Source organism: Lacerta agilis, chromosome 13, assembly GCF_009819535.1.
Source record: "Lacerta agilis isolate rLacAgi1 chromosome 13, rLacAgi1.pri, whole genome shotgun sequence".
Taxonomy (NCBI): domain Eukaryota; kingdom Metazoa; phylum Chordata; class Lepidosauria; order Squamata; family Lacertidae; genus Lacerta; species Lacerta agilis.
In genome coordinates this window covers 8,572,872-8,644,328 of record NC_046324.1, presented here as the reverse complement: position 1 = coordinate 8,644,328, position 71,457 = coordinate 8,572,872, and the positions used below count along the sequence as shown (strand labels likewise).

At 45.8% G+C, this 71,457-nt stretch overlaps 1 protein-coding gene across 2 annotated transcripts; it reads right to left on the bottom strand.

Moving 5' to 3' along the window:
- Window positions 1-12,974: 12,974 nt before the first annotated feature.
- LOXL1 (lysyl oxidase like 1) lies at window positions 12,975-42,237 on the bottom strand. 2 transcript variants are annotated; one of them, XM_033167189.1, is made up of 7 exons: window positions 40,556-42,237; window positions 24,737-24,845; window positions 21,849-21,986; window positions 18,641-18,797; window positions 16,814-16,909; window positions 16,052-16,209; window positions 12,975-13,190 (listed from the first exon to the last, which is right to left on the bottom strand). In XM_033167189.1, the coding sequence occupies exons 1-6, from the start codon at window positions 41,760-41,762 to the stop codon at window positions 16,090-16,092; spliced, it is 1,827 nt and encodes a 608-aa protein (XP_033023080.1). In that variant the 5' UTR covers window positions 41,763-42,237; the 3' UTR covers window positions 12,975-13,190; window positions 16,052-16,089. The 2 variants fall into 2 exon arrangements, with proteins under 2 accessions (XP_033023080.1, XP_033023079.1); XM_033167188.1 differs by having other exon boundaries at window positions 16,094-16,209.
- Window positions 42,238-71,457: the final 29,220 nt, after the last annotated feature.

Genomic DNA, 71,457 nt, shown 5'->3' with positions numbered 1-71,457 from the left:
AATAGATGAATGGCAAATGAAGATGCTGGACTTTATGGAGCTTGCCAAATTGACCGGGAGACTTCGCGATCAAGGAGAAGAGATGATTGAGGAGGATTTGAAGAAATTTAAAACTTACCTGAATTAATGTCATATTTAATATTGCCCAAGGAAGTAGTTAATAGGTTTTTGCTGTTATTTTTAGGAAACAGGTTAATTATTGGTGTTTTAGAAGAAAATATTGGTAAAGATGTTATTTTATAAAAACTGCTAGAGAATATTAAGGAAATGAAATTCAGATGGGAAGGACTGAGGAAAGTCACTTAACAATGTAAAGGATAAGTTATGTGTATGTAAGAACAATATGATGTTCTATTTTCCCTTTTCTTTTTTCTATTTTTCTGTATGTTATCTGTTTTATATCTTACAAATGAATAAAAATTATTTTAAAAAATAAAATGTTTGCCCATTAAGCAGCAAAATAATGATGAAAATTGATGATTGGTAATAAAAAAAATGTAATGCCGAACAGCTGGGGGACCTCACGTTCCTCATCTTTGTCTCACACTTATAAGAACTCAAACACAACTTAAACACCTTTATAAACCCTTAAAAGGGGCAGGTAGGAAATCAACCAACAGCAATCTCTTGGTTTCAGTTTCCCAAGCAACACTAATCCCGAATATTGCTTCTGGAAACCGTTTTGGGGTGCTGTTTCCTGAACTGAGCAGGACGAAAATTAAGCTAGTTTACCTTTACAGGCTTGTTGTAAGGGATTGCAACACAACTTTTGTCTGCAAAGCAATGTGAGCGCTTGAAATCACTGCGGAAGTCTTTTTCGTTGCTGCCGACGCTTCAAAGAGGCTTCTGGAGGTCAGCGTAATGAATCGCATGCTGGGCCTGTTGCGGGATATTTGGGATGGTTTTTTTATCCAGTCATGTCTATCCACCTTCCATTAAGCTAAGAGGTTCTTCTTCTGCCTTCTTGCTAGAACAGCTGCTGTTTAACAAATCAACTAAATTGCCTGCGATAGCTTGTCCTTGACTGCCACTTAGCGGTAGTTTGGAGTTCATTAGATTAGCAAAACTCCTGCTGTCCACCGGGAGGCTGTCTCGCGTGCGGGATTCCAGTGTGCACACTGGGACTGGGAAGCTTAGGAAGCGACCTTATCCTGGTTCGTCCAGCTCAGCATTGCCCTTTTTGTTTTAAATTGTTTATTTGGTTTTCAGATTAAAGTTTTGCAATCACATATCCAATATACAACATAAAAACAAGATTCCAAAGAATCTCCTGGACTTCCACCCTCCACTTTGTGGGTCTTATTATTAATCATTTCCTCCGGCATCTTTCCATACCTTTTATCTTTCCATTATGTCCAAAATTCACCATTAAATTACAAGTGTTATTCCAGTCCTACTAATGGTTTTAACCAGTGCTTTTTTCCTTAAAAAAAAAAAAAAGTTTAGGGGTCTTCTTCTTCTTTGGCGATCACTCGTAGCCGAGTAAGATTGTCTTCCATAAACACGGTTTTAACAGTGAGTCCGTAAGTGACTGTGGAGGCCAATTCTGGATCCACACGTCCTTCCACAGTGGAGACATAAGTTTCCGGGCAGGAGTTGATCACAGTGTGGATTTGCCAAGCATGCCTTCCTCTTAGCACGTTTTCCCCTGGCGTCCTGAGTTCAAGTGTCTTCAAAGCCCACGACACCTTTGTAAAGGCTGTTCTCCAACTGGAGCTCTCGCAGGCCAGTGTTTCCCAGTTGTCAGTGTTTATACTACATTTTTTTAGATTTGCCTTGAGACAGTCTTTAAACCTCTTTTGTTGACCACCAACTTTACATTTTTAAGTTCGGAATAGAGTAGTTGCTTTGGAAGATAATCATCGGGCATCCGCACAACACGACCAGTCCAACGAAGTTGATGCTGAAGAATCATTGCTTCAACGCTGGTGATCTTTGCTTCTTCCAGTACACTGGTATTAGTTTGCCTGTCTTCCCAAGTGATGTGTAAAATTTTTCGGAGACACCATTGATGAAATCTTTTGAGGAGTTGGAGATGGTGTTTATAAGTGGTCCATGTTTCGCAAGCATATAGGAAGGTTGGTAATACAATAGCTTTGTAAACAAGCATTTTGGTTTCCCTGCGAATGTCTTGGTCCTCAAACACTCTGCACTTCAATCGGGAGAAAGCTGCACTGCAGAGCTCAGGCGATGCTGGATTTCGGCATCAATGTTGGCCCTTGTGGAAAGATAACTGCCCAGGTAGGAGAAGTGATTGACATTTTCCAATGTTACACCACTGAGTTGGATTTGTGGTGCTGCAGAGGGGTTATTTTGTACTTATTGAAATACTGCCCCTCAATGAGGCCAAACTTAAATTCACAAAATGTTTAGGGGTATGCATCCTCCCCCAGAAAAAAAACACTGGTTTCAACTGTTTACAATGGTTTTTAAGAGAAATTATAATCCCCCCATATCTTATTAAAATTTTGGTCTTCCTGATTTCTGATTCTTCCGGTCATTTTTGCCAATTCAGCACAATCCATCAATTTAATCTGCCATTTTTCTCTGGTAGGGACTTTATCTTCTTTCCATCTCTGGGCCAATAACATCCGTGCAGCCGTGGTCGCATACATAAATAGTCTTTTCTGCTCCCTTGGGATTTCAGCACCTAGAATTCCTAAAAGAAAAGCTTCAGGTTTTTTTTTTTTTTTAAAGAAAAAGTTATTTTAAACATTTTTCAACTCATTATAAATCATTTCCCAAAATTCTTTTACTACCATTTTTTCAACTCATTATAAATCATTTCCCAAAATTCTTTTACTACCATTTTTTCAACTCATTATAAATCATTTCCCAAAATTCTTTTACTACCACCACATATGATAAAAGGTGCCTTCTTTCCCCTTACATTTCCAACAAACATGTGACCCTGTTTTATACATTTTTGGTAAAAAAAAAAAACTTCCAATGAAGTCTACCACCTTCCAAGGGAGTCCATTCCGTGGCTGAACAGCTCTTACTGCCTTAAAGTTCTTCCTAACATTTAGTTAGAATCTCTTTTCTTGTAACTTGAAGCCATTGGTTCAGGTCCTACCCTCTGGAGCAGCAGAAACAAGCTTGCTCCATCTTCCACATGATGGTTGATGAGCAATTTCAAGCCCCCCACCCCCACCCCGCTCTCCTTTCTTGCTTGATCTTCAGGCTGGGCTTGAATCTGGCCGCCTTTCAAATGGAGGGCTGTCTTCCAAAAAGTAGAACACATGGTCACCTGGCAAGGAACAGATCCCGCATTGCGTTTAGAAGTACGTGCAAAACGCGGCCTGGGGTGTAGATCTGTCTGTAACTTAAACAGATTGGAATAGGTACGTGTGACTTCATTTAGTTGCGGAGAAATAACCTTGCACCTGCCGCTTTGGGGCTCGGCAGGCTTTGCTTGCCGTTGCCAAAGGTGCTTTGCAAGCTCTTTGATCTGCCTGCGCACTCTCGCCACAGCCATTTCCTCACCATATTTACCCGCTTTCCCCTGTGGCTTAAATGCCTTTTTATGTTCAAAGTGCTTTCTGCTTGGAATTCAGATGCGGTAAGGAGGCCGTCTGAGTTTTGCGTGGGGCAGGGCGGATCCTCTCTGGCTTGTGTCTGTTTAGTGCTTCGGAAGTCAAAGGGCATCAACACCCTGATGTGCTCAACTGCCCGTGATGAGCCCCCTGTTTTAAATATCTCACAAGCCTTGGAGCACTTGCTTCCAGCCAGAACAGCGCTGGCCTGCCCATGAGGCAAGGTGAGGTGGTCGCTTCCGGCAGCAGGATCCACAGCCACAGCAGATCCATTCCTACTGGACTTAGGGAGGGAGGCACAATGCTCAGATGGGTCCAAGAGCCTTCTCGCCACCTTCCCAAAGCCTGCCCGGCTAGGGGAAGGAAGCAGAAGGGCTCCAGCATCCGGTCAGTGGCCTGGCACCTCCTTTCCGAAGCCTGGGCAGCTTCTGCCTGGCTTAGTGAGGGCAACATGATGCTCGCACAAGATGTTGTGACTGTGGATATATGACCTGACTGCCTGTCTCCAGGCCCTGCGGTTGTCTGTAAGGGGTTTCCTTCCACACAGCGGTGTTAATGTTGCCAGCCTTCATGTCTCATCTGCAGACATCTTTGTAACAGAGATGGTCCGCCAACAGGCCAGAAGCCGGTTTCTCGTAGAGCACATCCTTGGGGATCCTACCATCTTCCATTCTATGCACATGACCAAGCCAGGGTAGACATTGCTGGGAGAGAAGTATGGACATGTTGAGAATGTTGGCTTGGGAGAGCATGTCTTTTGTTGAGACTCTCTCCTGCCATGAGAGACCCAAAATCTTCCTGACACAGCTCACGTGGAAGGTGGTGAGGTGTCACTCCTGGCGGGTGTAAGTTGCCCATGACTCACTTCATGTGTGTGTGTGTGTGTGTGTGTGTGTATGTATATATATAATTTTTTAATTAAATTTTCTGTTTTACAATTTAAAATACTCATTTTACATCCTTAAGATATCCATGACTTCCCTTCTTCTCTTTCCATGGTTAATTTTACATATCATAAATCCATGCATATTTTACAAAAAAAACTACAGTCGTACCTCGTGTTGCGTTCGCTGTGGGTTATGAACGTGGCAAACCCGGAAGTTTCACCACACACGCACACACAGAAGTGCTCCGCGTGGTCTGCGCATGCTCAGAAGCGTTCTGCGCAGGTCGTGCATGTGCAGAAGCGCAATATCACCACTTGGGTTGCAGACTTTTCGGGGTGCGAATGTCACCTCGGAATGGATCGTGTCCGCAACCTGAGGTACCACTGTATACCATTCAGTATTCCATTATTGCATCCATCAAAACTTATTTACACTGTTGAATTAATCTTAATACTGCCAGCGTTTTCAGCTGCACACAATTATTTCCCACATATTCAATAAACATTTTCCCATCTTCTCTAAACGTATGTTCTTCTTGTTCTCATATTTGATACGCTAAGTCTGAAGAGCATCTCCACCCCCATCGTTCTACCCGGACACTGAGGTCCAGCGCAGAGGGCTTCTGGCGGTTCGCTCACTGCGAGAAGCCAACTTGCAGGGAACCAGGCAGAGGGCCTTCTCGGTAGTGGCACCCGCCCTGTGGAACACCCTTCCACCAGATGTCAAAGAGAAAAACAACTACCAGACTTTTTAGAAGACATCTGAAAGCAGCCCTTTAGGGAAGCTTTTAATGTTTAATAGATTATTGTATTTTAACACTCTGTTGGAAGCTGCCCAGAGTGGCTGGGGAAACCCAGCCCGATGGGCGGGGTATAAATAAATTATTATTATTATTATTATTATTATTATTATTATTATTATTATTATTATTTCAACTTAAGTTGCCAATCTTCTTTGATCGAGACTTCGCTCGTTTTCCATTTTTGGCCTAACAAAACACAGGCCACAGTTGTTGCATACATAAATAACATTTTTGACACTTGGGAGTTTCAGTCTGAATTATCCCCAACGGGAAGGGCTCTGGTTTTAAACTTTTTTCCCAATTCATCACGGATCATTTCCCAATACTCTTTTACCCTTTTACAAGTCCACTACATGTGAAAGAACATTCCCTCCAACGCATGACTCACTTCCATAAAACAGTGTGCTTATCACACAAGCCTGGCAGACCACCCACCAGGTATTGGTAATTAGCATCCCATCTTCCCATACTCTTTTGGAGAGGCAAGACAAATTCGCAGAGAATAAAGCTGTCAGTGCCTACTAGTCATGATGGGCACGATCCAGCTCCAGTAGGAGGTCTCTAAACAACAGTTGCTGGGAAACACATGTGGGGAGAATGCTGTTGTGCTCATATCCTGCTTGTGGGCTTCCTAGAAGAGTCATCTGGTTGGCCACTCTGGGAACTGGGCCTGATCCAGCAGTCGGCCTCTTTTGAAATCCTTACTGACCATGCTGCTGGGGATTCATCTGAGTTGGGAGTTCTGCTGCATCTGTACATATTTTGCATATAGCCCACAAATTCTCAATGGGATTTATGTCCGGGGAATTCCCTGGCCAATCAAGTACAGTGGTACCTCGGGTTACAGACGCTTCAGGTTACAGACTCCGCTAACCCAGAAGTAGTACCTTGGGTTAAGAAGAAGAGTTTGGATTTGATATTCCGCTTTATCACTACCCGAAGGAGTCTCAAAGCGGCTAACATTCTCCTTTTCCCTTCCTCCCCCACAACAAACACTCTGTGAGGTGAGTGGGGCTGAGAGACTTCAGAGAAGTGTGACTAGCCCAAGGTCACCCAGCAGCTGCATGTGGAGGAGCGGAGACGCGAACCCAGTTCACCAGATTACAAGTCTACCGCTCTTAACCACTACACCACACTGGCTCTCAAAGAACTTTGCTGCAGGATGAGAACAGAAATTGCGCGGTGGCGGAGTGCCGGTGGCGGGAGGCCCCATTAGCTCAAGTGGTACCTCAGGTTAAGAACAGTTTCAGGTTAAGAACGGACCTCCAGAATGAATTAAGTTCTGAACCCGAGGTACCACTGTACCTGTATTTGCTGATCTGTCATGAACGTCTTCACCACTTTCGATGTGTGACGGGGGCTAGGTCGTGCTGCAATATCCCAGTACCTCCAGGATACCCCCTTTCCAGTTCTGGAATAACTCTCTTTCGTAGAACCTCAATATATATTGTGGTGAGCGCATCATTCCTTCTATTGGCTGCAGACTTCCGACACCATAACAACGGAAGCATCCCCCAAAACATCTTTTGTGGGTGCTTGACAGACTGATCTATGTGGCAATCACGAAGCTTCTCTCCCTGTGACCTTCGAACATGCCAACTTTGTTTCAATTAATTTGCACAAGGGTATAGGGCCACAGATCCCTCATCGCTGTCCTAAAAGATTCAGTTTCAGAGGTCTGGCTTTGGAGATTATGCATAAAACCAGAGTTGTGTCCTCTCCTGCTTCTTCCAAGGGGTTAACTCTGAGAGGAATGTGCTGAATCGGCCACCGCATTCTACTCATTCTTGACTGTCTCTGCCCTGACCTGCTTTCCCAGCCCTGCAGCTTGGGAACTTGGCTGCTCTTTCTTGGGGAGGGCAGGCGGTGGAGGGCGGGGGGAGGATTACTGTCTAATCTCAGGAGCACTAGATGAATGGAAAACATGTAGAATGGCCTGGCGGGCTTCTGCCTCTGACATCTACAAAACATAATTGAAGGTGCCTCCAAGGGAGGGGCAAAGCTGTCCATTTCAGTTCTCTCAGATTCTCATCTTTCCAGTCTTCGGATCTTCACATTTCCACACCAGTTTGCTGCCATTATTATTATTATTATTATTAGCCAGTGTGGTGTAGTGGTTAAGAGCGGTGGACTCGTAATCTGGTGAACCGGGTTCACGTCTCCGCTCCTCCACATGCAGCTGCTGGGTGACCTTGGACTAGTCACACTTCTTTGAAGTCTCTCAGCCCCACTCACCTCACAGAGTGTTTGTTGTGGGGGAGGAAGGGAAAGGAGATTGTTAGCCGCTTTGAGACTCCTTCGGGATATCAAATCCAAACTCTTCTTCTTATTACAGTGGTACCTTGGTTTACCACCACAATCCGTTCTGGAGGTCTGTTTGTAAACCAAAACAGGTTGCAACCCAAGGCGCGCTTTAGCAAACAGGGCCTCCAAAAAAATTTGTTCGTAATCCCCCACAAAATGGGTTGTAATCCAAAAAAAGGTTGCAAACCGGGACACACACTTCTGGGGTTGACGTGTTTGTAATCGAAAACATATGCAAACCAAGGTACCACTGTATTATTATTATTATTATTATTATTATTATTATTATTATTATTGATTATTAAAAATTCAGCAGCATTTCAATGCAAATTCCTCCCAATATGCACATTGCTGCATGCGATTTTGCATTTTGGGATGCTGTTTTCTCACAGCATCTCCTCTCCTGCCCCCCTACTGTTTGTTTGGGAGTGGGGGGTCCCTGAGCTAGCCCAGGGAAGAGTTGATCTGATCAGGGATATAGTCAGGGGGTCATGCATGGCCCTATTAATCAGTGACAGCACTCTGTTTAAGGACCTCCCTCCCCAAAGAGGCTTGTCTGGTCTTGGCACTCACTTTGCTTTTGTTGTTTTTTGGTGTCAGAAGTAGACCTTTCTGTTCTCCTGGGCATTCTGAGCTTTTAAGCTCTGAGCCTGAACTGCAATTTCCAGTGTAATCCTATTAATGCTTGCTCAAAAGTAAATGTTGCTGTGTTCTATTGGGCTTACTCCCCTAGTAATCACGAATAGATTTGCAACCTTAATCAGCTGCTCTTGGGCTGCTGTCCTGTGCACACTTACCTGGGAGCAATTCCAGTTGAAACCAGTGGGGCTTACTCTTGAGTATTTATTCTATTTTTATTCATTTACTGCATTTCTTACCTGCACTTCATTTATTTATTAATATATTTTTTATTAAAGATTTCTCAGTTCACAAAAATACATGCGTTGTCTCTTTTTTCAAGTTCTGTTTTTTACAGTTTCATTCCTTGCGAGACATTAGTGTTATGTTCTGTACTGGGTTGGGAAGAAGAGAAGTGGGAAGAATGGGAGGGGGGAATAGTGATTGGGGTGGTGTTGGGCGGTTATGCGTCTATTCTTCCGCTTAGTGTATGTGTGGGGTTTTGTGTCAGCGTCACTTGTATTGGTTCTCTTACTATTCACTTGTTGTATTTCCTTGGTGGTGAGAGAGGTTGGTGGTGGCCTAGGGTGTGGTGGGTTGTCTTTGGTTGGCTATACAGTGGTACCTCAGGTTACAGATGCTTCAGGTTACAGATGCTTCAGGTTACAGACTCCGCTAACCCAGAAACAACGCTTCAAGTTAAGAACCTTGCTTCAGGATAAGAACAGAAATTGTGCTCTGGCAGGGCAGCGGCAGCGGGAGGTCCCATTAGCTAAAGTGGTGCTTCAGGTTAAGAACAGTTTCAGGTTGAGAATGGACCTCCAGAACAAATTAAGTTCTTAACCCTAGGTACCACTGTAGTGAGATTTGTTTTTGTGTGTGTGTGGTGTGTGTGTGTGTGTTTGGATCAGGTTAGCCAGATTGATTCGTATGCTGCTGGCAGATTCTTGTTGTTGACCTGTTGGGCTATGTATACGATAAAGGGGAACCATACTGGGGTGAAGGCATCTTCTTCCATTTGTCTCTGTTTCAGTTTCAGTTTATTGGTTAGCTTTTCTAGTAAGGCTGTTTCCCATACTATTTGATACCATTGGTCCATGCTTACTCCTGACAGGTCTCTCCAGTGTCTGGCTATGATGCTTCTGGCTGCTGAGAGTAGGTGGGTTATGAGCTCTTTATAACGTGAGTGGGCATTATTATCTTGGAAGATGTTCAGTAGGGCCAGTTCTGGGTTGACTTCTAATACTTGCTTGGTTATTTTGCATATTTCTTGTATGACTGACATCCAGAAGAGTTGGGTTTTAGGACATTCCCACCACATGTGGAGGTATGTGCCTGTGGAGGTGCAGCCTCTCCAGCATTTTGGTGAGGTTCCTGGGCGTATCAGCGCTAGTTTCCATGGTGTTAGGTACCACCTGTAAGTGAGTTTCAGGGTGAGTTATTTTCTTTTAGTTGAGATGGATTTAAAGGGAGGTTTAGACCACATTCTGGGCTGCATCAATAGGAGTATAGCATCTAGTTCAAAGGAAGTAATAGTACCATTGTATTCCACTCTGGTCAGACCTCACTTGGAATACTGTGTCCAGTTCTGGGCACCACAGTTCAAGTAGGATACTGACAAGCTGGAATGTGTCCAGAGGAGGGCAACCAAAATGGTCAAAGGCCTGGAAACGATGCCTTATGAGGAACGGCTTTGGGAGCTGTGCATGTTTAGCCTGGAGAAGAGAAGGTTAAGGGGTGATATGATGGCCATGTTCAAATATATAAAAGGATGTCATATAGAGGAGGGAGAAAGGTTGTTTTCTGCTGCTCCAGAGAAGCGGACATGGAGCAATGGATTCAAACTACAAGAAAGAAGATTCCACCTAAACATTAGGAAGAACTTCCTGACAGTAAGAGCTGTTCGACAGTGGAATTTGCTGCCAAGGAGTGTGGTGGAGTCTCCTTCTTTGGAGGTCTTTAAGCAGAGGCTTGACAGCCATCTGTCAGGAATGCTTTGATGGTGTTTCTTGCTTGGCAGTGGGTTGGACTGGATGGCCCTTGTGGTCTCTTCCAACTCTATGATTCTACATTCTAGTCCATTGGGCGGGGTTAATCTCATAGCCTATGTCATCCTCCCATTTTTTTTTTTATTACATTGAGTGGGTTTGTGGGATTTTGGAGCAGTATTTTGTGATGCCTGTGTTGGGTATAAGGTTTATAAGCAATGTTGTCAGTGTTATTAACAACATTATTGGTTTGTTGGAGTAGGGATATGGGTATTAGCATGCTCTGGCGCCACCATTGTGCTGGTTGTGTGTCAGCTTTTAGCCAGTTTCTTGATTTGTTTTATTGAGGTTGGGGGTATTGGTTTAGTTGGTATGGGTTTCTTTCTTTCTCTCTCTGTTTTCCTTTTACCTGCTTATTTTGTTTTTTGTCTTTGTGTGCTGAAGAAGGAGATGGAGAGGTTGGTGGGTGGGTGTGTCTATTTTTGTATGTGTGGTTCTTTTTCTGCTACGGGTAGAGTCCTTGGAGTGGGGGGCTGTGTGTGTGTTGTTGGGGTGGTTGGGGAGTGGGGAGTATGATTTGGTGTCGTCTGGGTTGGTATTGGGGTGGGGGTGGGAGTGGGGGATCTCTGTGGAGGATGGAATAGGGGAGGATAATGGTGGTGCTGGCAATATTAATGGCATGAGGGGAGAGGAAAAAGGGAGGGGGGGTCACCAGTCTGTCAGTTTGAGGTGATTTCCAAATGCATCTTTCAGCTGTGGTTGTTGTTGCAGGGTTGTCAATCTATGGTATGTTGGTTTAGCTGAGGTTGGTTTGCCATCCTATGTTGCATTTTCGGCGGGACAGTTCTGTGAGTGGTGCTTGTCTGTACTGGTTTGCGTTGTTGTGTCATTTCTGCAATTTCTTCTTCCTCTTGACTGTTGTCCAGTCGCTTGCTGTTGTTTCATCATGGCTGTCATTTGGTGGGTCCTTTGGTTGCCATTCTGGTGGAGGGTTGAGTCTTGAGGTTCTCCAATAGTTGCAGGGCTTCAGGTATGTTGGTGGCCATGTACTGTGCTGTGTTGGTGGTTACAATGAGGCAAAAGGAGAAGCCCACCAGTACTTGATTCCTACTTGTTGAAGACGTTGGATACATGGGCGTAGGTTTTTCCTCTGGTTTAGGGTCTCTTGGGATTACCTGCTCTTCATTGCAGTTATAATTTGAGAGAGGGTTACAGTTAAAACAAATGCATATTCATAGCACAATTATTAAAGAGCAAGGCAGATCACTTACAACCAGCCATATAAAATAAGCAGACATGGATAGAGCTGCTCTGTTCATTTCTGACTTTAATGAATTGGATCCAACCAAGTTCTACTCAGACCTGAAATGAATGCATCTAAGCTAGCCATGTCCTTTAATTATACTGGTTCTACTCTGTCAGCAGCCTTTCCCCACCCCCAACTGTCCATTTATTTTTATACTGTTTTGTTTTTATTGTTTACCAGGTTTCTAACTGTCCTGAAAAACCAGCTGGTATGCAAAAACAAAGCCAGCAAACAAACAAATGTGTTTCCTGATGACTTGCAGATGCCTTTTCAGTTGGCTGAAAAAGCTTAAAATTGATTAATCAGTTATTAAAGGTTAGAACCTTAAACAAACAAACAAACAGCAGGTACAACAGTGCCTGTAATTAGGCCACCTTCTGTTGATGCAAGAGATGTCAGTTTGGAGTTACAGTATACTGAGGTCCTTGCCATCAGCCGGGGTGTTACGAAGTGTTACAAATGCATCAGGTTTCCTTCAGACAGTCAATACTGTTATGAGTCTGGATGAAACCCCAGGTCCCCTACCAAACCTGGGACCCTATATCTGTGAGGGTAAAGCTTGCCAAACCCGTTCCTTTGTCAAGTGTGGCTGGTTAAGTTCCATGATTCAGCATAAGTAAAGAAGTTGCTCCGGGTTCTATCTGTGACATAGAACCAGAGCCAGAGTTGTGTGAGAGTGAGGTTGAAGGAGGCTGGAAGCTAGAGACACAGAGACATATTTGCTCCATTTTGGGCTTTGGGGCTCCCCTGGAAACCTCATGCAGATGCAATAACTGTTGGGGTGTTAATGCCCTCCTATGCTCAGGTTGCATATACAGTCAAATCTTGGTTGTCAAACGTAATCCGTTCCGGAATCCCGTTCGACTTCCGAAATGTTCGACAACCGAGGCGTGTCTTTGACGGGTTGCAAGAGCTTCCTGCACTCAAATGGAAGCTGCGTCAGACGTTCATCTTCCGAAAAATGTTCGAAAACCGGAGCATTTAATTCTGGGTTTTCGGCATTCAGGAGCCAAAACGTTCCAAAACAGAGCCATTCGGGAACCAAGGTTTGACTGCATGTGGAAATAAAACCATATATACTAAAGACACCACATGAAGGAGAGACTCCATTTTATGTGAAGCAAGATGACTGTCCTTTAGAATCCACTGTGAACACTGCGAAGTTGAATTGAGTGTTGGAGTGCTTCTTCTCTGCTTGAAAGAAAGAGAACAAAGCTGCAGGAGAAATTAAAGGGCCCATTAATTCACAGGGGCCCACACTGCCCAGGTCCAACATTATTTCGACTTATGTTGGCTTCTTGTAGTTTTGCTTGCTTACCATGACAAGATTGTTAAGTTTTGTTGTTTATTGGACCTATTTACATAATTTTGTAATTTCCACATGCCATTTCCCCCCTGTTTATCTTATTGCTTTGTTCCCTGCTCTGGGATAGAAGATATTCAACGAAGAGCGGACTATTGTGTCCCATTCACACACATCACATGCCCCCACTCCAAATGACTGATGACCTTCGCGCAAAACAGACACAGAGATTAAAGACAAAAGTATTTATAAAAGTATTTAAAGTGACAACTCTTTAACTTGTGTTCTCAAAATGAAGCAGTCGAACGGTTGTCCTCTCAGGCAATTGCTGGTGGTGGTCAAGCCGTTTCCTCTTGGTGTGCTACCAGCTTGAGAGATGTTTGGATTTTGCAGGGTCTGGGGACACGGGAAGAGTGAGGCTTCTACCATCCTGGTTGAATCAAGACCTGTAAAGGGAACAGTGAAGGAGAAAGATCTAAGGCTACAGACAGCAACTGCACATCAGTTTTGTACTGGCAACTTCCTTGATGTTTGTGGATGCTCATTGTCAGGTGTCAGAGTCAAACCTCCACGGTAGGTTGCCAGGAACTATTCATTCATTCATTCATTCATTCATTCATTCATTCATTCATTCATTCATTCATTCCCCACCCATCTGGCTTACCAATGCTTTTTATTCAATACTCACAGAGAGAGGCTTAGAAATGCAGCCTCTTGGAGTAATCACATTGCTCCGAGTGAGTCTCCATCCTCCCTCTCTCTCCCATTATGTGTCATCACTATGGGTGCTGAGATGTGCCCTCTGCCTCTGAGCTCTCTGCTCTCCTACTTTAAATGCCTGCTGGGTTCTGGGAGAGGTGAGGGTCTGGAATGCTTTCTGAAGACACTGTGTCCATCAGCTGCCCCCCCTCTGGTGCTTCTCCCTCCTCCTCTCTCATTATTTCCCAGCTTTCCCCCCCTCATCTGCCTCTGAGCTGTGACCTCCCTCAAACCCCTGTTGTAATTCGGAACTGTCTTCTTCTCTGGAAGGGTCAGGCTGGGGAGGCGGTCTCCACCATTCCTCCTCTGCCCAGTCCCTGACACTCATGCACTTTTAAACTAGATTCCTATGGTATGGAGATTAAGTGAGGTCTTGCATGAGTGGAACAGTCTGTTTTTTATGTTGAGGAATCCAGCACAAAAGTTGTGCTAGCTGCTATTGTGCTATTGTGCCACGAAGCTCCCAGCAACCTGCATGCGCATCCCCTTGCGCAATAACGTTCCACTGGAGCGAAGCATTTGGTCGGTGGGACGAAGTAGACCTCTGAGTGACTTTAACTCAGCACTACATTGCTTACAACCCACTGGTTCTCAGGGGAGTTGATACAGTTGGCAGCAGTTCAGCAGAGGGCGCATGGCTGAAGTGAAAACGGTTGAATACAGTGTTGCGCAGGTGTTTGTGTAAGTCAATGGATGCTCCCATCTGTGCATCCTTCGTCACACCTCTGGATTACAGTCTAAGGCATGGTGTGCCACCCCTCCCAATGCCACACTGGATTTAAATTCTTAAAGCAGCTTAGCTTCAACAGGAGAAGTCAATGTTCCAAATGAGCCTAAGAAAGAGTTTTGAATACTCGGCCAGAATGAGATGGTCTGCAGCAGGGTTTAGTGTGGATCCACTCCTGTTCATCTTCCTTCCTTAAGATTTAGGGAACCAGAATTGGCACCCCTGCAAATCCAGAATTGTGGCTGCCCAGGGAACTCTGCTCTGAGCACCACCGTATCCCCAGATCCAATCCCAATCCACCACGGGCGTCTTCCTGCTTTTCCATTCAAAACCCAAGTTGGAGCAAAACACTAGAAATGCACTTTTTATGAGAATTCAAAGCTAGGAATGCATTTTTATGAGTTTTTTTTTAAAATATAAAAAAGAGCAGCAACACAACTACATAATTTTAGGGGAAAACACTCCCTTCCTCTTCCTTTCCCCTCTCAGTTCCTTTGTCAAAATCAACAAGCATTGCAGTGTAGTTCTGGGAAGGCTCCTGTTTATACTGGCGGTCCAGCGAATGTGGTTAGGAGCATGAAAAGGCTTTAGAAGCATGAAAAAGCTGACTCTGGTCAGCCTCAGGAACCAAAACATGAAGAAAGGCTGGGCTGGGCTGAGGAGGCTGAAGGAAAGATGGGAACTGTAGCTAGTGGTCATGAGTGAAATGTTCAAAGGTGGGGACTTGCCATTAGCTCCTCTTGTTCTGAGCATCTGCAGGGACATAGTGACGTGGGCCCTATTTGAGCTATACAGTCTAAAGAGTATCGTGCCACTTTATGCAGCCATGGCTTCCTCCAGAGAATCCTGAGGACAGCAGTTTCTCAAGAGTGCTGAGAGACCTCCCCGCTGTTCCCCTCACAGAGCTACAATTCTCAGATTGATTTAACTGTCAGTTCCTCTTCCCAGGGAACTCTGTGAGAGCTGTTCTGACAGTGGAAGAGACCTGCTTCTGGAGGTGCTTATGAAGAGGCTGGGTGGCCATCTGCCAGGGTTGCTGCCATTCAGGGATGAGGTTGCAGTGGACCAGTGGCGTAGCGTGGGTGGGGCCATAGGGGCGGTTGCCCTGGGTGCAAAATTCTTAGGGGAGCAAAATGTCTAAAGTAAAGCAAAGTAGTAATAACAAATTAAAAATAGTGTGTCCTCCCCTTCACACAGAAAATCTCCCAATGTTTGCTCAGATAGACTGAGAAGCAGATTGGGGCAGTGTCTGGTTGCTACGGCGCCTTTTGCATGGGCTTCAGAAAGATCCCTGCTCCTGACCAATCCCGTCCTGCTCTCCTCCCTGCTCAATGATCATGGCATGCTGTGGTTGTCACTCGGGTAGGCCGCCAAACTTCTGTCCCTTCATTGCAGCCTATTGGTGGGCAGTGCCAAGGATAATTGCCTTGCCCCAGGCACTGACAACCCACGCTACACCACTGCTGTGGATCTCCAGATGATATTGGACTTTTGCACTGAAGCAGGTGGTTGGGCTAGCGGACCTACAAGATCCCCTCTAGTCTCTAAAACAGCGGCTCCCAATTATCTAAGTACTGTGCCCCCCTGTTTTTCCAAAGCCAAGCCACGGACTCTCTACTTTTGAAAATACTTATGGTAGTTTTTGTTATGTGAATGGTGCCACAGACCCCCTGTGTGGGTTACATGGACCCCTAGTTGGGAACCGCTGCTCTATAATTCTAGGCTTGCTCAGTCAGTTGACACTGGACTCTTAATCTCAGGGTTGCGGGTTCAAGTCACGGGTAAAAGATTCCTGCATCGCAGGGGGTTGGACTAGATTACCCTTGCAGTCCCTTCCAGCTCTATGATTCTCAGAACTCTTACTGGGAGATTTTGCAGTTTGTAGTGGCGACGTATCGCCCGGTGTAGTGAACATTGCATCTCACCACATTGTTGGTGAAGTCCGACTCCATCACAATATATTTGGGGTTCACCTGAACCTGCGGCAACAAAGCAGAAAGAACAAGTCAGACTCCAGGATGAAGAACTGGGTGTATTGTATAGCCATCATTAGTTTGAATAGTCAAATCCCTTTGAAATATTATTTTATCTGGCAGCGTCTATAAACAGGAAGACCTTTTGATTTTCTTTTTTCTGTCTCTGCCTCTTACATAGCTTTATACTCAATTTATAATGTAATAATTGTATCCATTTTATTCGCTCCTGGTTTTTCTTTTTCTTTTGGCTTTATTATCAAAAGCTCCTCATGCCTATCTTATATTATTTTATTTTGTTGTTGGTTTTTTTGTTTGTGTGTGTATATTGTCTGTTTTCATTGCTCAATAAAATTCTAAAAAAGAAACTTAAAAATGTTCAAATTTCCTCCCAGTCTGTGAAATTTTCCTTCCTTAAGAATGGAAACTGCTAGATGGCAGATCTGGAGAGAAGTGTTTTGGCTATGAAACATCAAAAATGCCATCCAAAAAGCAGAATCTATTCCACAAATATTACTGGCACAGCAGAACACAGAAATTGCTTTTCATTTTATGACCAGCTCAGTTCAGTCCTGACAGATTTAGAAATCCAATGAAGAGGACGACTTACCTTTAGGATATAATTCCCAGGCTGAACATCTGTGATATCAATCCACTGGCAGTCGATATCAGCATTGTAAGTGTCATAACAACCAGGGCTCAGACCCTAACACAGAAAACACAACTTTAATTTGGCGCCAAATACAAAGCCAGAGTGGTACATGTTCTGGTTATCTCCTCCTTGGACTACTGCCATGCGTTCTACGTGGGGCTACCTTTGAAGGTGACTCGGAAACTGCAACTCATCCAAAATGCGGCAGCTAGACTGGTGACTGGGAGTGGCCACCGCGACCACATAACACCAGTCCTGAAAGACCTTCATTGGCTCCAAGTACATTTCTGAGCACAAATTAAAGTGTTTGTGTTGACCCTTAAAACCCTAGATGGCCTCGGCCCAGTATACCTGAAGGAACGTCTCCACCCCCATTGTTCAGCCCGGACATTGAAATCCAGCTCTGAGGGCCTTCTGGCGGCTCCCTCAGTGTGAGAAGTGAGGTTACAGGGAACCAGGCAGAGGGCCTTCTCGGTAGTGGTGCCCACCCTGTGGAACGCCCTCCCATCAAATGTCAAGGAAATAAACAACTATCTGACTTTTAGAAAACATCTGAAGGGCAGCCCTGATTAGGGAAGTTTTTAATGTTTGATATTTTATCGCTTTTTTATTATTATTATTATTATTATTATTATTATTATTATTATTATTATTATTAAGCCCAAACAGGGATGAGGTCCACTTAGGACTTTGCCAGGTTGATCCCTGCTGAAAGCAAGGCTGGCATCCAGCAATCAACGGATTGGCAATGATTTCCAGTCCTGTTTCGTTTGCCTGTGGGGTTTAACTTTGAACTGCGCAGGCAATGAAAGTGTTTTGCTCCGCGTGTCTTTTGCCTGTGTGGTTTGGAAAAAAAAACAGTTTGCAAAGGCAAATGCTCTACCTGATGCCATGGTAAAGTCAGGCAACTGACACATGGATGGCATCACTCTTTCATCCCGGTGGCCTGTGGTGGGTGGGAATACCGGGAATCGGCCTCCTGGCAGGATCTTGTTCCCCATCCCTGGTCTTCACTTAACTGGAAGTGGCTGGCCAGGTTTCTATTCAGGATTTTCCCCTCAGGCCTACCTGAGAAACTGCCAAGAGTTGAACCTGGGACATTCCAACATGTCTACTTTAGTCTTAAGAACGAGGCCTTGGCATCACTACTTGCATGCCCATAACCAACAGAAGGCAGAGGACCTGTCCCGAGGCAGAGGACCATAGCTGTCAAGTTTCGGATTTGAAAATAAGGGATCAGCAGTCTCACCTATCCCGGGGACAGTCACATGTCAGTGGTGGGTGGAGCCAGAAGCAAAAGTGGGCGGAGCAGCAATGTAAACTCTAAGCGGGCTCAGGCTCGGAGCGGAGCAAAGAGGAGGGCAGCCATTTGCTCCGTGCAATGGAGCCCCATCAGTGTATTGTCTGATCCCATCAAAACAGGACAGGAAGCAGCAGCTGCTCAAAGGCAGCCAGGCTCCGCCCGCCAGCTAACCCTATTGGCCGGCTGAGGGGCTCGGCGGCAACGGATAGGGGCTGATGCAGGGGGAGGAATACACCCCCCTGTGAGCACGGGAAACGGCTCCCACTTGCTTTGAGGGCTGAGGCTTTTCTCTCCAAGTAGGCGAGGTCTTCCCACCCAGTCCCTGGCCAGCAGGGGAGGAGCTGCTTCCATTAAAAACGGGAAATTTAAGGGAAATAAAAAATAAGGGAGAGCAGTGGGAAACTGCTTAAAATAAGGGAGAATCCCGGGGAAAACGGGATACTTGACAGCACTGCAGAGGACCTCCCTCTCCCAGTCCTCACCTGGGTGTGCGATGTGCAGGCATAGCGCTTTAAGTTCCCAAAGTCACAGGTGGTGTCTTCCAGGCAAAAGCTTGCTTTGTGGCCCTCTGCCACTTTCTTGCCCGTGGCTAAATCTAGCAGGTCATAGTGGCTGAATTCATCCATGCTGTGGTAATGCCTGAGGTTGGTAACAGGAGGATACACATACAGATCTGCACAGTGCTGGATTTACGTATAAACTAAACGAGCTATAGCTTAGGGCCCCACTCCCTTGGGGGCCCCCAAAATATTTAAAGGAAAAACAACAACACTGGATGTACATTTCCAAAATATAAGATGTAAAACAAATAAAACCTACATACAGCAACAGTGTTTTGTGTTGTGTAGGCTCCTATGAGGTAAGTAATGGGCCCTGCCTGCTAGCCTGCTCCCTAAAATATCATTGGTTTGTCAACAATTTGTTGTTGACAAAGGACAGCTGGACATATAAAGGGCCCCATTATCTTCAGTAGCTTAGGGCCTCAACAAACCTAAATCTGGCCCTGAATCTGCAGCACGAGTACCACCTGACCTTCCCATGCCTTGGGGGGGGGGGTTGACAATTTTTTTTTTGCCCCCGGGTACCAATTTACCTAGCTACGCCCCTGCACTCAGGACTGATCCTTTCCCAAAAATCCTCTTACCTTCTCCTTCCACCTGCTTTAATGTCCTTCCAGCACCGCCTACCACATTATACACACACACACACACACACACACACACACACACACACACATATATACACACACACACACACACATACATATACACATATGTATACATATGTATGTGTGTGTGTGTGTGTGTGTGTGTGTATTGCAAATAGGGATGTACAGGTGAAACTTGAAAAATTAGAATATCATGGAAAGGTTCATTTCTTTCAGTAATTCAACTTAAAAGGTGAAACTAATATATGAGATAGACTCATGACATGCAAAGCGAGATATGTCAAGCCTTTATTTGTTATAATTGTGATGATTATGGCGTACAGCTGACGAGGACCCCAAATTAACAATTTCAACTTTGGGGTTTTCATCAGCTGTACACCATAATCATCACAATTATAACAAACAAAGGCTTGACATATCTCGCTTTGCATGTCATGAGTCTATCTCATATATTAAACTCCAGTAGCTAATGAAAACAATTGCTTACATAAATGGACTTTTCCACGATATTCTAATTTTTCGAGTTCCACCTGTAGTTTGAGCATCCAGATTCTAAAAATGGTGCCAAAAACCTTTGACCAACAATTGCTGCTGAACTATTAACTTCCATCAGCCTCAGAAAGTGTAGGATGGTGGGAGTCACAGCTCAGCAGCAACCGGAGGGCCATAGTTTTCCCACACTAATGCTAGTGATCATTATATGAGCCAGCGATCCATGTTACTATTCTACATTACCGAAGCCCTAACAACAGGCCTGGTGTAGGTAGGGATGTCAAAGAATCCCAGTGAAAATGGGAAAAGAAGTGGAAATTGCTCCAGTTCACAAGTTCACAAGTTTGCTGGTGGTCCGGAACAGAAATCACCTAAGGCAATGCGATCTGTATTCGTTCACGTTGTGTTGTTTTTAATTCCACAAACAATACAATTCCATATTTTGGTGTTCCCATTACACAGAAATGAATGCATTTTACGTGAATAGTCATGTAAGTTATTTAGCTTGGGTACCTTATGTTAAATAGTGGACAGGGAGATGGATAACAGTTTTTGGCGGAAGCCGAACTGCAGCAAAACGGAAACAGCGTTGGTTGTGACGAATGTAGGTGGGGGGCGAAATTTGCTGCCCTGTTACATCCCTATCATTGGGCAGCTGTGCTGAGCTGCCATGTCTGCAAGCTGCCTTGGGTGGCTGCTAATAAATCACCAAAGGGGAAAGATCTGCACTGTATTTGCACATGCTATTTTTTATGTATACATGCAAATTTGGAAACAATGGCTGTAATTTTAATAGAAATGCAATATATTTCTTCCCATAGTGTGATAAATTCTTTAAATGGACTTGGACCAGAGCATTTCCAACAGAGGACTTTACTCAGACAGCACTTCCGCTGATGATGATGATGATTATCCTCATCCACATTTATATAGTGCCACCAATGTTTTCACAAAATTAAAAATGAATGAATAAATAATAAAAATATTCTACCCCAAAAGGCACACAATCTAAAACAACAAATAATCGATGCAGTGAAAATCAAAAGTTTAAAATGTACAATTCAGAAGCCGATACATCAGGGATAATAAAACTAGCTATCCAGACCCAAGGCCTCAGGGAAAAAAATATTTTCAAGAGAGTTTTAAACACCAGGAAGAACTTTCTGATAGTAAGAGCTATTTGACAATGGAACGGACTCCCTTGGGAGTTTGTGGACTCTCCTTCCTTAGAGGTTGGATGGGTTGGATGGCCAACTGTCATGGATGCTTTAGCTGAGATTCCTGCATTGCAGGGGGTTGGACTAGATGACCCTCGGGTCCCTTCCAACTCTAGGATTCTATGATTCAATACAAGGATTTCAAGCATGTGGAGCAGCAAGTCAAACAGGATGAGGACACGAGGACACCGAGAGGATTGCACTCTGTAAAGTAGGACACACGACCCTCTGAGGACTGCCTAAAATTTTTTTCCACTCCAGGGCATTGTGGGGAATTTAAAATTGCTGCCTGCAGCTTTTCCCACCAGCCAGATAAGCCTGCGATTTGTAGTCAACCGATACAGTCCATCAGAAAGTATTTTGTCAAGCCTCAAAAAAAATCTGCAGATGACTTGGGCTCAGAAGTTGCTTATTGAGTTAAAAAAATGCAAATATTATTATTATTAATACTATTAATATATTAATAAAATTATCAAGGAAGGGACCTGGGTCTTAGGGTGGTGGTTTTAGAGTGTTGGACTAGGATCTGGAAGTTTGGGGTTCAAATTCCCACTGGGCTCACTCTGGTGACATTGGGCCTTCCTCAAAGGGTTGTTGTGAAGATGAAACAGGAAGTGGGGCAGGGGGGTGGGAGAGATTCATGCGTGCTACCTTGAGCTCCTTGGAGTACCGGTGAGATAAAAGTGTAATGAATAAACGAAAAACTGTTATTAAATCCTATGGAACAATGGGATTATACACGGAACCCTGTTTACCGCCCAGCCCTTCCCCAGCCCCATTCAGAGAGTCCCATGAATAGCACCCCCTACTTACTGGTGGCAGCTGTGCCACTCCCAGGTGTGGCGGGCCCGGTTGGGCAGGAAATCTGCTGTGCCCTGGTTCTTCACTCTTTGCGGGAAACGCAGGAGAACTCGGACGTCGTAGTCTGTTGCTTCAGGAGTGTAGGCGGTGCTGGAAGGACATTAAAGCAGGTGGAAGGAGAAGGTAAGAGGATTTTTGGGAAAGGATCAGTCCTGAGTGCAGGGGCGTAGCTAGGTAAATTGGTACCCGGGGGCAATTTTTTTTGTCAACCCCCCCCCCCAAGGCATGGGAAGGTCAGGTGGTACCCAGTGCGAAAAATTTCTTGTCAACCCCCCCCATTGACCCCCCCCCCCGCACAATTGGTTTTACGTTATTTCATATTTTCTTACAAAGGAATAATAACAAGTAATAATAAAAAAAAAACTTTTATTTATATCCCGCCCTCCCCGGCCAAAGTCGGGCTCAGGGTGGCTAACATCAGATACATAACATTGGTATAAAATCAAACAATTATTAAATTACCTCCTAAAAACCTTTCAAAGTCTAATTAGATGGCTTTCCACAGGGTTAGGGTTGGGAACAGTAAGTGTTCTCTGAACTGAAATTTCAGCCTTCATGACATAGGAAAACAGCCAAGTGAACAGCTATTTTGGTGGAGGAGGGTCAAGATATTAACCGATATGCATGAAATTTCATATATAGCTATATAATCCATAGTATAGTAAGATAAGACCTTCGGAGCAGGCATTAAAAAAAAAATTCAAAAAAAATTTCAAATCCCCCCCCCCCATTTTTTTTTCCAAAAAAAAAATTTCTTGCTAATTTGTCACCCCCTCCATTATGGAACCCGGGGAGGCCCGCCCCCCTAGCCCACCCTTGCTATGCCCCTGCCTGAGTGCAAATGCAGAAGGACTGCCAGCTTTCGAAGTGCACCCAGTGCCTTTAAGCTGCAGTTTGAGCAGGGGGTTGTGTTTACTTCCATGCCATAAAATAGCACTCCCAGCTTTGAGGTCCTCATTGGATTTTTAAAAAATAAATGCTTTTGTACTTCCGCAAAAATCAGGATTCCCCACCCCCTTCTTGTTCTTCAGTGGGCCCCATTGCTGTTGGCACTCGCCGCATGAGTTTGCTGTTAGAAGGACTGAGTACTTCGCACCTATTAGCATGTCTTGCTTAGCATTGCACAACCTAGGCTGTGATCCCAGGCATATTTACTTGGGAGTGAGTCACTTTGGCATCAGTGATGCTTAACCCCATGTAAGCGCTTGGAATCTTCTACGATTAGAGTTAAAATAATTTGAAATTAGTGTCAATATTGATATCATTTCCTTTTGCATTATAACCTGTCTATTGAATGAAGAGAGAGATTGGTTCTCCCACTGTTAAGAACTGGGAAGGTCTGTGGTTTTGGTATTGTTTCTTAGTTGAAAGAAGAAGAAGAAGAAGAAGAAGAAGAAGAAGAAGAAGAAGAAGAAGAAGAAGAAGATTCTTCAGTGCAGATTAGGAGATATATTTTGTTGTCTTCTTTTAAAAATTCATATTTATCTATATTCAGTTTTTGATTGTTATATCTAGTTTTATGATTTTAAATGTGTGTTTAATTTTATTGGTCTATGAACATAAGGAATAATTGATTCATATAATATTACCCTTTTGGAAAGGAAAGGGTGATAGAGAGGGAACTGAGGAAATGAAAAAAAAATCAACACGAAGATGTTTTGAAATTTCTCTGTAACCACAAATGCTGGAGACATGCTGTTGAATAAATTGAACACCCTGATCCCAGGCTGGCTTAGGAACAAAGGCAGCTGTTTTATACTAAGTCAGACCATTGGTCTATCTAGCTCAGTATTTTATACACAGATGGGCAGCGGGTCTCCCGGGTTTCAGGCTGGGTTTCCTTCAAGACCTGCCTGGAGATACCAGGGATTTTATCAGGGGTTCTTCTGCAATCAAGGCAGATCTTCTGCCACTGAGCTTGGCCCCTTCGCCAAGGTCATTCAAGCTCAGTGCCAGCTTCTGCGGCTGTGGAGCAAACTCCCCATACTTATGCATACAACACAGACCTTATTGGCAGGCTGTTGCTGTGGGTTAAACCACAGAGCCTAGGGCTTGCTGATCAGAAGGTAATCGGTTTGAATCCCCGCAACGGGGTGAGCTCCTGTTGCTCGGTCCCAGCTCCTGCCCACCTAGCAGTTTGAAAGCACGTCAAAAGTGCAAGTAGATAAATAGGTACCGCTCCGCCGGGAAGGTAAACGGCATTTCCGTGCGCTGCTCTGGTTAGCCAGAAGCGGCTTTGTCATGCTGGCCACATGACCTGGAAGCTGTACGCCGGCTCCCTTGGCCAGTAACGCGAGATGAGCGCCGCAACCCCAGAGTCGGACATGACTGGACCTAATGGTCAGGGGTCCTTTTACCCTTACCTATGTGACCCTGAGTTTCTTGGAGGAAGGGCAGGAATGAAATATAGGTAATAACAAGACTCTCAGCAACACTATGGAATTAGGAAGAGGCTATGAACTTTCTAGCCCCCTCCTAAAACTGAAAAGTATAGTAAGGAATGACATTTCCAAGTAGGGCTGGGAGAGAGCCCTGCCTGAAATCATGGAGAGTCACTGCCAGATAGTCTAGGCTATATTGAGCCAGAGGGACTTCTGATTCGGTATGAGATGGTTTTCTATGTTCCTACATTAGTGGTGAAAATGTGGGCCCATTCAGGAAGGCCCCCCAAATAAGCTCAAATAGGCACCACAAGGATGTTTCCAGCTGCAACCTAAAATTGCAGATCTGGTTATGAACAATGAGACAGATGAACCACACAGCAGAAAGTTGTTTCAGGCCGGGGGGGGGGGGGGATAAAGGCAGCCACAACAGGACTGTTCCGAATGAAGGGACATTACCTTGCAAGACATTTCTCTTCAGCAGCGCAACGCAGGGAGTAGAGATGAGCCCTCTGGACGTAAGTGGAAGCTTGGACATAGTTTGGGTCGGGAACAAGGTCAGGAAGGCCTGTCGAGAGAGGCAGGAGTTAGTTAGCTGTGGTGATATATATGCAAGAGCAACCAGCCAAAGATGGACTTGGGGGTAGAGATTTTCAAAGCAGAAGACAGCTTTCATTTTTAGCTAAAGAGCCTGCCTAAGCCTGACCCTGTTTTAGTTTATTTTTGTGTGTGTTGGCAAATAAAAAACGTACCTTCTGCAAGACCACTTGGCTGTTCTTCTGGCGTTCATTAAATCAAGTGTTTTCATTTCGCTAGGCTGGTCCCATCCAGAGCATATGTGGTGATTTTGCCCCCTGTAAGCTCAGGGTGGCCACGGGTCCTACTGTCACCGTTCTCTCTAAGGTTGGAGGATTGTTAGATGACAGGCCCCTTTTTGAAGGAGTTCTCTGTCCCAAGGGCTCTGTCTGCCCATGTGTGTCTTGAAGAGAAGGAACCACAAGAAGGGCAAGTGGGGACCTCGAAGGTCTTATCACCTGAATAGTAGGTTGAGCAAGCCACCTAGTCCATCTGGACAAAGTCTTCTCCCTGGTATGGTGAGATCTACTATATTTCTATTTAAACTTCCACAAAAACACATGGACAGTGTTGACCCGTGTTTGGTGTAACGTGTGAACAAGCCTCAAGCGAAGAGGCAATGACATCAAGTTAAGAGCAGTAGCCCAACCAGCAGGCTCCAGGGGTTGGCAGGATCCCTGCAAAATTGTGGACATTGGGAGTAGTGCCTCTCACTGATGCCAACCCTGAGCGTAACCCTCAAAACATGGGAATTCGGGCAGTTGGGGGGGGGATGACTACTATTCACTGACTGGAGCAATAAAAGCTCGTGAAAGATTTTCCCTCCCCTGAAAATCCTCCCACCCAATGTCTCAGTCTGCAAAGAGGGCCACCACATTGAGGGCGCCATTTTGGCTCAGCCCTATATTCATTGGAGATTTACTGCTACTGGGTGCTTCCAGACCATGGCTATTTTCAATCACATGAATTCAGGCCATGCAACTGAAGCTGATTGGATGCTCTTGGGGGGGGGGCTTTCTCTCTCCCACTCCCCCAAAAGCTTTGGGCTTTTTGCTGTAAGGAAAGTGATGGGGAAAATCCGCTGGAATGTGTGGGATAACACTTGCTTTGACATGTCATCTGACTGCCCTGCAAACAAATCGAAGTGAATGTTCATTAAACAGGCAACATCATTTAACCTTAGGTTAAAGCATGTCACGTGGAAATGCCTTCAGAGGCACACAATGGAGGGTCCTGTGGTTTTTGCCATCAGTGTGAAGACACCCCAGTGGTAACTCTCGGCCATGTTCATACCAGTGGTTTGCGAGGTTTTGCTTTGCAGCGTTTCAAGTCACATTCTGATGCCCGTTCCCTGATGTGTTTCCCTGTTCCCTGAAGCTGTCATCTGAGCATGCACAACGGCTGCCTGAAATGTACACCTTTCAAATCAGATGGAAGCTGGTTCGTAGGAAAGTGCACCAAGCAGGAGTATTTCTCAAAAAACCCTACGGGATACCTATGGATTGTGGCTAACGCCACCTGCCCCTAGCAGTGGGAGCATGCAGGAGTTAGGATAAGCAGCAATGTGCACATGGCCTTAAACTCTGGTCGTAATGATCTTGTCTCCAACACCTACCTCTTTAGATGACCATGTGTGGGCTGAGCCAGCTCTACTGTGGTCCCCCCACCCCTCAGCAGTTCATTGTGCTGGGGTGTGTGTGTGTGCTGTTATGGAAATTATGGGGGGGTCACCCAAGCAAAGTCTCCTCCCGAGTAAACTCATTGGGGTATGGAGTGATGCCCTTAAGGGAACCCATCTCTCTGCCATGATCCAGTAGGTGAGAGACCAGTACACAGGGAAATGCCTCAGCAGGTAATCTCTGGGTGCTTCAGGAAGCCACTGGGCTAATATCCCTCAGCTGGAATCCCATTGTTCTCTCCCAGATAAGTGCTCAAGGCATCCTTGCCAATACTTAACACCAATTCACATTGGCCCAGGGCTATCTCCCTGATATTGCTCTGTTCCCCCCATATGTTAATCTTGTTTTTCCTATATGTTAATCATGTATAACCCTTCCCTTTCGTGAGGTAGTAATGATGTTTCCAAACTGTATTCTGGGATATGATAGGAGTTTTTAAAAGTTCCTGTAACGCTGCTCTGGGTGTGCAGTTTTGACTGTAACCTATTGCGCAATAACCCCTGTCTTGTCCTGGCTCCAGTGGCTGGACATCTTTTATTTAACTCTGCATAAACCAGTGGGCTTATCCCCAAGGGCCAGGTACCTGGGCAGTTCCCACACCTGGGATTTTCCGTTACACTTGGCCGTTACAGTGCTCCCAGGCTTTTGCCCCAAAGTCCTCTCTTGATGCACTCTTGCTGTGCAAAATGTGAAACCCGCTAATGGGCCACGGGGCTTCCGCTGGAAAATGAATGCTAACTGTTCAAGGGGAAAGCCTGGTCACCTCTGATCCAGATTTTAATGGGAGCACCATTGGCCCCCGATTTCTTTTTTCTTTTTCTTTTTTTTACTGAAAGTGAAAAAGAACAATGCTTTCTTGTTTCATGGGCTGTTCTCCCCGGAGGAATCACATCACCACATTGGCTCTCGTTTCCTGCCTCTATGCTTAGTCATTCCTTCTGATGTAATCCCCAAGGGATTCTCGCATTAAGGGAGGACTGGGGGTGGGGGGAGGTGTTGTGGAGGGGGAAGGGAAATGGTTTCTTTAACTGAGCTATTCCCTCCTTTAAAAAGTGAAACGTGAGACTTCCCTCCCCCCACCCCAATTCCTTGAGCTGATTGTCAGTGTTTAAGGAGAAGGAATCTTTATGACTCAGTGATTTAATACATGCATTAAGAGGGTGGGGGGTGGGGAGAGATTTGTCATCAACCACACACACACACACACACACACAGTCCCCTTATTTGAGAGCTATGGCTCTCCAGATGTTGTTGGACTCCAGCTTGCATCAATCCCACTCAGCACAGCCAATGGTCAAGGCTGATGAGTCCAGCAACAACTTGGGCGATACAAAGGTTGCCCATCCCTGGATTGGTGCCCCACCCTGCAGATCTTCACATGCAGAACAAGTGGTTGGTGTTGGACTACAAGCAACATGTATTTATAAGGGAGTGGATGTGCGAGGGCATTCCTATTTCTCCTAGAGAGCCACTGCCAGTCAGTGTGGACAAAAGGTAAACAAAAGGATAAAGGACCCCTGGATGGTTCAGCCCTGTCAAAGGTGACTAAGGGGTTGCAGTGCTCATCTTACTTTCAGGCCAAAGGAGCCGGCGTTTGTCCACAGACAGCTTTCTGGTTCATGTGGCCAGCATGACTAAACCGCTTCTGGCGCAACGGAACACCGTGACAGAAGCCAGAGCACACGGAAACGCTGTTTACCTTCCTGCCGCAGTGGTACCTATTTATCTACTTGCACTCAGGGGTGTAGGAAGGGAGGGGCAGAGGGGGTGCTCCGGCCCGGGTTCCATTCTGGGAGGGGTGACAAGATGGCCCCTGCCTCCCCCCAGCTGTAGAGTGGCTGAGGGCGCGCGCTTGCGCAGTGTCCGTACAGGATGCTGCTCGTGCGGCAGCCTGTACGTTCGCCGTGCAAGCAGAAGCCCGTATGGCCGCTGTGTGCGAGCAGCATCCCATACGTACTGCGCATGTGCAGCATTCCATACGGTGTGCGGGCATGTGGGATGCCGCACATGCGCAGTCTGTATGGGATGCGCCGCCCCAGGTGCCGGAGAGGGTTCCTTCGCCACTGCTTGCACTGGCATGCTTTCGAACTGCTAGGTTGGCAGGAGCTGGGACTGAGCAACGGGAGTTCACCCCGTTGTGGGGATTTGAACCGCCGACCTTCTGATCAGCAAACCCAAGAGGCTCAGTGGTTTACACCACAGCGCCACCCGAATCCCAATGCTGAGCTAGATGATTCAAAACTTTTGAGAAACCCTTCAGGGACCAAGGCATAACCCAGTGCTCCGGTTTCCCTACCTGCAGATGTCAGGGATGGAACCTGGGACCTTCTGCATGCAAAGCAGATGCTCTGCCATTGAAACACGGTGCTTCCTCTAATGTTGACCGTTGATTTTTTTTTTTAATAAAAATTTATTGGTGTTTCAATATTGACTGTTGATTTTTGGGGAAAATGGGAAACTGGGAGCGGGTAGGAATGGACTGGAGTTGGTGGATCTGGAAGAAGGAAGACCAGTGACGTGGGTTTTTGGGGTGGGAGGGAAGGATGTTTCCCTGGCAGATGTGTAGATTTCCCCCCCTGGAAATTAGGCTAATTTAGACTAATTAGGCTAAATTGAACAGGGTGATTTGCATTGGAATACATCTTACTATGCTACACGGACCAGTTGTCAGACTCTGCCTGTGCCCACACCATATGTTCAAAGCACATGACTTCCCCCTTCCCAAGCCCTGGGGATTGCTGTTTGCTAAGGGTGCAGGGAACTGTAGCTCTGCGAGGGATAAACTGTGGTCCCTGGGATTCTTTAGCAGAATGCATGTCCTTTAGATGGACTTTAAATTTATGGTGTGTGTGCATCTTTATAAGGCAGTTTCTGACACTCTTTTCCTTTCAAGACAGGGGAGGCTTTTGGTGGGAAGAGGGCCCTAGAAGCAAGTTTCTCTGGTCTCACTTAATGAGGCTTGGGCACTGTTGGGTTTCCTATACAGCCTGGGAACATCTGGGCATGTTAAGCCCAGCCCCTTCTTAAGTGGAATGGACAGCTCTTCTGTGTTAGCAGTACTTTGCAAATATTGTTTATAGGAGGAGAAGTTCGGTAATTGGAACTGCCCGGGGAATTTCCGATAAGCCAGAAACGAATTACTCAGATGGAAAAGCGTCCAAGAGACGCAGATTCTCCCTCTCCCTCCTGCGAAAACTGTCAAGGAATCTTTCAGGGCACCCTGGGTCAGGACCTTGGTGTTACCTCTCAGCAGAAATCCAAGGAATCGCCATCCACTTTAAGTGAGCGCACGGGGAACAGGGAAGGAATGTAGAGACCTGGTTATCTTGCTGCCAGTATCCCAGAGTCTGAGATTCAGACCAACTTGCAAATGGGAAAAAGGAGGGGTGGGGGACAAAAATCACCCCAACGCCCACGCGGTGAATCAAAATCCCGGTGGGAATCCAAGACAAATATGCAAAGCCAAGCTGTTGCTAAGTGATCCTCGTACATATACGGAAATAAAATGAAAATAAATCTAATCAGAGACATGTGGAGGCTGCAGAGGAGAAGGAAGCCAGCTTCTAGCAGAATGCCTCTGTTGGTCATTGGGTCAGGCTTGAATTTAGAAGGCAAGTGTTTTATTTTAAAATGGTAGATTACCACTGCAGGGCCTGGTCTAGGTTTTAGCTAGCTTTCAATCTGATCCACTGTCCTTGTGGCTTCGTTCTGTTGCTCTTTTTGTTTTCTGAGGAAGCTGTTCCTGCAGGCTTACGGAAGTAAGATCAGCTTTGCAAGAGCTAACCTGCTACGTCAATCCGGAGCTCCTTCCGAGAGCTCAGCTCCTCAGTGGCCAGTTCATGGACGCAAGGAAGAGAAAAACTTTAAAGGAAAATGCAATCACAGTAGAAGGACAAAAAAAAAAAAAAAGCCGCAACAGCAACTTTGATCTGTAGATTAGCTCTGAGAGTGAATTGCCATAATGGTGCTGGTTTTAATATGTTGTTAGGAACTTGTTTGAAGTATGCATGGACTGATTAGAGCCCTGCACAGATGACAGTTCTGGGGATAATTAATGCATGGAGGGATAGATAAGCATCAAGCCCATTCTGGCCTCTGCCCAGTAGACCCGAAGGAACGTCTCCACCCCCATCACTCAGCCCAGACACTGAGGTCCTCCTCTGAGGCTCTTCTGACTGTTGCCCCCCTGTGAGAAGCGAAGTTACAGGGAACCAGGCAGAGAGCCTTCTCAGTAGTGGCACCTGCCATGTGGAACGCCCTCCCTTCAGATGTCAAGGAAATAAACAACTACCTGAACTTTAGAAGACATCTGAAGGCAGCCCTGTATTGTGAAGTTTTTATTGTTTTGTTGTTGTTCAGTCGTTCAGTCGTGTCCGACTCTTCGTGACCCCATGGACCAGAGCACACTAGGCACCCCTATCCTCCACTGCCTCCTGCAGTTTGGCCAAACTCATGCTAGTCGCTTCGAGAACACCGTCCAACCATCTCATCCTCTGTCGTCCCCTTCTCCTTGTGCCCTCCATCCTTCCCAACACCAGGGTCTTTTCCAGGGAGTCTTCTCTTCTCATGAGGTGGCCAAAGTACTGGAGCCTCAACTTCAGGATCTGCCCTTCCAGTGAGCACTCAGGGCTGATTTCTTTAAGGGTGGATAAGTTTGATCTTTTTGCAGTCCATGGGACTCTCAAGAGTCTCCTCCAGCACCATAATTCAAAATCATCATTTCTTCGGCAATCAGTCTTCTTTATGGTCCATGTTTTACTATGTTTTATATGTGCTGCCCAGAGTTGCTGGGGAAACCCAGCCAAATGGGTGGGGAATAATAATAATAATAATAATAATAATAATAATAATAATAATATTTTTTCCACATGTTGATAAGCTCATCTACCTATAAACATTCTACACCCACACATTCTCCATGCAATCTCTGCTCTGAACAGCTTCCTTCCTCAGCTGTCATCTACAATTTTTCATCTGTCGTCTGCAGTAGAGGCTGGTCCATTAGGAAAAAAACCGGACACTGCTTCACCAACTTCAGTTTGCCTTCAGCCATGGCCTACCTGCCTGCCTTCTTACTTACAGCCTGTCCAGGCGTTGTCCTGCCTGTTAACTTCCTCCTCTTTGGTCTCAGCCTCCAAGATCTCAGTAGGAAGGAGGATCTGGACCAAATTAGAATTACTGTAGTTGTCTGTGCCTGTCATTGGCTCTGGTGCCACCAACTGGTGGGCTCCTGCCTTCTTCTCTACCAGTCTCAATGGGTACCAGTCAACACTTTTACACATTTATGAAGTGCTTTTAAGCAGGCTACTGATAGGTTAGCACTGTCCATATTGTGCTTTTAATTGTGCTGACCAGATTGTTGGTCCCCCCCCCCCGTGTTACCCAATTTGATGTTTAGACATTTGAAGATTGTAATTTGGTTTGCTGCTGCATGCTATGTTTGCTACTTTGTGAGGAGATTCTTCTTAAAAATGCTTTCAATTTTAAACAAATATATTAAATAATCCTATTAAACAAATAAAATGATGCTTCTCATGGCAAAACCCTGAATAAATATTTTTGACTCTCAGGCTATTGAATGTTACCAACATGCAATAGAATGTGGAAGAAACATCAAATGTATGTCCTGGCTGGTTTGAGCTTCTTGGGCTTTCAAGTTTGATTGAAGGAACATTGCAAATGAAAGGAGCAGCATGTGGATACTGTTGTTATATAGCTTAGCCACTAGGTGGCCCTAGACCTGGTTGTTTCTAGGTGGAGTCAGGAGTTTCCTGCTGCTGTTCCATCCCTGTCAGGGAGAAACAATTGTGTCCTGGTCTTGTTTCCTGTTTGCTGTCTCCCGTATAAGCCTTTCAAGATGTGCAGATTTCCCCTATTGCTTTGTAAGGTTGCATTTAATAATCTTCTCTTTTCATAGCCTCAAAAGTTCCATTGTTTGTTTGCTTGCTTTCTCCATGGTTCCTAAACTCTTTGGCAAGACGTCCAGGCTTGTTTTGATATGACCTGGCACACGATGAACAGGGGGTGGGAAAACTTTATTCCCCCCACCCCATCCAGCACTGCTCATCCCCCCTGTCTTCTATTTAAGTCTCCATGCTGGCAGTGGGTGGCGCCAGAGTAAAAAAAAATGGGCAGGGTTTGCAACACTGCAGGATTGTAAAGCCCTCTCCCTCCTATTTGCCACCTTGTCTCTGTGGAGTGCTTAAAATTCAAGCTGCCAGAAACTAGGCTGAGGGCTGTAGGTTCCACACCCCTACTGGAAGCAGAGGAGGCTGGCCCACCACTGCACACAGGGCCCTGCCCCATCAACCTCAGCCTGCCTTTGATGTACACCTGTCAGGGACTGGGCATAGGAGGAATGGTGGAGACTGCCTCCCCTCCAGGGAGGAGGAATAGGAAGACAGTTTAGATTGACAACAGGGGTTTGCGGGAGGTCACAGCTCAGAGGCAGATGAGGGGAAAAGATGGGAAATAATGGGAGAGGAGGGGGGGGCATAAGTGGAGCGGCAGCTGATGGACACGGTGCTTTTAGAAAGCATTCAAGATCCACCCTCTCCCAGAACCTGGCGAGCCTTGAAAGTAGGAGAGCAAAGAGCTCAAAGGCAGAGGGCATGTAGCAGCACCTGTAGAAGAGACGAATGAGGAAGTGGGAGAGACAGGGGTGGAGATTCACTCAGGACAGCGCCATTATCCAGGAGGCTAGGTTCTATAGCCTCTCTCTGTAATTATTGAATAAATGGGCAACCAGCTGGGAAGCGCTGGCAGCATCCTAACAACATCCAGTTCAGGGGGTGACTGTCAGCTTCCTCCTCCTTAGCCTCTGTGTTGACTCTGTAGACTTCAGCAGGGAGGAGAAGGAAGACGGGAACAAAACTAGAATTCATTGACTCTGTGTGTCAGTGGCTCTGGTGCCCATAGCTGTCAAGTTTCGGATTTGAAAATAAGGGATCAGCAGTCTCACCTATCCTGGGGACAGTCACATGTCAGTGGTGGGCGGAGCCAGAAGCAAAAGTGGGCGGAGCAGCAATGTAAACTCCAAGCGGGCTTGGAGCGGAGCATAGAGGAGGGCAGCTAGCAAAGAGGAGGGCAGCCATGTGCTCCGCGCAATGGAGCCCCATCATCTTCTTGTCTGATCCCATCAAAACAGGACAGGAAGCAGCAGCTACTCAAAGGCAGCCAGGCTCCGCCCACCAGCTAACCCTACTGGCCGGCTGAGGGGCTCGGCGGCAACGGATAGGGGCTGATGCAGGGGGAGAAAACACCCCCCTGTAAGCATGGGAAACGGCTCCCTGCTTTGAGGGCTGAGGCTTTTCTCTCCAAGTAGGCGAGGTCTTCCCACCCAGTCCCTGGCCAGCAGGGGAGGAGCTGCTTCCATTAAAAACGGGAAATTTAAGGGAAATAAAAAATAAGGGAGAGCAGTGGGAAACTGCTTGAAATAAGGGAGAATTCTGGGGAAAAGGGGATACTTGACAGCACTGCTGGTGCCACCTACTGTTGGACTTCCTGTCTTCTGTCTCACCAGTTCCAACAGGCATCACTCACCAAGGACCACGAGCAGTTAGAAAAAAGAAAGAAAGAAAAAAGGGAAAGGCAGAGACGTTTGTGCCTAGAGGTTCAGAATTGGAGGAATGGTTCAGGACCACAATACTCAAGGACTACCTCTCCCCATAGGAACCAACCCGGACCCTGAGATTATCATGTGAGGCCCTTCTTCATGTGCCTCCTCCTGGAGGGTTGCGTTACGAGAATGGGCCTTTTCCGCAGTGGCTCCCTGTTTGTGGAATGCCCTCCCCAGGGAGGCTCACCTGGCACCTTGGTTGCATATCCTTGGGGCCTTTTCAGTATTGGCTCCCTGATTTTAGAACACTCTTCTCAGGGAGACTTGCCTACTGCGTACTTTAAACAGAGTTTTAAAAGAAAAACCCCAGGCTTAAAAAAGAAGAAGCACATTTATATTAGCAAAGTAATCTCTGCTTCTTGCTGTGGTTTTAGGACAGGGATGGGGAATCTGTAGCCCTCCAGATGCTCACAGAATCATAGAATTGTAGAGTTGGAAGGGTCCCTGAGGGTCATCTAATCCAACCCCCTGCAATGCAGGAATATTTTGCCCAACATGAGACTCGAACCCTCAACCCTGAGATTAAGAGTCTCGCGCTTTACCGGCTGAGCTACCACCCATCAGCCCCAGCCAGCACGGCCAATGGTCAGGGATGATGGGAATTGTGGTCCAGCAACTTTTGGAGGGCCACAGGCTGCACATCTCTGCTGTATGTTGTGTTTTAGGTCTGCGTTGATGTTTTAGGACTCTTTGCATTGCATTATTAGGGCTAAGAAAGTCCCATAAATTCAGCCCTGCTGAATCAGGCTGCAGTGGAATGAACTGTGCTCGGCTCTGGTTTGACAAAGGCTGGGTTTCTGAGCAGTGATCTGTCAGTGTTTTATATTTGGGTCTGTTTAAAGCAAATGGTTCCATGTCCAGAGAACCTTGGTGATGAGATGTCTGATAACGGCACAGTGGCACCTTGGTTTAAGAACAGCTTAGTTTATGAACAACTTGGATTAAGAACGCTGCAAACCCGGAAGTAGGTGTTTCGGTTTGTGAACTTTGCCTTGGAAGCAGAACATGTTTCGCTTCCTGTTGAGTGCGTTCCATTTGTAAATTGAGTCCCCCGCTGCTATGGGAAAGCACGCCTTGGTTTAAGAACGGACTTCTGGAACGGATTAAGTTCCGAAACCAAGGTACCACTGTACACAGTTAATTGATAATAAATAAATAATATCCAGGGACATTCAGGAGTGCGACTCATTAAAGACAGACCTGTAATCTGAATTCTGTTGAACAGCTGAATTCTCCACAGGGCTTGATGGAAGAGAAATGTTTGCATCATCCCCAACTGGTGTGAGCTAATATAGGGAGGAGAGTGCGAAGGGGAGTACCAGTGGAGCGAAGGGGAGTAAAGTAGGAGTTTGTTTTTATTTTAGAGAAGCTGACATATGTCAGAGAGAGCCGACAAGGATATCCACACTCATGACTCCCTTTAGCCTCTAGAGCTCTTGGAGCCAGGCCCAAATCAGATGAGGTCAAGCTAATGAAATTAGCCTTTTGTTCACTCTCGCTTGCACAAAACGTGGAGTGCTCTCCGAGGAGGAGGAGGAGGAGGTCTAATCTCAGGAACATGCTCGGAGCTTGGCATCCTCATGGACCACTGGGATTTCCCACCAGTCTGAGAGACAGTTTGTGACTCCGGTGCTAGGGGTTATCTAATCAGGAGGCACCAGGCCTTGGGAGGGAAAAAAGAGAGCCAAAGGCTGGCCCTGCCATTACTCAGGCATAGTTCTGGCATGGTCTTGTTGCACCGTGAAAGGAATTCTCTCGGGTTCAGACGTAACAAGCCTGATCTGGCAAACCTGGGGCCTTGTTCAATTTTGTTAGCTATAGTTGTCAGTGTCTAAAGTCCAGCTCTGTTCTCAAGCATTGGTGGCGGATAATGGTGCAATTGGGACACGGGTAGCGCTGTGGTCTAAACCACGGAGCCTAGGGCTTGCCGATCAGAAGGTTGGCAGTTCAAATCCCCGCGACGGGGTGAGCTCTCGTTGCTCGGTCCCAGCTCCTGCCCATCTAGCAGTTCGAAAGCATGTCAAGTGCAAGTAGATATATAGGTACCACTCCGACGGGAAGGTAAACGGCGTTTCCATGCGCTGCTCTGGTTCGCCATAAGCTGGCCACATGACCCAGAAGCATAGCTGTCAACTTTCCCCTTTTCTTGTGAGGAATCCTATTCGGAATAAGGGAATTTCCCTTAAAAAAAGGAAAAAGTTGACAGCTTTGCCTGGAAGCTGTATGCTGGCTCCCTCGGCCAGAGTCATCTGCGACTGGACTTAATGGTCAGGGGTACCTTTACCTTTACCTTAATGGTGCAATCGTCTACTGGGATGTAAGCCCCATTGAATCTCATGGGACTTGTTCCAGATAAGGGTGAATTTGACTGGGTACATAGGCAAATGCAGGGATGAGGAACCTGTGGCCCTCCAGATGTTCCTGGACTACAACTCCCATCATCCCTGACTATTAGTCAAACTGTCCAGGTGTGTTGGGAGTTTTGGTTCAACAGCGACTGGAAGGCCACAGGTTTTCCATCTTTGGACAAATGCATGCATGCAAACTCTAAAGCTGCAAAATAGTCTTCTGTGCACACTTCCCTGGGAGTAAGTCCCATGGGACATAGTGGGCCTCACTTCTCAATAAGCTATATACACTTGTGCTGTAAGTCATCATGCAGTGCCTGCCATTTTGCAAGCTGCAGCTACTGTGCTTCCAACCGGTAATAATACATTGTAGGACAACCCTGGTTTGCTACTATATCTTTAACAAACCAAAGCAACACCACCCTCTTGGCTTTTAAAGAAGCAGAGAATGGAGTTATTGCAGAGGAAATGAATAGACCACATGCAAGATGGTGAAGGGCAGATCACTACCACAACCCACAAATCTTCAGACACAGCCTCAGGCTGTAGGCACATTTTCTTTGCACATTCCCCTGTAGAACAAGTAATTGGTGCTGGCTTTGCAGAGCTAAGAAAGTTCCGTAAGTTCGGGACATAAAGAACAAGCATCCTGTTCTCACAGTGGCAAACCAAAAAAAGCCCATGGGAAGTCTGCAAGCAGGACCTGAGCGTAAAAGCACGTTCTCAGTTTGTGACTCCTGGCAACCATGAGCGTAGCCGGGGGGGGGGCAGATGCCCACCCCCCAAATCAAGCAAAAACATAGAAATACTTAACTAACTGACCAATTATGTCAGATTTATTTATGATTTTCTTGATTTACAAAGGTGTGCGCAATGTCTCTCTCGTATTTTTCCATGTAACATTTTTACAAATCAATTTTGGTTGTTGAGACATTGGGGGGAGAAGGGGGAAAGTGGTGGGTGGGACAGGGGGGATGGGTGAGGTGGGGGTGCCGATGTTTCTATTTTCCTTAATATATGTAGGGTTTGGTGTCGGCGTCGTTTGTGTAGGTTCTCTGTTGTTCGCTTGTGTTTCTTTGGCGGTGAGAGAGGTCGGGATCGGCGTAGGGTGTGATTGTTCATTTGTGGCTGGCTGTGGTGATCTTTGGTTTCCTGTGTGAGTGGGGTTGGTGGGTGTTTTGGATCAGGTTAGCCATATTGATTTATATGCTGTTGGTAGATTTTTTGTCATTGTCTTGTTGGGCTCAATTACGTCAGTTCTGCTCCCCCAACAAAAGCCCCCCCCCCAAATCCTGGCTACACCCATGCTGGCAACTGGCATTCAAGGACACATTGCCTCCAACAATAGGCTGATGGGGTCCAAAGAAAAGCAGAATGAGATGTTTGGCACCAGCTGGGCTGCAGGAGTTGCTGGAAGGAGGTGTGCGAGACACCATCCAACTGTCTAGGGACTCCACTCTGGATTTGTGTTGGGTTTACTCCTTAATCTTTTCTTCTCCCAAAGATGGGATGAGTATAGCCAAAAGGCAGCGTAGGTTTAGGACCAACATTTTCCTTTTCCTAGATGGGCTACTTTCCCAGGGTGATGAGCCCCAACTCCCCCTCATTTTCCTCTACAGCTTGTGCAGAAACTGCCTTCTTTGTGGCCAGGAAAGGGAGAAGTAAGGGTGGATGTGTGTGTGTGTGTGTGTGTGTGTGTGTTAGCCTCATTTGTTCTTCACAAGTGGGGTGGAGAAGCTTTTTAAACCCAAGGGCCACCTTCCCTTCAGGGCAACTTTTTTTTAATTTGGGGGTCACATATCAGTGGTAGGTGGAGACTAGGAATGGAAGGACCAGTCCATTTTGGCTCTCCCTCTGTTTCTCATTTTTCCAGTCTGCACTTCAAATCCTCCTGAAAATTTCCCCGTCTTTTTGTGCAGGTTTCCCCCAGTGAACACACTTTTCGCCTGCATTCTGAGGAATGTAAGGCAAGCCATTTTACCTAACGCAATGTCTTTTGTGTGTGACTCTCACCGATATATGAATTTTATGCACATTTCCACCCTGATAGAACATGCATTTTTGTAAACGTTTGGCTGCAGAACCGCATCGCAAAATGTGGAGCGCCGCCGATTTTGAAAGAGGGCTGTGCTTCAGGTCTCGAAAGTGCAAATTTGATAAATTGGCTTTAAATGTGAACTGAATCTGATGTCTCCCACATCTCTAGTGGGACAGAGGCAAAAGTAGACAGAGCAATCCAGGAAAATCTTACCTTTGTAGGGCAGGCTAGTTTCTTCACACCCACCCACCCCTCTCAACCCTCCATCAACGCAAACAAGTAGCATGGTTGAAGTTTCAAGGAGATGCTCCAGCCTGGCATAAATGCTCAAGAAAGGTGCAAAGCAGGGCAAGTGATGGGTGTGGCTCAGGTGTGTGGCTCAGGTGTGTGGATGTGTGGTCTGGGGAGCATCCCAAGGGCCAAACAGAGAAGTTCAGATGGTCCCCCAGGCCTGAGGTTCCCAAACCCTCCCCAGCCAGTTGCATGACACGCAGGGCAAGATTAACAACGGCAGCTTCTCTGCCCGCCTCCCTATATCCAGTACAGGGGAAAGCTATGCCTGTTGAATTTCTGGCACATTCCCCACAGCATCAGACAGGCGTCTTCACTATGCGCCTTTCAGCACCTGCTAAAAACATTTTTGCTCAGGCAAGCCTACCCAGGCATGTGGAATGTCTATGCATGCTTTAATCTGTTTTTATTTTATTGCCGTTTTATTTATTTTTTAATGTTTTAAATAGTTGCTGATAGTTTTATATACTGATATACGGTATACTGATCGTGTTATTTGTCTTATTCTCTTTGTAAGCCACTTTGAGGGTTGTTGTTTTTTAAATAACCAGCACGCATGTAGAAATTGTTATGAAAGAAATAAACAGCAATCCTAGCAATAGCAAATGTGTTTTCTCGGTTTGGATGTTGGAAACTGGCAACTGCAGCTAATGCGAAACAGGAAACTGCAAGGGAAGTCACACACCAGGAATGAAGAGAGTAGGAAAAGTTTGCCTGCACTTGTGGCTTGTTTCTGATCCTATGAACCAGGGGTATCCAATATGCACTGCAAATTTTGTAGACTAAAACTCCCATCATCTGTGACTGTTGACAATGATAGTTGAGGTTGATGGGAGTTGCCTAAACATCTGGAAGACACAACGGTTGCTTTCCCCTGGTCTTAACCATAATATTCTGGTTGCCCAAATTGACCCTGTGTTTTCCTTGTGTCTGCAGACGTTCTAGGTCAGGCACCCCCAAACTCGGTCCTCCAGATGTTTTGGGACTACAATTCCCACCATCCCTGACCACTGGTCCTGTTAGCTAGGGATGATGGGAGTTGTAGTCCCAAAACATCTAGTGGGCCAAGTTTGGGGATGCCTGTTCTAGGTTGAACTCTCCCCTATGCAAATCCCATACAAATTATTAGGAATTAGCTATCAGTAGCTTTTGCCCAGGGATAGAGAACCTGTGGCATTCCAAGTGTTGTTGGACTCCAAGTCCCATTTACCCCAGCCAGCACGGCCGGTTGTCACAGGTGATGGAACTTGTAGTCCAACAATATCCAGAGGTCCATCAGTTTCCCATCCCTGTTTTCCCCCAATTTGGTGTCATCTAAAGAGATTTCCAGAAACAATGCCATTAGTTAACTTGGCAGGAGTCACCAATAAATGAGTATGATAATGACAGTGTCAAAGCCTCCATAGGGGAAGACGGGCAAGGCCCTGCACACCAACACACAAATATGCCCTAGTGTGAAGTAGAACCTCTTCTCCTAGACCCTATAGCTATATGCAGCTCAAGTAGCTATGCAGCTCATTGCTCAAGCAGCTTTACCAGAAGATATGGGATTTCCTAGCTGGTCTCCTTAAGAAGAGTAGGAGGGATTCAAGCTAAGACAAGGCGCTGAAGGTACTTTCTTGGACCACCTCGTCCCTAGAGGTCTACAGAAAGGAATCATCCCACAACCCACTGCTTCCTCTCCTCCCCAGCACCCATTCCCGCCAATCATTGGGGTCCGTGACTCACCCCGTCCATTCTGATTGGGCCGGTAGATGCTGCCCACGCTGACCCGGGCCTGGTTAACACCTTGGCTGTCTGGAATCTGTTGGGGAGGCTCAGCGTTCCGGATGGGAAGGTAGGGCTCGGGCCTAGGCACCCCTTGGGGGTCTAAGGGCCGAAAAGGTGGCTGAGGTTCCACGTTGCGGGGAGGGACGTAGGGTTCTGCGGGCGCCTCCCCAAAGGGAGGGTACTGCCCTGCCCACGGCTCGTTCCCATACCTGGTTCCAGCACTCACGGGGGACCCGGAGTTGATGTGCAAGTTGTCTACCGCAGGCACCCCTTGCCCTGCAGACTGCTGGTTCTGGGCATAAGGGTCCTGGACACTTTGGTCATAGCTTGTCCCAGTGTCATGGTAGAGGCTGTGCGAGTACCTTCTGTCTAAGCCGTCCGAGGGCTGTAGCTGTTGGGGCACAGGGACATAGGGTCTTTCCTGCGCCGGGTAGTATCCTTGAGTTCTGTAGGGGTTCTGCTCCTCGGCATGCTCCTCGTATCTCACCCTGGGCTGGAAAGGGTAGACGACCCCAGCGCTGGCTGCGGCTGCGGCTACAGCACCCCCTCCGGCTCCCGTGTTGCGGTAGTAGGTGTAGCTCTCGTCGTACGCACGGGGGGCCTGCGGGTCATAGGCCTCATATTGGTTGGTGAACGGCGGCTGTGGCTGGGGGTAAGAGGCCTGCGGGAAGAGCTGTCCAAATGAGGAATGTGCATAGGAGGAAGAGGAGGAAGCGGAGCCGACCTGACGCTGCCGGTGGGTGGGCGACCAGGGACGTGGAGAGTTGGAGTGACCGTCCCCCGTGGCCCCATCCCGCCAGTTGTCAGGGACCTGTCCGAAGCCAAACGGATGCCGTGTCTGGCCCCGGATGGTATCAGATCCTGCCCGGACTGGCAAGGTGGGAGCCTGCCGCCGGGTGTTCCCCGGGACCCTCCTGCTGCCTTGGCCGGTGGCAGCGTCAGCCAGCATGACCCTTGCGCTGCTGTCTGCCCTTGCGTGGCTTGCCGGGACATACTCGGAGCCTGAGTTCAGGAGGCTGTACACTCTGCCGTTGTTCTCCCACTGGATCATCTGCCTCCATCGACCGGCGTCTACATTGCTGCCTTGTGGGTGTTGCCCCCGGACCAGCAGGACAGCCCCAAAGCCCATCAAAGCCCACAGGTCCCAGAAGCTGAGAGGTGCCATGGTGATGCCAAGATGAAAGGGATCAATGACCTTGATGGGTGTTTTTGACGGGAGGAAGTCGTGGAAGAGCAGCCTGGAGGGCCTGTGGCAGCAGCTTGCCCCCTTTCTCTTTCTCTGCTGCCTTCTCTTCTTCCTTAGGTGAATCGGTCTCAACTCTGTCCATTCCCGGTTTGTTTGAAGCTGCTCCGGGGGTCTTCCGCAAGCTTCATGTTGAGCTGGTTGGAGGAGAAAGAGAAAGGGAGAGAGGAAGATGAACGAGTCTCTTGAGGACTCAGGAGAGCCTGGAAAGTTTTGTTCCTTGCGTGTTTCTTGCTCTTGGTCGTCTTCTTCACATTGCTGCTTTGCCCATCGCAGGGGACGTCCGTTGATCCTGCTTATTCTTGGCTGGATGTCTTTGCTTCTGGTTTGAATGAATAAGCAACAGGCTCTGAAAAAATGCTGGGAAGTTTCAGGACTCTTTTGCGAGTGTCTGGTATGCAGGGTCCTAAAAACCGCCCACTTTTATTTTGTTAGCTTCTCAGTGTTTCCCCACCCCCCACTCTCAAAGCACCTCGACCAAATGGCTTCAATCGAATGTTTCAGAGCAAACTCTGGGATAACAGTGAACACCCCCCAAAGAACTAGACAGAGCAACTGAAACATGTCCTTCTGTTTTGCCAGTCCGTGACAGAATGGCAAAATGGACCCCTCAGGATTATACATGAATGTGTGCATGCACACACACACAACATACACAGAAAATACAGCTGAGCGTGGGTTTTCCAGCACGCAAGGAAACTTTGCTCTTTATTTGACTCCATATTCAAGGGTTTTTCTTGGGTGGAGGTGAAGGGAAAGGGTTGAAGCATTGCTATGTAGGGAAAATTCGTTGCTGTGTCAGACAGGCATGGGGAACCTGTGGCCATTCAGACATTGTTGGACTCCAGCTTCCACCAGCTTTTTTTGCCCTGATGACCAATGGCACATGCAACCTGAAAGATGGAAATAGAGTGGATATGGTTTCGGCAAGGGTTTAGGATTGCATCACAGGGAACAGGGTCCCATGCTGCCCTGGGTGGATGTGAACAGGGCCCTCACAACTGTGCATTATTTGTAGGCCACGGTCTTAAGAGCTTAGTCTCTGCCTATGATTTTATCCCAGCTTTGAAAGCATCACATTCGTAGTGCTTTGACACTTCTCAGGATGGAAACCATCCAGTTGTGCACGGAAGAAATGTTGCAATCAGGTGTGTGGTTTTGGTCGTCGAATTGAATTTGAAGGTCGTACCTTGGGGATGGAGGAAACTATGGAAATCAGTCGTCGTGGAGGAATGAATCCGGCATCGATAAATATGCTGCTTGTAGCCTAAGGGGAATTTGAGGGGCTGACATAGCTGGCTTGTTTATAGAATATTCTTCTGGGAGGGTTGGCGTTGGCGCAGATGTTCCTGAACATTATTACTAAGAGCTCAGATTCACAATTGACCTTCCCTTTCCTGACAGAGGCTGTTGAATCTTTAATGTCTGGGTAGGAAATGAATTGCACTGCCAGTTTCCTCCTTCTGTCAGGAAACCACCATCACCACTCAAGGCACTGGCAAAGGCTGGAATGGAGAAGATTTTTTTTCAGCCCAAGGGCCACATTCCTTCGTGGAGAAACTTCCAGGAGCCACATGCTGGTGGGGCCAGAGTTAGACGTGGGCAGAGTAACGGACAGGACACTTCTAGACTAGCCTACTTTCCAGCCAAATAAAAGTTTGGGCTTTCTATAGCCTTTGTGTTATCAGCACCACACTTGAAGAAATTGAGTCATCCACTGTATTCCCATGCAGAGGATGTGTGATGACACTGGGGGTTATATGAGCCATGCCCTGCTCATGCCCCCATCACATGCCATTTGGTCTGCAGTAACAGGCATCACTTGGCAAGGCTGAAGAGCTGCAAGCAACAGGAGCAGGAAGAGAGAAGGAAAGATTACCGTAGATTGTTGTTGTTCAGTCGTGTCCAACTCTTCACGACCCCATGGACCAGAGCACGCCAGGCACGCCTATCCTCCACTGCCTCTCGCAGTTTGGCCAAACTCATGCCAGTTGCTTCGAGAACACTGTCCAACCATCTCATCCTCTGTCGTCCCCTTCTCCTTGTGCCCTCCATCTTTCCCAACATCAGGGTCTTTTCTAGGGAGTCTTCTCTTCTCATGAGGTGGCCAAAGTACTGGAGCCTCAACTTCAGGATCTGTCCTTCTAGTGAGCACTCAGGGCTGATTTCTTTGAGAATGGATAGGTTTGATCTTCTTGCAGTCCATGGGACTCTCAGGAGTCTCCTCCCTACCCCCTTTTGTTCAAAGCCCGAACAGCATGGGTGTAACTTATCTAAACAGTCATCTTCAGTCAAATAATTATTCCCATATACAAAGATCTAGCTCAGGGGTCCTTCTTGAGAGCCCACCATTAAGATCTGGGTTTCCCTGGGATGTACCAGAGAGGCTTTCTCAGTGGTGGCCCCTTAACAACGGACACCCCTCCTTTAACAAAATATAGTTTCCAGGATTCTTTGGAGGAGCCTGGACTGGTATAAGAGGTTCTTTAGTATGGTGAAGCTGTGGCCTTTTCTTTCAGAACTGCTGGGCATTTTGCATCGCCAGTGAGATCTCCAACAATGCATTGCTTTAATGTGCACCTCTCTTGTTATATAAATTAGCATATGCAGATTTGGTGCAGATTTATGTCAGGGAGCTTTACCCTGATTCTTTCAAGTACTTAGCCACCCCCCCCCCCCCCGTGAGCAGGCTGCTGTCTACAAACCTGTTGGGCCAGAGCTACTGGGCACAAGCTGAGGTGACTCCTGTCCATAAACTCTGACATGAAAAGTGGTTTCTGGTCTGGGATCTGCCCTCTAAGACCAACTGCTTGGAATGCCTTAATGCAATTTTAAATATATATATATATATTTCTTCCTCCTGGGAGGGTGGGGAGGAAGTTGGTTGGCTCAGGCTGAGATCTTGTTGGGAAGTGGCGTTGGGAGGGGAAGAGAATATAGATGGCAAAGAGAGGGACTGAAAAGGACTGGCTGGAGCCTGTGAGTTTATCCAAGATTTTATTTCTGGCGAGTGCTGCCTGCTCGTGACATCAGCTCTGGTATTTCCAATCCCTGAGGGGAGAAAGGGGGGAAGGGGAGAGGGGGGAAGAGAGAGGAGGAGGAGAGGAAGAGAGAGGGGGGGAGAGAATAAACAGGAAAATAGCACACAAGGGCACAAAGTTCTTTGGGGTCCTGAACGTTGAGCTGTTGTTTGGCCGAAGGATCTCGCTGCCAGCAACCCACTCCAGGGTGTTAGGAAATTGGTGGCCTGACAGGGCCTTCCCAAATGCGCTCGATTTGGCCTCCAAACATATCCCTCTTCCCTTTGCTTGAGCTGGCCCCATTCCCCAGCGCTCAAGCCGAGAACTGGAAGCAGCAGGGGGAAAATAAATTAAAACACGGTCAGAGTTTAAAGATACAAAATCCTCTTGTAACGTTTTCTTTCAACAGCCGGGCTCCCCATGTAGTTACACAGGACACAAGGCTCAGTTGACTGCGAGCGAGCCTGAAGTTGGGGGACGGCAGGCAGGCAGGCAGGACTCCTCCCTCTGCGGCATCCCCCTCCAGCAGATGGAAAGGAGGGGCATGCTTTCAGGGGCCACATGCTAGTGGCAGTAGGAAGGATCTAATATAGGTCTCTTGAGATCCCCTACAGTTACTGTAGATATGGTCATTCCTTTAGATCACAGATGGGCACTTTTTTCAGGGCCACGTTTGCGTCTTACATTTAATGCCCTTTAAACACTAGAAGGACAGATCCTGAAGTTGAGGCTCCAGTACTTTGGCCACCTCATGAGAAGAGAAGACTCCCTGGAAAAGACCCTGATGTTGGGAAAGATGGAGGGCACAAGGAGAAGGGGACGACAGAGGATGAGATGGTTGGACAGTGTTCTCGAAGCGACTAGCATGAGTTTGGCCAAACTGCGGGAGGCAGTGAAAGATAGGCGTGCCTGGCGTGCTCTGGTCCATGGGGTCACGAAGAGTCGGACACGACTGAACGACTGAACAACAACAACAACAAACACTGATGGCTTCCTCCAAAGAAAATGCAGTTTATTAAGGGTGCTGAGAATTTCCAGGAGAGCCATATTCCCCTGTTCCCTGGGAAGGGGGATTGTACTGTTAATTTGCTCCGGGAATCGTAGTTCTGTGAAGCGTCGTCTGCCGAGCAAGAAGAACATGGGGTGGCGGGTGGTGTCCTTCCCCAGGCGAAGTTCTGACTCAGAGTAAGGCAGCTTCTTGTGTTCCCAAGGAATGCGGACAGCTTGTTGACCTAATTTTGCTGACAAGAGAAACTCAGCCAAAAGAGCGAGCAAGGAGGTTCTTAGAAATGGGAGATTTGCCTCTGGGGAGCTGGATCTTTCAGACTCTGTTGTGTGGAGTCCAAAGCGCCAAAGGAAGGACTCCAAGGCACTGTGAAATAAGTTATCGGGGGAAAGGTGGAGTATAAATATAACAACAATGACAACAATAGGAACAACAACAACAACAACAACAACAACAACAACAACACAAGCCCTGCTGAATCAGACCAAAGGCCTGGGGTGGAGTTGAAATCTACAGCACGTTATTATTTTGAAGGAGAACTATTTGAAAATGATTCATAGATGGTCTCTAACTCCGATTAGGCCTGCTAAGATTTACAAGACTGAATCAGATAAGTGCTGGAAGTGCAAAGAGGTGGAGGGAACATTCTTTCATATGTGGTGGACATGTAAAAAGGTAAAAGAGTATTGGGAAATGATTTATAATGAATTCAAACTGTGGGTTAATCAGAAGACCATTGGAGTTAGGAAGGATTATGAGAAATATTTACGTCAGCAACACTCCTGATTTATTTTAATGTTCAAAACCATGCACCCAGGGGGACTCACTTCGGAATTTGATTTGAATTGTTTCATTTGATGCCTTAGCTTTAGGCTGTTTTCAGTTCTGTACTTTTAAACACCATTCTCTTGTAATTGGCACCACCTGGAGTCGGCTATATATATTATTTGAAGCTGGGAGTTTAGTAGCAGTGAGTACATAAGTTTATGAGTTCTGTTCCACAAGTATATATTTATCCGCATGACAGATGTGGTATGTATTTTGCATTTGTACTTCATTATTGTATATTTTGGCTTTTACATTGTTATGCAGAAATAGGACATTGTCCCATTAGTTTTTCACAGTTTATGAAAGACGTCTACTTTCCATTGCTGTGCTGAAGGAGTTCTTACGAAACAGTGGATTATATCCGGAAACACCGTAGAAGAAGAAGAGAAGAAGAGTTTGGATTTGATATCCCGCTTTATCACTACCCGAAGGAGTCTCAAAGTGGCTAACATTCTCCTTTCCCTTCCTCCCCCACAACAAACACTCTGTGAGGTGAGTGGGGCTGAGAGACTTCAGAGAAGTGTGACTGGCCCAAGGTCACCCAGCAGCTGCATGTGGAGGAGCGGAGACGCGAACCCGGTTCACCAGATTACGAGTCTACCGCTCTTAACCACTACACCACACTGGATCCCACGACAGTCGGTTGACTACTTCAGCGACATTGGAACTTCACTCAACAAAGCAGTTCAGCTTGTTTCTTATTGGATGAATTTCTGCCATTTGTTTCTATTTATAATCAGCAGTGACTTTCAGAGACCTGACAGATTTCAGTTTTATTGTTTATGTTGATGAGAATTACATTATATATGCTTAGTTTCATGTCCTGCTTTTGACATCATATAAGTTGTGATTAGAGGGACGCAGGTGGCGCTGTGGGTTAAACCACTGAGCCTACAGCTTGCTGATCAGAAGGTCGGCGCTTCGAATCCCTGTGACGGGGTGAGCTCCTGTTGCTCAGTCCCTGCTCCTGCCAACCTAGCAGTTCGAGAGCACGTCAAAGTGCAAGTAGATAAATAGGTACCGCTCCGGCAGGAAGGTAAATTGCGTTTCAGTGCGCTGCTCTGGTTCACCAGAAGCGGCTTAGTCATGCTGGCCACATGACCCGGAAGCTGTATGCTGGCTCCCTCGGCCAGTAAAGCAAGATGAGCACCACAATGCCAGAGTCGGACACGACCGGACCTAATGGTTAGGGGTCCCTTTACCTTTTACCTTAGGTTGTGATTACATATTGAATATTTGCAATTTGGTCACGTGTTGCCTTGTTTTTGTTTCATATTCACTTCTGGGCAACTTTCTGGAGGTCACATGCCAGTGGTAGGGCAGGAGGCAAGAGTGGGTAGAGGCCTAAATGTGATTTGTAGCTTTCTACAGCAGGCTGGTTTCTACGCACATGCATTCACTCCTTTATTTTCCATCCACCCCAGCAGGAGGCATCATTAGAGTTCAAGGACGCATTTCACCCAGAGGAAACCCCTTCCCCGTTTTTTTTTGGGGGGGGGGAGGAGAGAGTATGACAAAAAGGTATCAGGTGTTATGATGATTATGATCAAACAAAAACAAAACACCAAACTGGCTAGTAGATATAAGGAACAGTTTATGCAATCAAACATACTAAAATAAACACATTAAGGTGCAGCATGCAAGTCCAAGCCTGTAGATACTTATAAGCAATTAATAAACTGTTGGCACAAAACTGCCAATAATGATAATGTCCTAGCGTAGTGCAGTTACGCAAAAGTGTTGCAGATGGTACTCTATTGAACACGACTTTGTACTTTAATGTGTTTATTTTAGTATTTTTGATTGAGTAAACTGTTCCTTATATCTACTAGCCAGTTTGGTGTTTTGGGAAGAGGGTATGAAGCAAGACCTGAGGAGGGTCCCAAGAGCCAGATAGAGAGGCTTGCAGGCCCCATCTGCTCCCCGGACCTGGGATTCTCCCTTGTCCCCCTGCCTGTGCTAAAACATCCTTGGACCCGAAGAAGGGCAGTGACCATGTTGGAAAGGATGGTGCACTAGGTGGTGCCATAATCCAACAGTTTAGTCCAGCCGGTTGAAAGATCCATCGATGAAAAAGCAATGGCTGCCTTTGACAGGGTGGGACTTCTTTGTTTCATCCTGGGCCAGCCCCGATAACATATCAAGTAAGCAGGAGGGGAATTTGAACAGGGAATCTGTGCAAGAGAGCACTGGCATAGGAAGGGCGGGGCGTAGGGGGCGGGCCGCCCCGGGTAGCTGGATCCCGATAGGGTTCCATCTTGGCACGCCCCGCCCCCAGAATGCACGCCACTCCCCTGCGAGCGGCACACCCCGCCCCCAGAACACGTGTCACGCCCCTGTGGGTGGCGCGCTCCGCCCCAGAACACGTGCCACACCCCTGTGGGTGGTGCGTCCCGCCCCCAGAATGTGCGCCAGCCCCGCCCCCGCCTGCTTCCCGCCCCCGGTGCCGGAGCATGAAGCTCCGCCACTGCAAGAGAGTGTCCTATTGGATGAGTGCCCTTTGTGGGAAGGCCTGCTGCTTGCACACTCGTCTGAAGTGCCCTGAGCATGCAACCCTCCTCCTCCTCCTCCTAATAGCTGGCTTCCACACACACAGAGGAAATGATGAGTTGCATAACTTGGTTAAGAAGAAATAGATTAATTATATCTCCCGTTCCTTTTGTGAAAGGGTATGGAAGCTAGCAATCTGCCTGCCAGTCAAAGGATGCGGAAATGATTACCTTTCAACTGACTTTGGGCAAGGTATCCATTATCGGTTGTTTACTTCTCAGAGAAACAATGGCCTCCCCCCCCCCAATGGATGCCTACTTGAACTCTGCAAGCACTGCCGTCAACACTCTGCCAAAGGTATATGGCTCAGCATAATGATAGCTTTGGCTCAGCTTTCTGTCACTTTGGAAATGAGTCCCGATGTTGCAACAGACTAAAAGTTATCTCCTTTTTGTTTGTTTGTGGGTGAGCCTATTTTCAAACAGAGGAGGTGGGGAGAGGGAGGAAAAGGCTGGGGTGCCATTGCTAAATGAGGAATTCCCTTTCTAGCTCATATTGTAGTTTACAGCTGGGGTCTTGGCTATGTTGGCTAACAATCTGAGACAGACAGACAGACACACACACACACACACACACACACGGTTCGATCCAAATGAGAGGATTGAATTTGCACCCCAAAACATGTCAATAGGTTTAAGCTGCAGTAATAATAGGCAAATCAGTCAATTTCAGTTTTTCTCTGTTGCTCATTTATTCCAATCTTAAGTTCAGTTCCGCATCTGATTTTGAATTTAGTGTGAATTGCATCCAATATACACATTTTTAAATGCGACTTTGCCTAAAATACATGTTTTGCAAGTGAATATTATATAATGCATTTATTGTATGTTATCTTCTCTAATATATGCATTTTTGGTAAATAAAATTTTATTGTATTTTCAACAGGGACAGCATACCCCCCCCCCCAAAAAAAAGACAGTGAGAAGATAGCAGAGGAGAAGAGCAAAACGGAAAAGGGAGAGAGAAGGAATGGAGAAAGGGGAAAAACCATATAAAACTAGATTAAGCGACTTCCCCTGTTCCTGGCATGCACATTATAAAACTCAAAGTAAAGCAGTAAACATCTGGATCACCACAATTTCAGTAAACACAGAAGAAAGGAAGCATGTAGACAGCATATGACATTCTGTGGGTGATTCTAAATATCCCAAGCATGAACAGATGGTTGTTGAAAGTTTCACTTTATACACACTTGACCCTAGTTATGTCTTTTCCTACACATTACTTGGCTGGGGAACGGCACTGCAAAGTTCAGAGAAGTGTGAACCCGGGCAGCTCCCCATTTTCGCAGGGGTCACATTCCGAGGCCCCACACATTTAAGGGACATTGCGTATATTTGAGACACCATCAGAAAAGCCTGCAGATGCCCTCTAAGCCTCTGTTTGCAATCCTGTGTTTAATTTCGTCATCTTTTGTTCCGTGCAGTTCTTTGTAAAACACTATGTGACCTTTTCTGATGAAAAGTAGTATGTAAGTTTGATTTCAGTTTAACCCTGATGTTTCATTTTTTTGGTGTGATTGGTGGGCTACTTAAAAATGAGGCTGCACTCTAAATTAAATTTTAAATTGTATTTTAATCTGTGTAATTTAATCTGTATTTTAATGAATTGTTTTATGTTTTTGTTGTGATTTTATTGGTGTTAGCCGCCCTGATAAATAAAAATATTATTATTATTATTATTATTATTATTATTATTATTATTATTAATCAGACATCCGCACAACATGACCAGTCCAACGAAGCTGATGTTGAAGAATTGTTGCTTCAACACTGGCAATCTATGCTTCTTCTAGCACACTGGCATTGGTTCGCATTAGAACTGGCCTTAGAAGACACAGTGTGATGCTGAAGACCAGCTGCAGGGAAGCAACAATAGGGAGGGCTGTGTAGTTTCCATACCTCTCCTGTGAGCTTCCCAGAGGCATCCCGTAGATTGCTGTTCAGGTGAACCTCCATCCCATCATGCCTGACCATTGGCCATTCTAGCTGGGGCTGATGGGAGTTGGCGTCCAACTACATCTCGAGGGCCTCAGATTCCTCACCCCTGGACAAAATTGTCACCCAGAAGGGCTCTTTTGACGTTTTGGTGGGAGCATGTTGGTACAGGAATTGTGTATCATCTCAGTTATGATACTTGCGCTCCCCTGCTTCTGAAAATTCATCTTCAGCTCACTTTGAGGATCTTATTCGGTCCCTTCCCAGGGGACAAGGAGCAAAATGAATTCCACCAGGGGTGAGTGTAAGTGCAAGTAGAGACAAGGCAGAAAAGGTATTGTGTGGCCAGGCAGAGTCCCCTGAACCCTGAGGGAAATCACGACACGTGACAACGTTCTATGGGATTAAATTGGCCACAACTTTATTAATATTCAGATGTAGGGAGACCTTGGCTCAGGCATTGGGCGTTTATCCTTCCCAGCCCCCCAGCCGGGGTTCTGGGTAATTTCAGGGTTATCCAGCATGTGTGGGGAGTGGGCTAGCTCTGGAGAACATATGTTCAAGCAGATAGCCCGCCCCCCCTAATTCGCCGTCGCTGGAGGGGGAGGGCAGTGACGACCTCTGGGCGTATGGCCAATGCCTCCCCCTGAGACCCCTTTAACGGGAACCCTGTTATCAACACCGCAATGGGGATGGGGGGGTCACTGCCCCACGCCCCCCAATCCTGTAGATGACTAAAGGATTCCGACCAAGGCCTGCAACCGCCACCCGAGACCGCAAACTCGCAGTCTCGCCGCCAAGACTACCTACACCTGAAAGAAGCTTCACAATCCTCCAACCATTCCAATAGGCCATGCCTAATGTTACTCATCCAATAAACGGTACCAGTGGCCGAGCAGATGCTTCACAATCCGCCAACCATTCCAGTAGGCCATTATGATACTCAATTATGATACTTGTGCTCCCCTGCTTCTGAAAATTCATCTTCAGCTCACTTTGAGGATCTTAGTCGGTCCCTCCCCAGGGGACAAGGAGCAGAATGAATTCCACCAGGGGTGAGTGTAAGTGCAAGTAGAGACGAGGCAGAAAAGGTATTCCACTGTGCTTGTTATGTGTAATGGCTTTCCCCTATACAGCAACCTTTATAAAATGCAATTAAACTGGGTAATGAAATGAAACAATGGTGGCAGGACCCTTGCTGCTAGCCCAGCGTTGCTCTACTTGACTAGCAATATCCAGGATTGCTAATGATTACGGATGAGGTTAGCACAACCTAGTCATAGACGTGGTCTCTGTGGCTGAATTTGCCACAACTGAGATAAGTCTCAAAGAGGTTTTTCAAAGGAAGAGCAATTCTATAGTTCCTTAATTTATTTATTTTTTGAAATGGACATTTTCTTATCTCTGTTTTTAAATGCATGCATCGACAATTGGATAAAACGGATAGCTTGAAAGCATTACAAACCAAGAGTCATGTGTCCCCTTAAGAAGTGGTAGATTTTATTATGGCATAAGCCAGCCTTTGCCCACTGGGTGCCCACCAAATATTATGGACAGCAGCTCTCATCAGCTCCAGCTGGTATAGTTCAAAACGTCAGGAGGGCACCAGGGTTGGCATAAGGTTCCATGGCCTGGAGGTCACTTCAGTGGACTATAAACTGTAAAAGCTTATGCCATGATAACTTTTGTTAGGTTTTAAGGCGTCTTCAGTGTTTTGGTTGGTTTTGCAGCAATGCACTACTGAAAAAAACAAAAAAACTTTCATTCATTCCAGAAGCTCAAGGTGGTATTCATGAATTGCACAGGGTTGGATTAGAGGACTATTAGGGTGCCTTCTAGCCCTACACTTCTATGATTCTATGGTTCTTCCATTCCCCATTTTATCCTCACAGCAACCCTGTGAAGTAGGTTAGGTTGAGAGACAGTAACTGGCCCAAGGTCACCCAGTGCCTGAGTGGGGATTTGAACCCTCATCTACTAGTTCCTAGTCTGAAACACTAACCACTATTCTCCATTGATTCCGCGCCCCCCCATCCTTGTGGTTGTTCAGTTGTTCAGTCGTGTCCGACTCTTCGTGACCCCATGGATTAGAGCACGCCAGGCACGCCTATCTTTCACTTCCTCCTGCAGTTTGGCCCAACTCATGCTAGTAGCTTCGAGAACACTGTCCAACCATCTCATCCTCTGTCGTCCCCTTCTCCTTGTGCCCTCCATCTTCCCCAACATCAGGGTCTTTTCCAGGGAGTCTTCTCTTCTCATGAAGTGGCCAAAGTACTGCAGCCTCAACTTCAGGATCTGCCCTTCCAGTGAGCACTCAGGGCTGATTTCTTTAAGGATGGATAAGTTTGATCTGTTTGCAGTCCGTAGGACTCTCCAGAGTCTCCTCCAGCACCATAATTCAAAAGCATCAATTCTCCGGCGATCAGTCTTCTTTATGGTCCAGCTCTCACTTCCATACATTACTACTGGGAAAACCATAGCTTTAACTATACGGACCTTTGCCGGCAAGGTGATGTCTCTGCTTTTTAAGATGCTGTCTAGGTTTGTCATTGCTTTCCTCCCAAGAAGCAAGCGTCTTTTAATTTTGTGACTGCTGTCACCATCTGCAGTGATCATGGAGCCCAAGAAAGTAAAATCTCTCACTGCCTCCATTTCTTCCCCTTCTTTTATCCTTAGCATTCCTTAGCATTCTTCCTCTATCCTTAGCATTCCTTTTAAGATTGTCATTGATTTTAATCTGCAGCTGAATCTATTTGTAATAAGCTATAAAGGCAACTTTATTGCTCAAAGGCAGCCCTGTTTAGTGAAGAACTGATGTTTATCTGTTATAAATAGGTTCTGACTGCAAGTAAAGGGTCATCAGAGATTAGAAGTTTAGTCAGAAAGTAGTGGTCTGTTCCAGTTAATTAGTATAGTATCAAAATACTTAAAAAAACAAAAAACGGCCAGAAATAGTATCCACACCTCTCTTCAAAAGCATTGGCTATTTTCCTACAATTCTCCATGACATATCATGAGCAAGGATTTTCAACTCTAACAAATATGGAAGACTAGAAAAGAGAAAGGCTTCTTTGTGTTGATGAGAAGAGAGTGTTTATCTCAAATTAGACCCAATATAAACGAGATTACCCTGCAAAAGCAAGCTCATGCCTCTCACTGAGTTTGTATACATACCTAAGGTGCATACATAAGAAGCTCATTTATAATTATACTTTGGGAATGGTTCATGTTCTTATGTTGCTGCATTGTTTTATACTTTCTGGATGTCCCACGATTGTATGATAAAATAGCTGTGTTCGATGTTATAAATCAGGCACTGCTAGGAGTTGCCTCTGCTGGTTTTTTAATTAAAAAAAAAATGGTGTGGAGCAAGCAAATTTTTATTCCAAAAGTGTGACCCAGAGGAAAACAGTCTGAGAACCACTGGCCTAGGGAGAGTCCTGAGGGCTGGATGGAGCAGTTTAGAAGATCACATTTGACCCCTAAGTCTGAGGTTCCCTGCCTCTGGTTTATATCATTAGGAATGGCATTTAGGGCTGGTCTTGTTGGGCATTGGCTACTGTCTCCCAGATCTCTTGGGGTTGGTTTCACTCTACCTGATGATAAGGGACAGTCTCGCCTCTTGCCTAACTGTGGTTTCGAGTATTTTAAAATGGACTAGGCAAACTCATGAAGATGGCAGATTCAGAGGATGTAGGCCATTGACAATTAGCTGATGGAGGCAAGAGCAGGAGAGCACAAGGGCCTTTGTTCGTATCCTGCCTGTGGGATTTCCTATGCTTCTAGCTTTTAATGTCATCGCAACAAGGAAAGATGTCACTTCATGATGACACCTTGAGAAGTTCATAAGGCCACTGTGATAGGGCCTACATCCATGATGTTAAAACAAAATAAAAAATTAAAAAATCCTTCCAGTAGCACCTTAGAGACCAACTACCATATTTTTTGCTCCATAAGACGCACCGTTTTCCTCCTAAAAAATAAGGGGAAATGTCTGTGCGTCTTATGGAGCGAATGCATGGTCCCTGGAGCCAAATTGCCCAGGGGCTAAAGGCAGATCCTGCTTTTTCTGTTTTAGAAAGAGCTAAAGGCTAACAAGAGGGAAAGAGAGTGTTGAAAGGAAACCCCGCTCAACAGCTGATTGCAGGAGATCGGGGAGGGAGATAAGGGAGCTAGCTCCCTTCCTGCCCCGCCCAGGCCCCTTGCACAGTAAGTAGTTCCTTTGCGAGGGCTGAGGATCCTGGGAAATTGAGTTTTTCAGCCATTTGGGGCTTTCTATTACTTTTCCTCTCGCTTTCTATTACTTGCTGGTGCTTACTGGTTTGCTTTCTTCTTGCTTCCTATTACCTACTGGTGCTTACTGGTTTGTACTGGTTCGCTTTCCTCTTGCTGGTGCTTACTGGTCTGTACTGGTTTGTACTGGTGCTTACTGGTTTGTACTGGTTCGCTTTCCTCTTGCTTCCTATTACTTGCTGCTGCGTACTGGTTTGTACTGGTGCTTACTGATGCGTACTGGTTTGTACTGGTGCTTACTATGGAGCGAAAAATACGGTAAGTTTGAGCAAGTTAGTAAGTTTGAGTAAGTTAGTAAGTTTGAGTAAGTTAGTATGTTTGCGTAAGTTAGTAAGTTTGAGTATGTTAGTATGTTTGCGTAAGTTAGTAAGTTTGCGTAAGTTAGTAAGTTTGAGTATGTTAGTAAGTTTGTGTAAGTTTGCGTAAGTTAGTATGTTTGCGTAAGTTAGTAAGTTTGCATAAGTTAGTATGTTTGCATAAGTTAATAAGTTTGAGTAAGTTTGCGTAAGTTAGTAAGTTTGCGTATGCTAGTAAGTTTGAGTATGTTAGTATGTTTGCGTAAGTTAGTAAGTTTGCGTAAGTTAGTAAGTTTGAGTATGTTAGTAAGTTTGCGTAAGTTAGTAAGTTTGCATAAGTTAATATGTTTGCGTAAGTTAGTAAGTTTGCGTAAGTTAGTAAGTTTGAGTAAGTTTGAGTAAGTTAGTAAGCTTACTAGTTTGTACTGGTTCGCTTTCCTTTTGCTTCCTATTACCTGCTGGTGCTTACTGCTCTGTACTGGTTTGTACTGGTGCTTACTGGTCTGTACTGGTTTGTACTATGGAGCGAAAAACACGTTAAGTTTTAGAAAGTTAGTAAGTTTCAGTAAGTTAGTAAGTTTAAATTAGTAAGTTTGAGTAAGTTTGCGTAAGTTAGTATGTTTGCGTAAGTTAGTAAGTTTGAGTAAGTTTGAGTAAGTTTGAGTAAGTTAGTAAGTTTGAGTAAGTTTGCGTAAGTTAGTAAGTTTGAGTAAGTTTGCGTAAGTTAGTAAGTTTGCGTAAGTTAGTATGCTTGCGTAAGTTAGTAAGTTTGCGTAAGTTAGTAAGTTTTAGTAAGTTAGTAAGTTTGCGTAAGTTAGTAAGTTTGAGTATGTTAGTAAGTTTGCGTAAGTTAGTAAGTTTGTGTAAGTTAGTAACTTTGAGTAAGTTAGTAAGTTTTAGTAAGTTTGAGTAAGTTAAAACAAAATCGAAAATTCTTTCTAGTAGCACCTTAGAGACCAACTGAGTTTGTTCCTGGTATGAGCTTTCGTGTGCATGCACACTTCTTCAGATATGCATGCACACGAAAGCTCATACCAGGAACAAACTCAGTTGGTCTCTAAGGTGCTACTAGAAAGAATTTTCGATTTTGTTTTGACTATGGCAGACCAACACGGCTACCCACCTGTAACTTGAGTAAGTTAGTAAGCTTACTGGTTTGTACTGGTTGGCTTTCCTCTTGCTTCCTATTACTTGCTGGTGCGTACTGGTTTGTACTGGTGCTTACTGGTGCGTACTCGTTTGTACTGGTGCTTACTGGTTTGTACTGGTGCTTACTGGTTTGTACTCTTGCTTCCTATTACCTGCTGGTGCTTACTGGTCTGTACTGGTTTGTACTGGTGCTTACTGGTTTGTAAGCAATGCTTTTCCCCCTTTGCAAAAGCTGCACAAATCTGAACTGATTCTCAAAAAAGCAGGGCTTTTCCCTTTGCAAAAAAAGCTTCAAAACTGTGAGCTGATTATAAAAAACAACAACATGGGTTTTAGAGGAGGAAAACCAGAAAAATATTTTTTTTTTCTTGTTTCCTCCTCTAAAAACGAGGTGTGCCCTATGGTCCGGAGCGTCCTATGGAGCGAAAAATACGGTAAGTTTGTTCTTGGTATGAGCTTTCGTGTGCATGCACACATTTTATTTTTTTATTTTGTTTTGACTATGGCAGAACAACACGGCTACCTACCTGTAACTGGATCCATGATGTTGTTAGTCAAGACAATGCTATTGCAAACTTGGAGGGGGGGGGAAGGTCATTTATTAATGGATGGGTGGATCATATGGCTCCATTTCCCTTTCCCTCACTTGAATGGAACAGGGTTTGTAACAATAGCAATAGTCGTGTTTCAACACCCAGCAGCTCTTCCATGGTCTTGTCATCTGCTGAGTTGTGGGCCAGGCCCCGCGGTGTCATTTGCCGAATGTCTTAGCAAGAAACATCCATCCATCGTGACCTCTGGGAGTTATCTACTACTCTGGAGTCCTCTATAGCTTGAGCTGACTGAGATGCATAGGCCAGAGAGATGAAAATGAAATTAGCTGGGCTGCTGCTTGCGGTGGATCAGGTCCATAGGTGGAGGCTGTGTCCTTCCTGGGCCTCGGAAATCTTCCAGCACCAGTAAACACCTTTGCAAAAGCTGAATGGAAGGAACGGAGAAAAAGACAGGAAGACTATCTCATGCACTGGTGTAGGAAAATAGCTAAAGAAGCTGAAAACCAAGACCAAATGAAGACAACCTAAGAGATTTATATAAACCTTGTTCTGAGTTTTGCCTTTTAGTCTGCTCTCCTTTTAATTCGCTTCTCCCATTATTCCCCTCCTTCAAATCCCTTCTTTCCTTTCTGTGAAATAAAGCATTTTTCTTTCTTCCCTTCACTGCCCATTATCCTATTTCCTGAATTTACCCTCTCTCTATTTTAATAATTGTATCCAAGTTTTCTTTTGTAATTGTATCCAGGTAATTTTAAATGGTATCTAGGTATTTTTCCTCCTACAGTAATTGTGTCTTTACTACTTGCAAATGTGAATCCCTAAGGTGAATCTTATGCAATTGTTACTTCTGGTGTCTTTGCAAATGGAATTGACCCCTTTGTATCCTTGTGCCTTATCAACATTTGTTTGACTTCTCAATGAACGTAACTACTTTCAGGAAAATAAGAACTGGAACCCTTGTATTCAAATTGCACCACTTTATTGTAACCATGAAAGTATAAATGTTGTTTTTAGCTTCAAACTAATCACTTCCGCTCAGCTCCCCTTCCTTCTTCCATAAAGTGCCAGAGGACCAGATCCATTTCCTTTGACCCTGTAGGGAGAGAAATCCAGCTGTTGGATGACACTTACATCCCTATTGTTATTCTAGAAAAACCAGATAACCATATCATTTGCCATCTCTTCCTGGATTTCTAGGTATTACCTTACTCATATGGACAGGATTTGCACCCCACCTTGTATTTTGCACCCAAACCTCCCTTTGGCACCCTGCACCCATGTACCTCCCCCTGACCTTGTAATTTGATGAATCTCTGACAAAGATAAGAGTTTAAGGTCTTGAATATATAAAATAAATGTTCATAAATGTACCAGGCAAACACACACACATATATATCAAACACACACACACACACACACACACACACAAATATATATATACCACATGTCTGAAAACAGTACAGGAAATCAGTCCTGAAACCATTTTGACTCTCCCCAATTGACCTCAAATGTTTCGAAATGGGAAAACCTCCCCATTGTATCTTTGCTCACAAATCCTGTCTTGAGGGCATATCTGTGTATGAATAGGGTGAGCCTGTGACCTGGATTCAGGAACTGAGTATTTACCATCACAAAAGAATGGCCAGACTGCCCAGGTAAAAGCAATCAGTGACCATTATCAGGTACCCTGGCAAACAGTATTTCTGCTGTAGACCGCCTCCTTCTGTGCTGTATGTATGATGTTTCAGGGGGGTGGTCTTGGGCTACAGGGTGGGCAATTTCAAAAGTCTATATAAGAGCTTGCACACAAATGTTCTGGGTCCCCCCTGCCTCCTCCGTGTGGTTGTGAGCACCCTGTTGCAACAGTTAATAAAGATCAGGCTTACTAGCTGCTTTGCTTCTCAATATTCTTTGGTTGGCCTCTGTTGTTTCCTTCTACCGTTAGGGAACCTACATAAGGACTCTATACGGGCTCTTGGGTACCCCATAAGGGAAAAGGAGCAAGTTTTTTTCTTATAACAAATAAGACCACCCACAATTGTGACTGTATAAAATTCTGGACTTACTTTTGGGCGGGGTTCCTCGTACCTTTTGTCACCTTCGCGTAGGGAAACTGGTGGCAACTGAATAAAGGATCTTTGCTTTTAAAAAGCTGCTTGCTTCTTTCTCTCCCTGTTTGGACATCACCCATCTTCACTGGCCATAGTGGACCCCTTTGGACCCCCTATGTTTTTTTTTACATCAGTACTGCTTGTCCCCAGTCTTCCTCCCAAATATCCTGTCCCCACCTTATTATAGTTACTATATTTTTATCCTCGCAAGGAGCTCAGTCTGATGTATTATTGGGGGGGGGGGGCTCAAAGGGACCCCTTAGAGTTGGAGCCGGAGACCTGGGGGATCCCCACCCAGCCCTAAAGCTCACTGGGAGACTTTGGGGGCAGCCATACTCTCTCGGCTTAGCCTGCCTCACAAATTTTACCAACCTGAAGATGCTGCTGCTGTTGTTATTATATATAAAAAAGACATCTCAGGGCTTTCTTACTCCCGTGATTATAATCTGTTGCATCTTTCTTCTCGTTTTTTTAATTTTAAATTGTTGCAGCCTCCCCTGGGACTTTGCAGGTAGTAGTTGTAGTAGCAATAATTGGAATAAAATGAAGACATAAAACAATGGAATTGTAGAGTTGGAAGGGATCTTGTGGAGTTTTCTAATCAAATTCTTTCCTCGGTGCAGCAATCTTGCAACTCCAGCATCCCTAACAGGTGGCAGTCTAAATATCTAGACGTGGTTGACAGGCCTACTACACCGTTTTTTCTAGGTAAGATTAGAAGCTATCATTCTCTCTCTGCACCCTGACACTTTCAAAGGGGGAGAAAAACTCATGACCTACCTTGCCTTTGTGCCATCAATAACTTAATGGTCAACCTGTTCTTACAATTGAGCCTGCAAATAGAATAATTACATTTTAGTTCTTTTGCAATTTTGGCTGCAATCCCAACCACCGACACTTCATCACCTCAGCAACGTCCGACTCTCTATCTTCTCCTTCTTTAATCTGTGCCCCCTCCCTATATCGTTTTCCTAATCTTTACCTCATCCACTATTTTCCATTAAACAATCTAAGCCGTTTGTAGCTGGCCCCATCTATGCTCAGTCAAAGTGGACTGGTGGGGTGTTGGATCTCTGAAATAATTTCTTAAAGAGTTAGTTTGGATGGCTATTATTTCCTAAATTTCTGGGAAAATCAAGGGACGGGCCTTTTGGGGAAGGGATGTGAGTCAGTGCTAGAGCATCTGCTCTGTATGCAGAATGTATCAGGTTCAATCCCAGGTGGCGCTGTGGTCTAAACCACTGAGCCTCTTGGGCTTGCCGATCAGAAGGTCGGCGGTTTGAATCTGCACAATGGAGTGAGTTTCTGTTACTGTGTCCCAGCTCCTGCCAACCTAGCAGTTTGAAGGCACGGCAGTGCAAGCAGGGGCAGAGCAAGGGGGCGGGGGGCGGTTCGGCCCGGGTACCACCCGGGGGGGGGACACTCTGGGGGCAGGCCCCACCCCCACGATTGACACTGGCGGCGCGGCAACTTTTAAAAGGCTGCAACGCGCAAACAGCCAGCACAGCGTCTGTGCTGCTGTTCACGTGCTGCAGCCTTAAAGGTTGCCGCACCGCATGGAAAGGGTGCCGGCCGATCGCGCCCACCATCTTGGGTGGACTGCGCATGTCCACACATGCGCAGTCCACCCAGGGGCCTGCGCACGCGTCGTGACGTCAGGGCGCACGCGCTAGGGAGCGGTGCACCGCCCCCCGGGGAGGGGGGCCTTCAAGTTTGCCGCCCCAGGCGGCAAAGCGGCTCGCTATGCCTCTGAGTGCAAGTAGATAAATAGATACTGCTGTGGCAGGAAGATAAACAGCATTTCTGTGCATTCGGGCTTCCGTCACGGTGTTCCATTGCGCCAGAAGCGGTTTAGTCATGTTGGCCACATGACCAGGAAAGGTTTCTGTGGACAAATGTCGGCTCCCTCGGCCTGAAAGTGAGATGAGCGCCACAACCTCATAGTCGCCTTTGACTGGACTTAACCGTCCAGGAGTTCTTTACCTTTACCTTTACCTTCAGTTTAGACTAGGAATCTCCCTATGCCCTTTTAAAATGTGGCTCTTTTTTGGGCGGTGGTGTTATTGGGTTGTTGTTTTCATTTTGATTATATACAGGTATATTGTGATTTTATGTTGATCTTTTCTGTGAACTGCCCTGAGACCCCTGGGTATATAAATTCTAATAATAGTAATAGTAATAGTAATAGTAATAATGTCCCCTGCTTGAAACCTGGAGGACTGCTGCCAGTCAGTGCAGGCAACAATGAGCTAAATGGACCAATGGTCTGACTTGGTGTAAGGCAGCTTCCTCTGTTCCCTAAGGAATGTGAGAAGTGGAAGCGAAAGGTAGTCATCAGTTAACATTTACTCAGAATAGACCTATTGGGAATTGATTGCCATACATTTGTCATGGGACGTGAGTGGCGCTGTGGTCTAAACCACTGAGCCTCTTGGCCTTGCCAGTCGGAAGGTCAGCGGTTCAAATCTGTGTGACGGGGTCAGCTCCCGTTGCTCTGTCCCAACTACTGCCAACCTAGCAGTTCGAAAGCACACCAGTGCAAGTAGATAAACAGGTACCGCTGTGACGGGAAGGTAAAAAGTGTTTCTGTGCACTCTGGTTTCCGTCATGGTGTTCCGTTGTGCCAGAAGCAGTTTCATCCTCCTGGCTACGTGACCCAGAAAGCTGTCTGTGGACAAACTGTAATGAATCCAAATAAGAACTCTGGCCAAAGTTTTAACAAAAAAACATGCGTTTACTCATAAGTAATTCCAAACGTATTATCAATTCTGTAAAGAATTACAGTCTTAAACAACAATAGTTTCATATGAAAGTTTTCTTTAAAGTCTTTTAGAGATGGCTGTCAGGGCCAATTTATTTGTCTGTGGACAAACGGCAGCTCCCTCGGCCTGAATGTGAGATGAGCACCACAACTCCATAGTCACCACTGACTGGACTTAACCATCCGGGGTCCTTTACCTTTACCATGGCCATTCATTTCAGTGTGTTGACCCTGAATTAAACTTGGTTTAATACAACTCCAAGACTACACTTGAACCTTACATTTAAAGTAGCCTTATACCTCTTTTTAAAGTCCTGGCTTCCCCATAGATTCCTGGGAATTGTAGCTTGCTAAGGGTGCCGCGGTTTGCTAGCAGACCCCGGCATGGGTGTACCCAGAAGCAAATAAATAAATAAATAAATAAATAAATAAATAAATGGTTATGGGCAGCCTAAAAGGAAAAAAAAGCTCGACTGGTCTTTCTCCCCCTCCCAAAATCTCAATAACAATCCAGCTCTTCTGCTCTTGCAGAGGCAGTTGGCCACTCTGTGTGTGTGTGTGTGTGTGTGTGTGTGTGTGTGTGTGTTGCACCGGCTGTTTTCCCCTCCCTCATGCCAACAAAGAGCTGGCGTCCCTATCAGAGACCGGATCCTAGCCTGCACCCTGCTTGGTCAAATGGGGATGCAGGCTGAGACTTGGGCAGTGTCAGGGTGCGAATTTATCGTTGCCGGGATTCATCGTTGCATGGGAGCTTGCTTGGCAAACTGAGTTCCCTTGCATGGTGAGTAGTTCCTTTGCGAGGACTGAGGATCCTGAGTTTTTCAGCCATTTGGGGCTTTCTGTTTGGGTGGGAACACACACACACACATCTCTGCAAGTGGTGCAGCCTAGCCAGGTTGGCGTCCTCAGTCTCAGCTCCACCCATCCTTCTGTGACTGACCTGTGGGGGCTCCCTGGGTCCCCAAGGCCTGGCTTGGTTGATCTTCAATACCGATTCCCCACTTGGGCCCAGCCAGGTCGTGCGGTGCACTTTTCGGCCCAGGAAGGGCAGTGGTAGCAGTTGCCTAAACTGCCATGCCAAGGCCCACCACAGGTACCGCCGCTTCACCATATCCCCACGACATGTGGTCAAAGGCATGCTTCCCTGTCTTCTCGGTGTGCTCTCCCCCCTCACGCCTCCTTCTTTTCTTGCTCCCTTGAGCTCCCTCTTCCTATGGTCACTCGGAGCTGGAACAGAGGGGCTTCTGCGGAAAATATATATCTGGCAGTTGGGAACACACAGAACGCTTTAGAACATTCTGGAACCCCCATCCTCTCTTTGGCTGCGTTGAGAGTCCATAAAAAAACTCACAGTTTTCCCCCACTTCAGATAAATTTATTCTAAGTTAAACTACTAATAACTTTTTTTAAAAATCCTAGTCAATATCTGTACTAAACTTAAAGTTATTTTTACAGATTCAATTTTAAAAAACCGTTTATGCCACCACACCTATGCTGACCACTAAGAAAATATCTTCCGTTATAGTTAGCAGATCGTCTGATTTAAATTTCTTACACGGTTTTTGGTTTTGGGTGTGTGTGTGTGTGAATAATCATATTACAGTGGCTAACAAAACCTGAATGCTAAACTGTTATAGCAAAACGTTCCAGCTTCTGCCTTCGTCAATTGCTCTGATCAAAACGATGCTGTATCTAAGGTGGCCTTTATGGAGCTTTCATTGCTATCTGTCTTATCTGGGGCCACATTCATGCCATGCATTTAAAACACTACGATAGACAGTCATGACTTTCCCCAAAGAATTCTGGGAGCTATAATTTTTTAAGGGTGTTGAGATGAGTTGTTGGGAGACCCCAACTTCCCTCACTGAGCTGCAGTTCCCAGTTTGGTTTAATAACCAATCTCTCTTCCAAGGGGACTCTGGGAATTGTAGCTCAGTGAGGGGTTTAAGGACGCTCAGCTCTCCTTACAATGAATGCTCCCATTATTTAAGTGATGTTGCTAACAACGATTAGTGAGGAGAGAGCTTAGCCATGAGCCCAGGTTCAGACAACAAACATGCTAAGCTAAACCAAGAGGGCCAGAGAGAGGAACAAAATGGCTGTAAATTCCAGGAGTTTGCACATTTGTATTTTCTTGGCAAGCCATTGTTTGGCTTATCATCTCGTGCAAAGCAGGCATTATGTGCGTGCTTTCACTTGGAAAAAAGAAAAAAAGACTTAAAAAGCAAAACATAATCCAGAGTAGTAAGTAAAATTAGTTTTTAAAAAATGCACAGTAGTAAAAAAACAAAACAAAACTGTAGATATAGTATGATGACACCTGCATTTGTTCAAAAAGGAAAAGACGCAAAACCCTGGAGACATTTTTTCCAGGTGCATACCACCAGGTAAAAGTGCGTGACGATCAAACTGTGATCAGGCAGTCTTTCCGTATGACTGACAGCTTCTGATAAATTAAAGTAATTGCTGGTGTTTTGCATTCCTTTACATCAGAAGTGATTCAATTACTTAGCAAGTTGACTGCCTAAATATTTTGAAGTAATTTGCAATAACTAGTCAGGCGAGTAATTGGATATCATGTTATCAAATTACTAGGGTTTTTTGTGGAGCCAAATGTATGAAGTAATAATAATTAATAATGATGATACCAGCAAGGAGACCATGATGGTGTTGGGACTGTAACGTGGAGCTTTACAAACTAGAACATCACCTTGCACATATCTTGACCGCAGGAAACAAGCAGGGATAAAGGCTGCAAATACACGAGGCTTTCTGGATGTCATTACTGCAAGGGAGAAGAGGCCAAACAAAATGGCGGTGCAGAGGATCTTCTGAATAGGATCTCCCTCTTTCTTTTCTTTGATGCGCTAATTCAGGGGTTGCCAACTTTTCATGGCCAGTGGGGACATTTGCAATTTCGAGAAAGTGCTGTGGGTGCCAGACAGAAAATGGCTGCTTTGGAGGGTGGGATAGTATATTTCTCTCCATTAGACACAAGCAGCCAACAGTTAGATATATCTTCATATTACTTTGCCTTTATGTATGCCACTACTGCAGCCCGTGTTTCGTTAGCCCAAAAATGGAAAATCAGCAAGGTCCCAACTAAAGAAGAATGGCAACTTACCGTATTTTTCGCTCCATAAGATGCACTATTTTCCTCCTAAAAAGTAAGGGGAAATATCTGTGCGTCTTATGGGGCGAATGGTGGTGCCTGGAGCTGAATTGCCCAGGGGCCAAAAGAGGATCATGCTTTTTATTTTACAAAGAGAAAAGGGGGTGTTGAAAGGACCCCGCTCAGCAGCTGATCAGCAAGAGATCGGGAGAGAGATAAGAGTCCCCGGCTGCCTTTCAGCCCCACCCTCCATTGTTGAATGTGCTGCAGAGGGAGGTTGTTTGTTTCCCCAGCGACATGTGACTGGCTGATTAGATTATCTGTCTGGAAACTGTAGAAAAGGCTCCCTTTCCTTTAGAAGCTGCAGAAATGTGAGTTGAAACCCATAAAAAAGGGGCTTTTCCTCTTTGCTTTCCCCCCTTTGCAAAAAAGCTGCAAAACTTTTAGCTGATCCTCAAAAACCAGGGCTTTTCCCTTTGCAAAAAAGCTGCAAAACTTTTAGCTGATCCTCAAAAAAAACCAGGGCTTTTCCCTTTGCAAAAAAAGCTGCAAAACTTTTAGCTGATCCTCAAAAAAACAGGGCTTTTAGAGGAGGAAAACCAGGAAAATATTTGTTTCCTCCTCTAAAAACAAGGTGCGGCCTATGGTCCGGTGCGCCCTATGGAGCGAAAAATACGGTAAGTTGGCAGAATATGCACAACTCGCAGACTTCACATGTAGAATAAGAGAACAAGAAGAACATACATTTAAAGAAGATTGGAAAACGTTTATGGAATATATGGGAAATAGTTGTGCACAGCTGAAAACGCTGGCGGCATTAAGATAAACCCAACAGTGTAAATAAGTTTTGATGGGTGCAATAATGGAATACTGAATAGTATAGTTTTTGTAAAATATGCAGGGATTTATGACATGTAAAATGAACCATGGAAAGATAAGAAGGGAAGTCGCTGATATCTTAAGGATGTTAAATGAGTATTTTAAACCACACAGTTCAATTTATCTTCATCTTGCTTTGCCTTGGGGAGGGGGGAAGGGGTGACATGCCAGTGGCAGGCCAGAGAAGCAAAGAATGAAACTGTGCTGGCCCTGGGGGTTTGTCCGTGAAGCAGGGTCTAAGTCCAGTCCTAGGTCCAGGAGTCCAACAGGGGGTCAAGGCAGGGAGCAGGGCAAGGTACAGGGCAGGAGCAGGTACAAGGATACAGACAGACACACCTTAGCAGCTATGTTGCTCACGCAACTTGGGGCTGGGGCTGGCTGGCTTTTATCTGCCCCGATGATTAGGGCGACCCTGATCCTCTGGTGACCCGCCTCTCCTTCTGGCCTGGAGGCAAGCATTCCTCCTGCAGGAACTTAGTTCCCTGAGCCTCTCTGCCCTGAGTCTCCGTAGCTCAGGAGAGGATGGTGGGTTACCGGACCCAGGGGCAGCCTCAGCTTCTCCTGACGGGGCTGAGAGTGGAGCAACTGCAGGTAATGGGTCCTCCATCCCATCAGGAGCCAGAGCAGACTCCGCTGATGCCTGCACCTGAGGATCCAGCACAGGTGAGGACCCTTCAGACTCAAGCCCTAGCCCCGACTCAGCTGGTTCTGAAGGCAGGGAATCCTGTGCACCTGAGTCTGAATCCCAGGCCATCACAGCAACTCTGACTTTTGTTTCTACACAGATCCCCCCATTCTTCCTCCAGTCAAGCAAGAGGCATGATCAGAGATCAAGGATACATTACAACCAGGCAACACAACAACAACAAACAGGGTCAGTGAAAGGTGCGGAGCATTCTGAGGGCCAGACGGAGAGTCATGGTGGGCCGCATTCGCCCCCCCCCCGCCCGCCTTATGTGTTCCATTGCTCTGATCTTGCCTTCCTCGGTTCTGAAAGAACCAACCTCAATCATCAAAAGCATTCAAAAGAAACCGCAATCAAGATTAAAAGAAAATAAAAAAACCGAATTTTCTCCACTTCCTTCTGATCCATTTAATTCTCGAGATATGCTTCCGCAGAACAATTTCACGGAGAATTACTCAGCAAAGGGGCAGCCTGCCATTCTACTTCCAGCCCCCTCCCGATTTATTTGTGTTTCCCTTTGAAGTCCCAAATAAACCCACAGAAGGGGGGAAAAATAACAATGATTTGTGGCATAGTATTGTGGTATCACATATAAGCCTCACATGGGGTGAGGCAAGCTGGGCTTTAAACCACCCTTGCCAACCTTCTCGAAATAGGTTTGTCAACGTGATGTGCAGAATTCAACTAAGAAGCTGCCTGGAACTGAGTCCCTCTCTGGGTCCCATACGAGGATTGGGAACATGTGGTGCTTCAGATATTGTAGGACTCCATTTCCCATCATCCCTGACCCTCGCCATGCTGGCTGGGGCTGGGGGAAGTTGGGGAGAAACAATGGTTTGCTTCATGGAAAATGGTAAGCCAAACCGTGGCTTGTCGAAACCGTGTGACTGTGCAGGCAGAGGCGGAGCTAGCTGCTCCGGCACCTGGAGCGGCACGCATGCTGTGCACCCGGGGGCGGGGCCATGGGGGCGGGGTGAGCATCGCAGGGGGCAAGACACCCATGGGGAGTGGAGTGAGCTGCCCATGGTGGGCTGCTTCCTGGGTGGGTAGGGGGAGGTAGCTGAGCCGCATTGCCAGCAACCTTCCTCCCTTCCCTCTTCCTTTTGACACCTCGGGGGAGGCTTCCCCCCAAAATGCTGAATGGGAGCGGGGGGCAACGGCGTGCCACCCTCCCGTGACTCCCAAGCCTCCCCCAAGCTGTCAAAACGAACGGGGAAGGGGGGAAGGCCACCGGCAAGGCGGCACAGCTCTGCCCCTTCCCCTGACGGCTTGTGGTAGGCTTGGGAGTCATGGGCAGGCAGTGCGCACCAATGTCACCCCCCTCGGTGATGACACCCGGGGCAAACCGCCCCCTGCCCCCTTCCTCTGCCCCTGTGTTCAGGCAGCCGAAGATCAGCCTGCAGCCACTTCTCTCCTCCTCAGTGCTTTTGACTGCTGCACTGGCAGAAGCTGAGGTTTGGTTTTGCATGTTGCCTGAGCCTAAACTCATAATCAAGCTTCATTTTACTTACTTATTTATTTCATAAAATCTGCATGCTGCTTCAATGTAAAAAAAAAACCCAAAAACCAATCAAACCCTCAGTGCAGTTTACGAAAAGGTGGAACAAGAAAATAGGCTTGCTAAGATAAGACTAAATCAAGTAACTGCGGGAGATGCAATGAGGTTGAGGGAACGTTCTTTCATATGTGGTGGACCTCTAAAAGGGTAAAAGAGTATTGGGAAATAATCCATGATGAATTGAAAAAAATGTTTAAAAGTACTTTCCCAAAAAAACCAGAGTCCTTCCTGTTGGGGATAATTCAGACGGAAATTCCCAGGTGTCAAAAAAGGTTATTTATGTATGTCACTACTGCGGCCCATGTTTTGTTAAATGGAAGATGAGCGAGGAAGAATGGCAACTTAAGCTGACAAAATATGTGCAGCTTGCAGATTTAACATATAGAATAAGAGAACAAGAAGAACATACGTTTAGAGAAAATGTTTATTGAATATATCAGGGAAAATTGTGTACACTTGAAAACATTGGCAGCATTAAGATAAATTCAACAGTGTAAATAGGCTTTGATGGATGTAATAATGGAATAAAATGGTTTAGTTTTTGTAAAATATGCAGGGATTTATGATATGCAAAATGAACCCCGGAAAGAGAGGAAGGGAAGTCATTGATATTTTAAGGATGTTTAAATGCGTATTCCAGATTGTAAAACATAAAGTTTAATTATACACACACACGCACACACACACACACACACACACACATGAAAATCTCTCAGCCTTACTTTGAAACACACCAAAGTTAAAATGCTAAATTAGATTAAAATTACCTTAACATTCTAAGCATCTGAGTAGGCTTGTCTAAACAGGAATGTTTTTTGCAGGCACCAGAAAGAGTACAGTGAAAGTGCCTGTTTGATCTCAATAGGCAGGGAGTTCCAAAATGTAGGTGCTGTCACACTAAAATGATCGTGTTATTACCACTGTGGAACAGGTACTATGTGTCTGTTGGAATACGTTTCACGGATCCGCCATGGATTCATAATTAATTGGTTATTTTATGGGTTTTTCAAGGTCTACTTTTGGTATAATTGCGCGTAAAAGTGAAAGTGAAAGCATGAATGAATAGTGTGATTCACTTACAAGATTAATCCGCCTTTATTTTGTAGATCCGGTCATGTTCAAAGTTGTTAATGAGCGTTAAACTTGCTTCCCGCCTTTTTGGAGGGCAGCAACAGTGATTTTATTGGTTAAAGTACTAATGATGATGTCACGTTTGTTCCCTAATAAAAGGCAGAGGCACCCCGCTTAGGCACGAGACCGCACGTTCTTTAGGAGAAGTTCGTTTATGTTCTTTTAGTTGGGTTTTAGTTGAAGTCAAGTTTAGTTTAAGGGACTAGGAGCGGGCTGGACGGGTTGGATGGGTTTTTCTTTTAGTTAGAGTTAGATCGCGGAAGATCATTCGGTTTAGCCTTAGTTAGGTTTTCTTTAGGTTTAGCCTAGGGCTAGAATTGCGGAAGATATTTCGGTTTTAGTTTATTTAGTTAGCCTCGCGGAAGATTGGGCGCGCAGGGTCTTTAAGCTTAGGAGAACTTAGCTTAGGGGACGAGCCTACGCGGGTTCCGCCGAAGCCACTAAAGATACAACCGGTGTCTGTCTTCCTTTGGGGTTAAAGGGGGAAGTAAAGTAAAAAAATTTTTATTTCTTTAAACTGGTCCGTCTATTCAGAGTCAGGGTATATATTTTATTTCACGAGGCAACTGTTCATTAAAGAAGGCAATTAGGAACTCACACTTCATCGGAGTCGTCAATTGGCTTACTCATCATCCTTCAGACTGTGAGGCTTGGCCGGCGACCGTGCTCAAAAGCACGCGGAACGCTGGCCACTTTCCCCGCAACTGGTACCTCGTGCATAACCAATCCAAGGCCGTGCACGAGGAGCTCCAGCACCCAAACCCCGACATGTGTCACCTGTAGTAGTGCCATTTTTTTAATTGAAGTTTTTATCTCTACAAAGTAACAGAAAGAAAGAAAGATTTACACATATGTACATGTTAGTAACACAAAGCATCCCCCCACCTCACCCCCCCCAGCACCATTGGTTTGACATAACTCGAAATGTGAGTTGAAATCTGACTTCCTTCCATCGTTGCTTGACCTTATTCTATAACTTATCTTTACAGTTGTGTCATTATATTGTATTTGACAAATATTCTGATTTTACTTGCATTTGTAACCTTACAAACTTTGTTCTTTACATATCAATATTTCTGTACCGGAGCACTGTTTTTTCATATATTCATTCACGCAACTCCATTCTTTTATTAAATTTTGGTTTGTTTGACCTGTGATAGCTGCCATCATTTTGGCCAATTCAACAAATTCAATAAGTTTGATTTGACAATCTATTATTGTGGGTATTTTGTCTCCCTTCCACTTCTTTGCTATAGGAAATCTTGTGGCAGCGGATGCGTTTAAGAATATCCTTTTCTTATTTATGGGGATGTCATTTGTTATTAATCCCAGAAAATACACTTCTGGTTTCTTGGTGAATGATTTTTTTAAAATCTTTATTTTCTCTTCATGAACTTTATTCCAAAAGGTTTTTATCACGCTACACCCCCACCACATATGATACATTGTTCCTGTTTCGCTGTTGCATCTCCAGCATGCATTGGTTTTTTGCTTATAATTTTTTGCCAATTTCTCGGGGGTTAGATACCAGCAGTAGATCATTTCCATTAAGTTCTCCCTTATTGTGTAACATGCTGTGAATTTGATGTCAATTTTCCACAGCTGTTCCCATTGTTCTAACATTATGTTATGTCCGAGGTCCTCTGCCCACTTTATCATAATTCCCTTTACCATCTCATCCTTGAGTTCCCATTCCAAAAGTAGGTCGTGCATCCTAGATAGGGTCTTTTTATTAATTTGTAGTAAT

Bases quoted from the DNA above. Each gene is read 5' to 3' on its own strand.
- LOXL1 (XM_033167188.1), bottom strand. From the start codon at position 41,762: ATGGCACCTCTCAGCTTCTGGGACCTGTGGGCTTTGATGGGCTTTGGG. The intron at 24,846-40,555 runs GTGAGTCACGGA...CTCTCTCGACAG, and splicing joins GCCCAATCAGAATGGACGGG to GCCTTCCTGACCTTGTTCCC. The intron at 16,210-16,813 runs GTAAGTCGTCCT...TTGTTGCCGCAG, and splicing joins CTGGGAATTATATCCTAAAG to GTTCAGGTGAACCCCAAATA.